Source organism: Mytilus californianus, unplaced genomic scaffold (assembly GCF_021869535.1).
Source record: "Mytilus californianus isolate M0D057914Y unplaced genomic scaffold, xbMytCali1.0.p SCAF_3, whole genome shotgun sequence".
In the NCBI taxonomy this organism is placed as follows: Eukaryota; Metazoa; Mollusca; class Bivalvia; order Mytilida; family Mytilidae; genus Mytilus; species Mytilus californianus.
The window spans coordinates 69,444,717-69,516,805 of record NW_026262679.1 but is presented as its reverse complement, the minus strand read 5'-3'; the positions used below and the strand labels follow the sequence as shown (position 1 = coordinate 69,516,805).

At 32.2% G+C, this 72,089-nt stretch overlaps 1 protein-coding gene across 1 annotated transcript; it reads right to left on the bottom strand.

Annotated features, from left to right (window-relative positions):
• Positions 1-29,173: 29,173 nt before the first annotated feature.
• Positions 29,174-41,719, bottom strand: LOC127733575 (homeobox protein slou-like). The gene is made up of 2 exons (XM_052242913.1): positions 41,284-41,719; positions 29,174-29,839 (listed from the first exon to the last, which is right to left on the bottom strand). Exons 1-2 carry the CDS (start codon positions 41,633-41,635, stop codon positions 29,256-29,258), a joined length of 936 nt encoding a protein of 311 aa, XP_052098873.1. The 5' UTR covers positions 41,636-41,719; the 3' UTR covers positions 29,174-29,255.
• Between the last annotated feature and the right edge of the window lie 30,370 nt (positions 41,720-72,089).

Genomic DNA, 72,089 nt, shown 5'->3' with positions numbered 1-72,089 from the left:
TCGCTTCACTATATGTGTTTTTGTTCGTACTGAAGCATAATTTCATTGGCAGAAAATGTTCTTCTTAATTACGTTTATAATTCTCAACTCATTACATAATGTAATTGAATAGCTGTTTTTTCGTTCATTGCAATAGAAAAATAACCCTAAAACAATAAAACATGTTTATTCTTTAATGTCTGAACTTGCTATATTTCTTTCTATGTTTTGACTTCTCCAAGTGTTTCCTTAATCCTGTACATTAATCTTTATTACTGTTGAAGCGTTACAAGTCGTCAAGTAACTAATGACCATTGCCAAATGTAATGTTAAAGATTATTGTAACTTCTGATATTGTTGCGATAACAACCAGTATGACAGTCTTTGTAGGAAGTGATCATCACTAACTTATGTAATTAGTTAATAATTACTGTTTGTATGCAAGTTGAAAGAACAGATTCATGATTTTAATGAGCTTGCTTTGTAAAGTATCGTCAGAAAAGTTCACAGAAAATGACTGTCCGGCAGAATTGAATATTGTTTACACATTACAAGTCATGTTTATGAAGCTCCAAGGCCAAACATCAAATCATTCAATAGTACAGAAGCTGAGTTATATTCAACGACAGACTTTTTCATTGTAAGAGTTATCGCCCCAAACACTTTTTCTTGTGAGTGTATCTCCTCCGTAACCAAAAAAGATAACAACAAAATTCTTTTTCATATTTGTTTGTTACATCCTAAGGAATTTTTGGCTATTTTGGATCGAAGCGATCCGGTGAAATTTTATAGGAGTTATCTACCTTTATCAAATAAATTTGTCGTAAAGTTTTTGTAACTCATAAAACGTAAGCCATATAAACCTAGAGTCTTTTTATTTGAGGTCCTTGGGTCCTAACTTGGAAAATGAGGCCAAGGTCATATTCTCAATTTTGACGTTTGCTTGTTTTTGCATTTTCTCTGACACTTTTTAATATATATATATGAAAAAACTAATGCAAAATGTTTGCTTCATAGTGATGATGATATGATATATTTGTTCTGAAACAATCCAATGGCATCTTATAGGAGTTATTGCCCCTGAAATGTTTTATTTTAAGGTAAATTGATTATTACTTCAGATTGGTACATGATAAAGCAATAAGGTCTTTTACAAAATGTTGGGTAACATATGAGCTAGAAAAATGTCAACCGGAAGTGACCAGGAGTGAACCGGAAGTAGTCATTTTTGCACTTATTTCATGGAAAAGTACCTAGAATCCATATATTTTTTTAACTAGGAATACAAAAACCTATCATTTGAGACCGGAAGTGACATTCTATAACAGGAAGTAGCCAATGTTCTCCCTTTTCACAGGCAAAAGTATATATTAACCATATGTTTTTGGAATCAGTGTAAATACAGCTATCTAATGAGACCGGACGTGACATTTTCTAAACTGGAAGTTGGCAATTATCTCCATTATTTCAATCAAAAGTATATAGAAACTATATAGTTTTTGAATCAGTATAAAGAAACCTATGATCAGACGCCAAATGTAACTGAGTAAACCGGAAGTAGCTTCTTATCAATTATTTAGAAAATTGATGTGGAAAGACCTTCAATTGTTCTCTGAACAACTGGTTTTTGATTATTATTTTTTTTTTCTCCTTCCGCCAAACCCTTTTCTTGCGGTATAAAGTTGTTTCGCAAGATGTCGCTTAGATATTTTGAATATTATATCGAACAGTTGTTGCGCTTTTTAAACTTATCTCGTTAAGGCAAAGACTTTTTTATTGTAAGAGTTATCTCCCCAATCACTGTTTTTCTTGTGAGTGTATTTCCTCCGTAACCAAAAAAGATAACGACAAAATTTTTTTTCATATTTGTTCGTTACATCCTCTGAAAGTTTTGGCTGATTTGGATCGAAGCGATCCGGTGAAATTTTATAAGAGTTATCTACCTTTATCAAATAAATTTGTCGTTATGTATTTGTAATTCATAAACCGTAGGACGTATAAACCTATTGTCTTTTTATTTGAGGTCCTTGGGGTCTAACTTAGAAAATGAGGTCAAAGTCCAAGGTCAAGGTCATGTTCTGAATTTTGTCTTTTGCTTGTTTCTGCATTTTCTCTGATATTTTAAACGTTATATATAAAAGAACTAGTGCAAAATGTTTCTTTTATTGTGATGAAGATATGATACATTTTGTCTGAAACAATCCAGTGACATCTTATAGGAGTTATTGCCCCTGAAATGTTTTTTTCTAAGGTAAATTGATTATTACTTCAGATTGGTACATGATAAAGCAATAAGGTTTTTTAGAAAATGTTTAGTGACATGTGACCTTGAAAAATATAAACCGGAAGTGACTTTGAGTGAACCGGAAGTAGTCATGTTTGCACTTATTGATGGAAAAATACCTAGAAACTATATTTTTTTTCAAATGGGCATACATAAACCTATCATTTGAGACCGGAAGTGACATTTTATCTCCCTTATTACAGGCATTAGTATATACAAACTATATATTTTTGGTATCAGTGTGAATAAAGCTATCATATGAGACCGGAAGAGACATTATCTAAACCGGAAGTAGCAAACTATCTTCCTTTTTGCAGGCAAAAGTATATATAAACCATATATTTTTGGAATCAGTATAAATAAAGCTATCATGTGAGATTTGAAGTGACATTTCTAATCCGGAAGTTGGCACTTATCTCCCTCATTTCAGGCAAACGTATATAGAACCATATATTCATTGAATCAGTATGAATAAACCTATGATTGGACGCCAATAGTAACTTTGAGTAAACAAGAAGTATCTTCTTATAAATTATTTAGAAAATTGATATGGAAAGACCTTCAATTGTTCTTTGAACAATTGATTTTTAATTATAACTTAAATTGGTAATTACATAAAATAAAATTTTAAAGTTCATTTATACAATATGCATAATACAAATCATGTGGCCTTTCACATTGTTTATATAATTTTGTTTGTGTTCATTTAATGATTTCTTCTCACAATTTTGATGTTTATATTCACCAAACCATTAATATGATGAAAACTAGGATAATAAAAATTAGGAAATTTATAGTTTCAATTTCTGTACAAAAACGTTTTTGTTGGCAAGAAATATCTGTATGCTGGTATGGATTTTTAAGTCCATTGTGTTGTATGTCTATGGTGTATGTTAACAAAGTTTTTTGTTGTTGGATCCCACTTTAACCATGTATATCTGTTAATGTTATTCACCCAATTTTGTCAATATAACGGAACTTTAAACAACTGCATAGTGGGAGGGTTTAATCCACCATTGTCTTCGGAAAATGCCTGTACCAAGTCAGTTGTCTTCTATTCTTTTCGTTGCTAGATATAGCCGAGCGTTTGATTTTATCAGTTTTTATGAACTTCCTCCTTTTAGAATTTACCTTGGAGTTCTGTATTTTTGCTAATACCTTTTTCCTGAATTTCTCTTACACTTGTAACTTGATAATGTTTTAACAGGATTGGGATCTTTCTTGTATGTTTACTATATTTGCACCATATTTTGGACCGACTAAGGACCTTAATGTCAATACTCTTGTGTTTAGTCTCATGGGCGTGGAGTTCCAGTGTGTGTCAGTGGGAGAGGTGGTAAAATGTTAAAAAGTGATATTAATGAATACTAAATTTAAGACTTTGTGTGTGCTTCATTCTCTATTAAAAACCTAAAATAAGTCTTAAAATGGTTTACCGCGGTAAAGTCTGATTTCACTCAACAATCTTCCTATCGTTTGACGGCAATTCTTCATAATTGTATTCGCCTCAATACATCTGCATCTGTTAAACTAAATAACTTAAAAAATAAACTTAAATAAATTTTGAGAAAATGAAATATATCAAAATCCGATTTTAAAATCAACACTTAAATGAAAATCGTTGCATTGTCAATTATTTACATTTAATCACTAGAAAATTGGTTTATTTTCATTCGAAATCGAGTAAATACCAGTATTATTGTTTCCTTACAGATTCTTTTATATATTTGTTTAATTTAATAGTGTAAATAGATTTTAAAAACATTAAATTCTAAATAACTGAAAACATCCTAAAGGTTGTATCAAATATACTCTACCCTTTCATTAATTTTCGATTAAAATATTTCACATTAACGTGTAAGATCAACAAAAATAATAAACTTGTTACTAGATTTAAATAATTTTTCTTCATTATTAAACAATCTAGTTACCAATGTTTTGTTGGACATTAATCTGTAATCATTTCAGTTTATCTAAAAAGTTAAACGATTAGGCGAATAAAAAACATTTGTATTAAACCAGACTTGATTTTTCACCTTCTATGATTAGTCAGTATAAACATTGTTAAATGTCGATGAGTAAAATAAATAAGTAGACATTTTCAAAAATATCAATGCGATTAACTGAATTATAGAAAAATAACACACAAGGTAATCTCCCCTTAGGTTACAGTGATGCTATTTAAACAGAATTAGGAATAACCAGTTAAACAGAAATTTTAAATACTTCTTAAAACATAAAATAATAGTACGAAATGATGCTTTTTAATGCGATAAAATTGAGCTTAAAATCTCAAATGTTAACACCAGAATAATATATATTTGTATCATCGTTTTATATGCCACAATTACATAGTTACCAAATAGTCAACTCTTTAATGTGACAAAAGAGTATTGACAACTCAAAAATAACTTGAAATATAGTTGTATAGAAGATGATTTAGTCCTCGAGAGATACATTTTGTAAAGGAATGTCGTAGAGAAATAGTGACAGTTTAATAATTTCTAATGACTATATCTGGTATAACTTTTTTTGTATTCTGTTCAAAAGTTGCCAAAAAGTTCTGAATTTAACTCGAATTCATAAATAACAGTATGAAAATCACGTTCTTGTTACAAACGCCAGATTGATAAATGTCATTTTGTCGTCTCCGAACCCTTATATTAAATTTATTATTTTTCTATGGCAGTCCGTATATCGACAATCATTTGAAACAATTTGCTGTTATAAATGGATTAATTGAAGAATGAATTGCTTCTGAAGGCGGTAATAGCAAACAATCTAATAATGTTAGCACTAAATTAAATGTTTTATTCTTTGTTGAGAGGCCCATTAGAGTCGTGCTGGCTATTTTCCTCTATAGCTGCTGAAACCAACCAATAATACCGTAAACTGCTATTTAATTTGTAGACAATCACCTACGGCTGAAGAAATCCCGGACATGACGGCAAATCTTTACCGATGACAGTGATTTCCATTTTAATTAAATTCTGATCACTTTAAATCGTTCTTATTGAATTACGCTCGTTTTAATCCCCCTCAATAAGGAAAATATTTTACTAAAGGAAATTAGATGATCATCATTAGTGGTTGAGACTATCGGCTTTTCAAAGAAAAGATAAATGATACAATGGAAAGAGATTTACGACTTAACTGCTGGTAAATTATATAGAAGAGTCAACACCGAATGCAATCATGAAGTGATTCCGGTAAAAACAACTGGTGTTAATGCATATCGGAAAATAATTATAACCCAATAACCAGTTAATCCTTAATATTATCTAGTATTAAATGTAAAATAAGTCATCATTGTTGTTTATTTGTCAAGCTGGTGTTTACACACAATAATGTGAGGGACATAAGCATGAAACAATTTACAAAAAAGTAGTCAGAGTTTGATTGTACCTTATATCCTGTGTTATATATCCGTACAATTGATCACACCTTATGCCCATTTTCATACGATGTTTTCATCTAAGATGTCAATGCTTACATACTCTAAAATGGAAATAACATGATGCAACTATAAGTTCTTGCATCTCTCGCTTATAAGATAGTGAATTTTGTGAAAATACTGCCTTTGACTGCTATTTACATCTATTTCGTTAGTTGTTTTGCTATAGTTTTTTTTTCATACCCTGTTCACACAACACAACACAAATCCGATTTGACAACAGTACCGTTTTGCAAATGTGTATTTGTGAAGCAGGAGTCAAACCACTTGAGGTAGGTAATTTGGCATCCGATTTCAACTTACATCGGATTTGTATAAAAATACGGAGATGTGGTGAGTCTAGAATAATATATATATAAACGCATATTGGTTTAGACGAGTACTATTTTTTTTTGCGCCAGAAAATCGCGTACATACATGAATATTCATTTCACTCGCATGCAGAATTTGCAAAATGATTCGGGTAGACTTTGTAAGATGTCACACCACCAAATCAGGCCCGGTCAAAAAGAACATACTGGAAAGTAGTATATAATATTAATGATAATTGCCTCATGCACATTTAGTCACCATTTTTCTTATCATTTGTGTAAGCGCTTTTCGAACAAAAGTTGTTTCTAATAGAGGTTTTACTACTGTGATTATGAAAAACGAAATTTCGTGTATTAAAATAAACGAATTAACTCAGGGTAAATATTTATTATGTAACAGGAACAAAATCAACCGAAAAACTCGGAAAAATCGAATTTGCCATAATTTTTTGCATTTTCTTAAAGTAATTAAAACATGTTTTCCAATCTATTAAACGTACTAAAAAATGTCAAAAATCTGCATTACAAGGGTGTTAACCGTATTAAAAAACAAAGTGCATCAACTGGAAAGTCTTTGTTGTAGACTTTGATATAAGGTTTTTATTTTGATATGAAAGAATGAATGGTTTATCTCAGATTTTATTTAAAAGCCTATGATAATGCTTTTAATTCCGAAGCGTGTAAATCAGTCTTTTAGAAACTAGAATGTGTTATCATTCTACACGATTTGCATAATAATGTCGAAAGTTCGTGTAAATACATCGAAATTTAGGAGCTGGTACTGGTTGTTGCATATTAGTGGTTAACTAATCTGAAAATAAATAATACAAATTATTATATTATTTATTTGGCTAAAGGCTACTGTATACTTTGACTACAATGACTCGAATTACTTTAAACCGCATAAATTCACTCGTTCATACCCGGACCAATACAACCTTTATTTACATTATTTGTCACTGTCATGTTTATTGTACACTTGGATTACACAATGTCATATTTATTATACATTATGTGCTTTATCCTATAAAATATTTGATTTGATTTGAAAAATACCCACCGACCGTGCAAGACCCTCGTGCACGGTCGTTAAAAAAAACCCTCGTCGATAAATAACCAAACACGTGTTAACTATAAACAAACAACATTCTACATGTTCATACTTATGTACAACTTTGATAAGTTCTGTCATAAATAATTAACTGATGTTAGTTAATTTATTCTTTATAATTTTATTTTGCAACACTTCACTATATAGCACAAAATTATCTAGCTTGGTACACTTATTTAATCATTTTGATGCTGTGTTCTTTACAATTTTAGTTGATAACGCTTTACGTACCACAAATATAGCTTGTTTGGTATTGTTTGATTTAAGAATTGGATGCTCCTTTTTATAATTTTATTGGGGTGTAAAAGCGTTGACCGCAGCACATTTTGTATGAAGCGCTTCATTTAAAAAATGTGTGCACGATCAACGCTTTTACAACTCTATATAATTATAAAAAGATGCATTCGATTCTTATAATTACATTTTTATACTACAACCAGGAAATTATAAGAGTTATACCAAGCTTTTCGTTTGATTTTCTTTGCATTCTTTTAACATTGTCACTGATAATTCGTGCAGTCATAGCTGTTGTATTTTATATATACGGAAATATAATATGATATTGGAGTTCCTCACGATTGTTGTCACCCAATCAAATTTACGGATTCTAATGAAACATACATGTAATCAGAGACATATACACTGTATTATGTCTCTGGAGAAAATGACAACAGACGCACATCTCATTTTTCTTGATAGATCGGACACAATAATCTAAATTATTCAACTTCGAAAAAATAATAAAAAAGTATTTGTTTCGAATGGAGTTAATTAAGATATAAACTTCGAGATAGAAAATTCCCAAAAACTTTTTAACAAAAAGGTTATTTTTACAAATCCAAAAAACGTTATTTCATTGCAATTTAAAACAAATCTGGTGTTGCGACGTAAGAACAACTTTGAAACAATTCTCACATACGGATATAAATATGGGTGGTAAGGTGTGTAGTTTCCGTTACAATTTCAGGCTTTTTCAAACTCTTACCGGAAATGTAGATTATTGATTTCAGCCCTCCAACCAGCAAATGTCGTTCGGAGTAATACACAATTTCCTGAATGCCCAAAAAGTACAAAAAAGCTACGAGTGATTCCCGCAACTTTCGGCGATTCCATTGCTATAACCATAGATGTATAAACCCATAAATCTATGCTATAACAAATTTCTCCGTTTATCCATTCAGTGCCGTGCAAACGGGACAAATTTCCGAACTCCGCAATGTAAAAGAGAAAACAGTTTTGACGAGGAAGCAATTCTGACATTTTGAAACCCAGGATTTGGCCTCCAGCTTTAACAGTTTAAAGTGATTAATCTAGTTGCCGTATTTATCGTTGAGACATACTGAGTTGATAAAATATTGAAATATTCATATATTGAGTATTCATTATATAGTTATATTCATTCTTGTCGTGGTTATAAGGTTCTTTGGGAGCTTTATGATTTCTATTTCATGAATTAAGCTTTAAGTAATATAAACTTAATAATTTGGCTTGATTGTGCATCACCTATCAAGGATGAATGAGTGTCTTGTTATTTTTTCTAAAGGGCAATCAAGAGATATTTGGATTGATATATAAAACTACACAAGATAGTGTTGCTCTACATGAAGCGTTACCAAATAACATTGTAACGAAAAGATTAAGTAACCATAGTCGAATAGCTGTGTTTGCAGAGAGTTTGCCTAACTGCCCAGTTGTCACTAAAAAGGTAACTTTTGACCATGTAAACTTGGTCCAAGTAATCTGCTGTCACTGTCAAAGTTTTTCATCAAAAACTTGGTCAAAGTAAAAAAAAAAGCACTGGGATTATATAATTCCCGTCAAGATATATCCAAATTTTAAGAAAAATAGGATGAGATTCTATTCCGTCAAAGTTTTTGTTCACTATAAAAAAATCCATCAAAAACTTTGACCAAGAAAACTTGTACAAGAAAACATCGACACCAGTCACCGTTGCAAAGGCTTTATCAAACCCCTAATCTGTATGACGTCACGTCACACGAAAAAACATCTACTTGAAATATATAATAAATTGTATATGATATGGACTTTTCAATATCACACACCGTATCAACCCTCAACCAATATAACCCCTCTAGCAGAGCTCTTGGTATTATATTGGTGTCTCGGGTTGATGCTGATGTGATATTGAAAAAGCCATATAATATTCTCTATTTATCATATACTTAGAGTAAATAACTTATAATTTTTACAGTATGATAATAGCATTAAATTTACGTGAATACCATATTTTCCGAAATGGTGCTTAGCGGCTGATATGTATTAAAATTAGTTACATAGTGTGCTAGTGACATAATACGGTATATATGGGGTCAGTAATTTCCATATGGGGTGAGAGCCCCCATATATACCGTATTACGTCACTAGCACACTATGTAATGAATTTATCTTACCGACTATCTTAACGTGTGAAATTTAGACTAGTGACCTATCAAAATGAGCAAGTCTTCAATACCGTTAGCATTAAGAAACTACTTCCATTGATCCTACAAAAACAGATGCCAACAATAACAACTTGTTAGGTTTAAATGTGTTTTATGAATTTATTTCAATCTTCATCATCAATTTCTTCGTCTGTTCAAACCTTTAAGATTTTTTCTCAGTACCGTTTTGTTTTTATAAAGGGACGTAACACCACTACTAACCGTGTATGAAATAAGCCCCGCCTCCCTACTAACCTAATATGGAATATACACGGTCTCCACGCGGACGCTTTTAACCAATCATATTCCTAGAAATGTATAGGAGGTAAGATAAAGATTATTACATGGCATTTTTTATATCAGACCCTTTATCGGCCCTAGGTCGTGATATCAGCCCAAGAGCCTAAGGCTCGAGGGCTGATATCATGAACGAGGGCCGATAAAGGGTCTGATATGAAAAATTACATATAATGATCTTTTTATCATATACTTCAGCAGAAGAAATACAGACGAAAACTATTAAAATTGTGTCTTTCTTTGAACTTTTAGATAATAATTTACAGACAACCAAATACAAATTTCCTAACTTTAATTGTTTTAATTGATATTAAAAGCCTTTTATTTATCTTGTCACAACTATCATGTTCTTAGTTTGAAAAAAGTATTGTCCCCTTCCCTGTGATGGTTGCCCCCGAAAACATGTGCATAGTTTTTCCTTTAAATTGTCATGGACAATTTCTGGCATCTCATTTATGTCTTTCAAAACATGTTTAATCTTAATTCATTTTTGCTCCTCAACCATTTTGTGAAAAGTCTTAAATCATTTGCGGTTTTCCGCGCTGTGTTGTCGTTTTCAAACAAATTTCCGTAAATGCACGAAGTTGCATGTGATAAACGTCACGGACATTAACGGAAAGGCATGTGATAACATCCCGGAAGCAGTCAATAAAGGTTCGTTTATCAGCCCGCCGAGGAAATTCTTAGGAATCTGGTCAATAAACATAGTAATCTTTTCATAGCCTTTTAATATTTTTAAATGTTATTGAACTGTAAAATTTAAGTAATATTTTATACAAGTATATGATAAGAAAAATTTATCAACTGCTTCCGGCAATTATCGCATGCCTTTCCGTAACGTTATCGCATGGCATTCCGGCGTTACTCGGCAAATTCCGGAAAATACACCTCAATGGTACGTTTTCAGTGAAAAACGTAACAAAGTAGTGTACAAAACAAATATTGGGAAACAGGAAAATATATTATGTAAAATACAAAACAAATGATGCAATAAATATATTTTTCAAAGTTTTCAGCATAATTCAGCAAGTTACTTTACAAATGTTGAATTTTCCAAACAGTTTTCATTATGTTTTGTTGAATTTTTTATCGTCAGTATAAAAATATATTATACTATTGTTTTTCTCCTCTGTTGAGGCATATGATAGAAAGATTTCATATCGGATGTATTACATTTGGCGGCCGTCCTCCGTAAACTTTTCACTTTTTGAACTTCTACTTGGGAACCACTTAAAAGGATCAATATACTAAACTGTTATTTTTCTCCATTGTTGAGGCATATGATAAAAAGATCATAACATGTCATTTTTCATATCAGATATATTATCAGCCCTCGGTCAATATCAGCCCTCGGGCCTTCTAGAGATATGTTTTATTCTTAATAATATAATTTATTAACTTTATAAGATATCTTTAAACTAAATTAGATGTCTTTTATACGAAATTAGATATCTTATTATCTTTGTAATTTATCTTATGAGGTATACACGATATCTTATATGATTGATTTATCAGATATCTCAATTAGTTTATAAGACATCTTATTAGGTTTATGAGATATCTTATTAACTTCTCATAATGTGAAATCTCATCCGAGTAAAAAGAACACTTTTGAAAAAACATAACCAATTTGAATTGTTACATATATGGTTGGTATAAATTGAATTGTTTTGGTTTCTGCATGTGTGCTTATCGGTGAAAGTCTAGTTGACGTTTAACACATATCCAACACGTCGATCTGTAGACATCTAACATTGTTATTTTGTTGTTGTTAGACTGTATTTATAGTGAATAGCGATAAACATGACTAAAAGTTCGTAGAACATGAAAATGAAAAGACAACAATCAAAAATTTCATGTAGATCTAATGTTAAGAACCAGTTAGCTGACACAATTAGGATTAACTTAACGTATTCTTTTTTTTTCAAATGGTGGTCCTACTTTGAGGTCATCGGAAGTGTTTGGTTCACCTTGCAGTATACTTGCCACTGGATACATTCAATTTTCTATTCAATTTATGATCACATTGAATAATCTGTCTGAAACTGTTTTAAAAAATATTGACACTGACGAAGACTATTTGTTATGCCGAAATATTTGTCAACTCGGTTTCATAACATCATCATCGTTTATAACCATCGTATATTAGTACCGTTGTGCAAATCTTTAGACTTTTATAATAAATATATATACCAGTTGTCACTGGTTCAGACGTACTTATAATATAATTATTTCTGTGACTGCATCCTACGTTAATTTGTAAGATCCTCTACGATAGATAATTCAGCTGATCTGTAATATTCCATCTTCATGCCTTATATATCATGTACTGTATTACGACGCTAGATAAAAACTGACGAGGAAAGGTAACACCCGGCCACCGAAAGCTTGATTTTTGTCGAGCCTAGGTGGTCGAGTGGTCTAGCGCATCGGGCATAGTGCAAGGCGATTTGGTGCCACGATATCTCAGTAGCATGAGTTCGAATCCCGGCCAGGGAAGAACAAAAAATTTGCTTCCGCAAATTTACAGATCTAACATTGTTGGGCTGTTATTTAGACGAATTATGTATACAGAATGTGTTTTCAGCCTTGTATCCCCATCACTGGTAATCCGATGGATAAAATCTGTCGTAGAGTTGTCACTGGTTCAGACGAACTTATATGCGTTTTGTTAAAATATACTTTTTCACTTTTTTGGTCTTTTGGAAAATGTTGTTTGTGCTGTGTTTAGACCCCTCTAACAAGAAATTTGTTTTGCATGCACACGTGTAAAAATTGCGGTTTTTATCCAACGCAATCATAGGTTTGAACGTTGTTTTTCAATTTAGACTTGTTTATATATATATTCCCGTTAATTCATCTTAACAACAGCCCAACAATGTTAGATCTGTAAGTTGCGGATGCAAATTTTTTGTTCTTCCCTGTCCGGGATTCGAACTCATGCTACTGAGATATCGTAGCACCAAATCGTCTTGCACTATGCCCGACGCGCTAGACCACTCGACCACCTAGGCTCTATAATAATAAAGCTTTCGGTGGCCGGGTGTTACCTTTCCACGTCAGTTTTTATCTAGCGTCGTAACACAGTACATGATATATAAGGCATGAAGATGGAATTGTTACGGATCAGCTGAATTAACTATTGTAAAGGATCCTACAAATTAATGTAAGATGCATATACATACATATATATATATATATATATATACAAGTCTAAATTGAAAACAACGTTCAAACCTATGATTGCGTTGGATAAAAACCGCAATTTTTATACGTGTACATGCAAAACAAATTTCTTGGTAGAGGGGTCTAAATACAGCACAAACAACATTTTCCAAAAGACCAAAAAAGTGAAAAAGTATATTTTAACAAAACGCATTTGACTAACAGGTCGAACAACTGATGTTCTTAAACCCTGCTGACTGCCATTGGCGATTGCCAAATAAACGTATCACAAGATGTAACAAAACAGATCTTAACAATTATTAATTTAATACCAAACAGAAAACAAAATAAACTTGCGGAAAAGATGGTATACCGCAAATATGAGGTGCAAAAATGTGTACACCATATCCGGATTTCGACAATTAATGTCTCTTCAGTGATGTTAGGAATCGAAACGGTATTTGGAAGGCCATTATAATTTACCTCAATTTAGGATAGACTCTTGAATTTTGAAGAGAATATATATATATATATATATAAGCAGACATATTTGCAGATTTAACATTGTTGTGCTGATATTAAGAGTAATTATGAATATAACATGTGTTTTCAGCCGTGTATCACCATCACTGGTGATCCAATGGATGGATCTATCGTAGAGTTGACTAATAATTATTTCTGTGACTGCATCTTAAGACCCTTTACGATAGATTATTTAGCTAATCTGCAATCAGTTCCATCTTCATGCCTTAATATATCATGTACTGTGTTACAACTCTAGATTCTACTGACGAGGAAAGGTAACACTAGGCCACCGAAAGCTGGATTTTAATTCAGTCTAGGTGGCCGAGTGGTCTAGGGCGCTGGACACAGTGCAGGCGGTGTTGTCTCGATATCTCAATAGCATCCCGGCGAGGGAAGAACAATAATTTGCTTTCGCAAATTTGCAGATATAACATTGTTGTGCTGAAATTTAGAGTAATTATGAATATAATATGTGTTTTCAGCCGTGTATCACCTTCACTTGTGATCCAATAAATGGATCTATCGTAGAGTTGTCACTTGTTTAGACGTACTTATATATATATATACCAAACTAAACATGTCATTTACTTAAGGGTGTTGTGAATTATACATATATTTACAGTTAATGAGTCTACTTTCCACACATATATTAGAACTATGTGAATGTAAGTTAGGTACAGCAGCAATGGATCAAATGTAAAGGTAAGTGAATTAATTTATTCTTGTCTTTTACTGTACCACTGGCACACCTTAAGATAGAAGTGTTAGAAGTAACTTGAAGGGCCTTGGGGATGAGGTGTAAGGGCAAGGACGTCGGCAATAGAACACCGAGTTAAAGTTCAAGGTCACACGAATGTCATTATGATAAACAATCATGGTTATGCCTCTTTAACAAATATCATAAGTTTTTATCAAAAGTAAAATAATAATCTGCAACAGACATGTAACTATATTGTGGCCAAACGTTTTAACTGCATATATCGTTGAGAATTTATGATATTACACAATTAATAATCTAATGCAACATGTTACACTACATAATTTAATGTTTTATTTAGAAAGTGTGACATTTAGACTCGACATAAAACTTAAAAATCAAATATTTATCATTTTAATTACTTCAATAGTATACCTAGGACACGGTCAATTAATGAAACACACATGAGATTTGTTATACAAGTTTAATGCACCTTTTAATTTCAATACAAGATTGCTGTATAGTGTGATATTACTAACAGACGTGTTTTCTAATTAGTCTTACAGTGAGCAGCATTGAAGGTGCTTTTCATTTGCTCGATGTCGTCTCTCATAAACTTTGAATTAACTATTTGTGCGTGAACCCCTCGCCTATATGTTATTTATGTCTTTGATACGATCCCTTTAGGGTTAGGCTACCACGTGACATTGTACGTTTCAACAATCAAAGTTTATTTGTAGATCGGAAAGTAAAAAAGTAAAGACTGAATCGCAGTAAAAAAAATATCACAACCTATTTGCCTTTTGACAAAACATGTGCGTTTTGATAAGAATGTTTATTAGATATCAAGTATAATGATAAAACACGCAATTATATTTGTTTTGAGACGGTCACTGTATGCGTGGTGTGTTTAGTAATTTATACAACGTGCTATTGTGCAATGAGACAATAAACCTGGGAATAGTAAACTGTCAATATATTATGATTAAACTGATTATTTATGAACGTTTACCAAGTGATATTTTGTATTTCCATCATAGTCTGAGCGAATGTTCCCATGCACGTAATAAATTTAAATGTTCTTGTTCATAACCAAGAAGAAAATTAACAAAACGATAATTCTGTTAAAATATTTATCTCAGGTCGGAAACACAGTGATCGGAAAACAGAAAGATAATTTAACAAAACGATATTTCTGTAAAAATATCCAATTTCAATAATAGATACTAACAGACCAAGGGAATATTCATTCAATTTATTAAGTTTAAACTTATTTATCATTAATTGAATATAATTAAATAATTGTTATATTATGTCCAACAGGTTTTAACAGTGAATACATTTATGAAAATTATAAACAACATATATGAGCACCAATTATCAAGGATGCACGTACATAATTTAGTTTCTGAATAGTTGCATGGTTACAAATCACAAGGATTTCAAATCCTTTCATCTCACAAAAAACGTATATTTTACTACGGTTATTATTTATACTGTTTTAGTATGATTTTATAAGTCTCTGCTTATATTTTGCAAAGCAATATATTCATAAAATGGAAAGTTAGACTTGAAGAAAAGATTGATTCGATAAAAAAAATCAGTAAATACCTGACGTTTGTGTTTATTGATAGTTTATTTTGAATTTTCGTAAAGAATTTATTACCAGGAATGTACGTTAATGATATTTCATTTTTTTTTCTTTTGTTTTTAATAGTGTTACCTTATAGCATTTAAGTTTTTGTAATATGGTGCAATTTAGAAAATTGTATGCATTGTGTTTACCAGCTAACGTACACACGTCTTAGTTCATTACATTATAGTATACCCTGTTCACAATACACAACAAAATCGGATTTAAAATCCGATTTGATTTGAAAACAGGTTTTGCAGGCACACAAAGTCCGGATAAAAAGGCAATCGGGTGTCTAACCATTTGAGGTAGGTAGTTTGACATCCGAATTCAACGAACATTAGATTTCGGTCTAGACATATATAATAAATATACGTGATAACGCAAATGCATATTCTCATTCAGAATATCAGTGTGTTTGCTTTCCATTTACTATATCTTGCGTATGAAAATCACGTGCATGTATAAATATTAATTTCACTCGCGGAATGTGAGTTTTCGCATTTATTATATATATATATATGTGACTTTACAGCAATAGGTTAAGGACTATGTATATTAAACATAGAAAATTATGTAGACCCCCATGCACGTAATAAATTAAATAGTCAAGCCTTAAAAGGTAAATTCAAATGCCAGTATCTATATACACTTTTCTATTTACAACTAAAATCAAGCAATGCTTTTAATTGACACACAATTTCATATTTTCAATAAAAGTGTTTTACATCATGTACTTATTCTATTGACAGTCAATTACTTCAAATCAAAAGCAAAATAATTTAGCGATTTTTTTGTGACTAGTCAGCGGTCTCGGGTTCACGTGTTGCTTTCTTTTTATTTTAAAGAAAGGACACTTGTTTTGTCATCTTAAGTTATTCTTTGTTATGTTGTACCTTATATGTTCGCATTCGTTGAAGACTCAAACGAACATACAGTATAATTAAGTAAAACCGAAATCATGTTGTCCTGGAGTGTTTCATAAAGAAAACAAACACTTCTTTATAGGATCAGCTAGCCAAGAGGGCAGCAAATTTTATTTTAATGAAGTTACTAAAAACTATGCCAATATTTTGCACATACGTCGCTGCAATTCTACAGTCAATCACATTCTACAAAGATAAAAAATACATATTAGCTTATAGTCTAATATTCTGCAACAAAGTTTACATCCATTTCAAGTTGGTTTGTAGGGTGGAACTTCTTAATGACCTTTGCTGCACGACTGCAGAGCTTTGAATAACCAAATATAAGTAAAAGCATTTAACAAGAAAACATTCTATTATTATTGATATACGATCAAAAGTCATCCATTCGACAATCAAATATACTAAGTATCGTATATCTGTTGTATTGTCCTTACTTCATCGGACAATCAAAACACCGTAACATACGACCCATATGTATTATTACAAGTAGTACAAAAACAAGTGTTCGGCTACCTTTAATAAACTTATTTAGTTTAAAATATGATCAAGAGGCATATTGTGGCCATTTGAATTATATGTCGAAGCAGGAGATACAGCATACATGATATCTCTCTTCTGTCCTGCGCATGCTAAGGTCCATTTTTTATGCTCTCAAATATCTAATATTGTTGGCTTTCAAAACTTTTGGTATCGTGCTTGCACAACTAAATGCTAACAAATAATATACAAGTCTAAATATGAATAACTGGTTTCATTCTTTAATGTACCTGGGACTCGTATCTATTTACGTTTTAATGCATACACACGACTTACATGCCTTTAGTCCGATCAAAGGTCTAAATCATTATATGTTTTATTTAATATTTGTGCAAAGATACTAAAGACTGAGCAACATGAACCCCACCAAAAATCAAGGGAATCTCATGTGCTTCGTAAGGATTAACAGACTTAATTGTTCCTTTATTCCTATAAATAAGACTTTATACTGGACGTTTGGACGCCATCACAAGTTGGTTGACTGTTTTGGAATATCTGTTTCACAGACTGGGCGACGACGGATGTGTTCCAATTGTCGTACCCATAATCCCGTTTTAGTTTTCTATGTTGTATTTTGCATACTGTTGTTTGCCTTTTTGTTTGTTTGTTTGTATGGCGTTGTCAGTTTGTCATCAACCTACAAGTTTGAATATTACTTCGATATCATCCGCTTTTCTTTTAAAAGTGTTGGTTACAGAAAATTTTGATTTGTAATTTAATAGTGTTAGTTACAGTACATTTCTATTCGTATACTGTTAGTGTTAGTTACAGAACAATTCTATTCGTATGTTAATAGTGTTGGTTGCAGTACATTTCGTTTCGTATGCTTAAAGTGCGTGTCCCCCCTCTCTATCCGTGCAAAACCAAAACTTTTAAATTTGTTTTCATTATCGAAAGATCTGGGCATACATGTAGTTAAAATCGTACTCGATAATGATGAATGAGGGGGAGCTGTTTCACTGAATTTACTGAAGATGGATGAATCCAAACGGATTTGGGTCGAAAAGTAATATTCTATTGCATAGAGCTCAAACTCGGTATACTCTTTTAGAGTTTGGTTAATAACGTCTTTAATGTTTGTCTTGAGTATAATACATGGATTATTTGCCACAAGGCGCTATTGAAAAGTCAGCTGACCAATCCTTCAATGTACGTTTGATTAAAACATTAACAATTTTCCATATGTTTACCTCAACATAGTAACTGTTTACAACAGCAGTATTAAAACAATCGTCGAAATTTTAATGTTATGCGCATATGGACATTTCTGGGAATTATTGCTAAATTCCTTAAGCAAAATTCCATAAGGTTTCGACAACGTTCGGGATTTCATCCCGTGACTGAGTTAAACAAATTCAGGAGAAATAGTCATGCACCATTAGATAATAAATCTCCCCGCCTAGTCCAATGGGGTATCGGTCGGCACCAGCTTGTTTTCGCTTATAAGCTTAAAAACCGTTCAAACATTACTTTTCAAATTTCAATATTGGACAAAATGGATTACTGATGTCAAATTTGATTTTGAAGATTTATCCGAGTTTGTTAGCCTCTTGGTTTTAAAAGAATTTATAAAAGGTGTAATTATGATGAGTAATCATTGGTTATTTTCGTAAATTTTAAAAGATTAAAGATAATAGATATAAGAAGATGTGGTATGAGTGTCAATGAGACAACTCTCCATCCAAGTCAAAATTTATAAAAGTAAACCATTATAGGTCAAAGTACGGTCTTCAACACGGAGCTATGCATATTTTCAAACTTGATATGTATGTAATTTATGATTAAAATTAATTAATCTTTAAATGTATATTTTTTTTTGCTGCTGACCGTTGTTCAGAATTATGATAGATTTGATAGAATTTGTGCATGTGGCATATTTCTTAATCTTTTTCCATTGTAAGCACTTTTGAGGGAACTATTAACTTCCAATACTGTAACTTCCGAAAAGTGGAAGTTATTGTACGATATGAGATCACTGAGTGCAACTAGTACGACTTGTTCCCCCGCCCTTTTAAACATCTTAACGATTTATAGCACAAAATATTTTAATATGCAACCATAGAAAACCATGACACACTTATCAATAGAAGGTGTTCTAAAATGCACAATAAGACTCTTGTGGGCAGTAATATTTTATACATTTATCCCAACATCCTCTATCTAATGGGTTTAACAGAAATTGTAATTCTTTTTCATCATTTACTAAAATAACCACACCATCAGTATATAGTAAAATGCTAGCTATTCATCATTCATATCAACAACGTACTCATTTGATTTCAAGAACGCAACTGTGTTATTTACACATAAGTTAAAAAGCATAGGTGACAATGAACATCATTGCTTAAGACCACATCTTACATAAATTCATTTTGATAGATAACTATTTGATCTTACAAAAAAAAAACGTTTGTGATAAATAGACAAAATAACAGTACAAAAATGTTCTATAACACCAAGCCCGTTTAAAGCTTTGACCACAGTATATTTATAGATATTCATCATAAACCTTCTTAAGATAGATGAAGGCACAGACTGTAGAATAAGAAAGATTTTTTTTCTATTTGTGAGTGAAGATGATTGATCTATTCTTCTTCGATTTGGCGGAAACCATTCTGCGTCTGCTAATAGATCATTGTCATATATGTCTATTGCGTTATCCTTTCGTTTACGATATTATAATAAAGCTTATATGAAACACAGGAAAATGCATTACACGTATATGACAGGAGATCAAGCGGATCTGTCGTGTTTGCTTTGGTTTCGGATTGATAATGATTTTGTTCCATAGATCTGGAGTTATTAGAAACTTAAAGCAAAAATCAAATAAAGGGTATACTAACAAAGTTGATCTATTATGCAAAACTTCGACTGGTCAACTGGTCAATAGTAAAAATAAGCAGATATGCCCTTCTTTCCTTTTCCAATGACATCAATCGTTTCAGCAAACGAAATATATTCTGTTAATTGCAAAAATACTATAATCTTTTACGTATGAATATGATCATGTATTTAAGAAACATAGGTTTATTGACGAGACAACTTTATTAACAATGACACATTTAAAGATTTTAACAAGGACTACTGTTGTGATGTTGGTTGCAGTAATAGACGATCTGATATGCCTCCTCACTATGTACCTTTAATTTTCTTGAAGAATTGATACGCTGAGGTCGTTCACTTAGCAGGAAGAATAAATTAGATAAATAAGCGGCTATTAGCCGGGTCATACATTAAGAGGTCAATTAACACTTGCCCATGTGGAATAAAAGTTTTACCTTGTACGTAACAATTTCACCAGGTGACAATTGATAAAAGCATACCCTTTTCTATACATACAGTTGCTGAAAAGGGGGCGACGATTTGATATTCTGGCGGAAGCTAGATGGATTTTTCTGATTGAATATTTATCTTCATCTGTTGCTACCTGGGAATTAAGGTATACCGTCAATATTTAATGTCCCAGTTGCTACGCATGCCTTTTTGTTTTTGCTGCGCGAATTTTTTAACTTTTGTATACAATTATTTCCTGCATTTTGTGTTGCAGATTATTCTTTTTCATCCTGTCTTGGGCAAAATCATTTTAATCATTTATTTGCAGCTCTTACTGAATAAGGATATTCATTTTTCAAAATCAACCCCCTTTTTCCTTTTTCTGCCCCCGAAAATCAAATGGTGATCCCCTAATACAGATGTTAGAAATGTTCACCCTATTTCTGTATAAGATACATGTACCTAATTAACACTGAGGTGTTACGGTTAACGCAACTGAATGGAGTTTGATCATTTAGGAGGGGGTCATTCAGCAATTTGATCTTATCTTATGGTAAAGCAGGATAAATACAGGATATCCAATTACTTTTAAGGATATCTTGTAAATTCATACATTAATAAAGATAAGTAAATAAATAATTTTCACAATAACAAGGATTTTACTAGTTAGACGTCCTTCAAAACAAATCCTTGACAATACCACGAATACTGTCCCTTTTTAAATAATGCGGTTTTTTTTAAATTAATTTGAAATGTTATTATATATATACTTTTTTTTAAATTAAAAATTTTGGGCACAAATTGTGCTAAGATATGCTTTATATAGATTTGCAAAAGTTGAAAATATGTAGAAAAATTACACGGGCCGTTTGCACTGAACCACTGTTTAGACAAAGTCGATCATGAACATAGCCTAGAAATTAAAATGGAATTGAATGCATTGTTTAAAATCTGATGTTTGAAAACTGAAGGTAAACCTGTATTTCTGAAAAGTATTTTAAAACTGCCTCACATCTCTCTTCATTGTCATGGCCGTTTGAATTGTTATGTGTCGGGACCTTTTATAGCTTACTATTAGGTATGAATTTTGCTCATTGTTGAGGGCCGTATGGTGACCTATGGTTGCTTTCATCTATGTCATTTGGTGAATAGTTGTCTCGTTTGCAATCATACCACATCTTATTTTAAATTCATGTTATTCTAATTTTGTTCTCAATAACATTTTGAATATTCGTATTCTTTATAACTTGTCATAGTATTTTTTTTTTCAATATATAAAATAAAAGATTATTTAAAACTTAGAATTAAATAATCTGGGACCAATATATAAATTTATTTGTCCAAATCATAATACAGTTACATTTGTAAATATACAATTGTTTAATGTCAGCATAGATATAATATCTATCATAATGATGTAAGTGACAACTTCTCAGCTATGTTCGCCGTGACAAAAATACTGTGTGCTGGTATCATCTGTTTACCTGCCTCAAGAACACACCAAGAGAGAGTGACATATTATCATTGCGCTGCAAAATATTAGGGTCAATCGGATAGCCCCTATCACGTATGATATCGTTAATTGTCGCGGGATTTAAACTAAAACGCGCTTATGCTTTCGAGATCAGGGTTGATAAGTCGCTTATGTGAAACCGGTGTATTGGCACAATTATGAACAATAATATTATGAAGTGTCCAGTGAAGAACTAAACTGAAGAATAGTGTGTTTTCTGAAACGATAAAAAAGGCTAGATAGAAGGAATTCTGTCTTACCATATAAATTATCACGAAAACGCTTTATTAAATGCAAAATCAAAAGTTTGGGGATTATAAGAATTAAGGTAAGGGTTTTTTAATTTGTTGATTTTCGGATCCGCCGACCCAATGTTTCCGATTTTCAGAAGGAAAAAAAAAAGAATTGAAATTTCATACTTTTTTCTCCGCCGTGTCCACTAAATTCATTATCCTTGAAATATTATACATAAAAATATCTGCAAGGTAGCATTTACCTCAAATTATGTGCTTTTTTGTAACATATTATATAACACCTTGTCTGTTGTGCTAAATTAAAATCTCAAGATAATCCGTCGCGTTTGTGCTCTTAAAATTTTTTTCAAATAGACAATCGAACAGATCTGACAATGTTGTTCACGAAAATAATTTTACGGTCCGAAACCTATGTTAAGGTTGTATGGGTGTCTTCCGCCATCTTTGATTGTAGAATAGCAGAACACAATTGGTATAGATTTTTAATTCAATAAGTAAATTTCGATGTAGGAGTGCAATTTGAAAAACATTAAAATTTGTGATTTTAAGTTATGATTAATCATAGTTTTACAAAAGAAGAATATTTTTGCTTCATTTTGATTTTTTATAACTAAATATAACTTTTCGTATTAAGGGGAGGTAACTCAGAAATAGTACAATTTATAAAGGGATTTATAGGATTTTTTTCCATTGAATGTTATAACAGAAAAAACGTAAAAGTAAAAACGTAAAAGTGACTCCATTTTTTCTTTTAATATTCTGAAAGCATCTTATAAGAGCTATCTTGTCATATCTTATTTCAAAATTCTATCATTTAGTTTTCTTTATATTCACATATATGATGCTTTTTCTCTGTACAATACAAAATGCGTCATTTATTCACCATCTATAGGTAGAAAACAAACTGGCCCCGTGTTCTATCAATTTTATTATATTTTTGAACATTTCACAATATATGCTACATTTTGAGGTATGAACAAATTTATATCATTTTGTTATACTCCCATACAAAAGGTCATACTTCTGGAAGATTTCATTTTTGCTTCTCATCAGTCAGTTTCATACAATATTCACGCCATCTTGAAATTATTACTAACAGATATCGGTTCTCATTGGTTGCCTGTTGATGAGGGAAAGATTCTATTGGTTAGAATGAGATATAGAATCGGGAACATGTCCCGGACAGGAGAAGATATTAAATACGGGCAAAGTTACAGTATGGGTATTCAAGATCCGATTTGATACCCGATCAATGAATAATTTTGTCTATAATGGTTTACCTTGCTATATTATATTGAGTCAACTCGTGTTGGTAAATTAGAAGAGGGACAAAGATAAACAAGTTGCTGAGTTCTCATCTGACTATACATGTGTATATGATTATACACCAACACTTGAAATATATATTACTGCCAGAGATCTTCAAGAAAATTGTCAGAATACGTGTATTCCATGTTATAGAACAAAATGATATATAAATAAAATGCTCCGCAGGGCGCAGCTTGATACGACCGCAGAGGTCGAACCCTGAACAGTTGGGGCAAGTATGGACACAACATTCAAGCTTGATACAGCTCTGAATTTGGATTGTGATTAAATATTTGACACAGCATAGGTTTCTGACACAGAATGAATGTGGTCTAAGAACCTAAAATTTTTAAATTGGACATTCACCTATTATGGCCCAATATCCAATATCTAAATACATGGTTAGATTCAGCATATCAAAGAACCCCAAGAATTCAATTTTTGATGAATTCAAACAAAGTTTAATTTTGGACCCTTTTGACCTCAATGTGGACAAAGTTGATAACGGGGCCCAAAAATCAAAAATCTAAATACATGGTTAGATTCAGCATATCAAAGAACCCCATATAATCAATTTTTGTTGAAATCAAACAAAGTTTAATTTTGGACCCCGATTTGGACCAACTTGAAAACTGGGCCCATAATCAAAAATCTAAATACATGTTTAGATTCAGCATATCAAAGAACCCTAAGAATTCAATTTTTGTTAAAATCAAACTAAGTTTAATTTTGGACCCTTTGGACCTTAATGTAGACCAATTTGAAAACGAAACAAAAAATTAAGAATCTAAATACACGGTTAGATTCGGCATATCAAAGAACCCCAATAATTCAATTTTTGATGAAATCAAACAAAGTTTAATTTTGGACCCTTTGGACCTCAATGTGGACCAATTTAAAAACGGGGCCCAAAATCCAAAAACTGAATACACGGTTAGATTCAGCATATTAAAGAACCCCAAGAATTCAAGAATAAAACCCCATTGAAATTGGTCAAGAAATAAGCAATTTATAACAAGTATCTTCTTTTGCACAATACTGTGAAATTGAATATTTCTTGTTATTGCGCAATACTGTTCAATTGACAAATTCTTGCTATTGCGCAATATTGTGCTATTGGATATTTCTTGCTATTGTGCAATACTGTGCAATTGAAGATTTCTTGCTATTGCGCAATACTGTGCAATTGAAGATTTCTTGCTATTGTGCAATACTGTGCAATTGAAAATTTCTTGCTATTGCACAATACTAATTATATAATAATTTACACATCCTGTTTGGTGTGTATCTCCTACCATATCATTATTATTTGCTTTTAAATATAAATCAGAAATAACCAACTTAAAATAGAAAATTTTAAAAGAAAAAAAAAAGGAAAAAAAGGAAAAAAAAAGATCCCCCCCCCCGCAAATTTTTTGAACCCTCTTATGATTAATCACCCCCAAACTCAATCCCAGCCTTCCCTTTGTGGTATGGTACCTTGCAGTACAATTTCAGAGAGATCCATACACTTGAACACAAGTTATTGTCTGGAAACTAGAAAAATGTGTTTTTTTGCCCCAAATTCCTAAACGTTTAGGGCAATTACCCCCAAACTCAAACCCAGCTTTCCCTTTGAGATATGGAACCTTGTAGTACAATTTCAGAAAGATCCATACACTTACACACAAGTTATTGTCCTGAAACTAGAAAAATGCTTGTTTTTTGCCCCTTTTTGGCCCCTTATTCCTAAAATTTTGAGGCAATTACCCCATCATCAATCCCAGCCTTCCCTTTGTGGTATGGTACCTTGCAGTACAATTTCAGAGAGATCCATACACTTGAACACAAGTTATTGTCTGGAAACTAGAAAAATGCATATTTTTTGCCCCTTTTTGGCCCCCAATTCCTAAATTTTTCGGGCAATTACCCCCAAACTCAATTCCAGCTTTCCCTTTGTGATATGGAACCTTGTAGTACAATTTCAGAAATATCCAAAAACTTACACACAAGTTATTGTCATGAAACTAGAAAAATGCTTGTTTTTTGCCCCTTTTTTGGCCCCTAATTCCTAAAATTTTGAGGCAATTACCCCCAAAATCAATTCCAGCCTTCCCTTTGTGATATGGAACCTTGTGGTACAATGTCAGAGAGATCCATACACTTACACACAAGTTATTGTCTGGAAGTTACAAAATTTGTTGGCCCCTTTTTAGCCCCTAATTCCTTAACTGTTGGTACCATAACCCCCAAAATCAATCCCAACCTTCCTTTTGTGGTATTGAACCTTATGGTAAAATTTCATAGAGATCCATTCACTTAAACTAAAGTTATAGTGCGAAAACTAATGTGTCTTCGGACGACGACGACGACGACGACGTCATACCAATATACGACCGCAAAATTTTTGCGGTCGTATAAAAACCAGCAACGTCAAGACCATATAATGTCATCGAATTGTGCATTAGAATTATTGTGAGAAGATCTGAAATATGTTTGCATGTGTACGAAAACATGCATGAGGATATCCATATGCAAATAGACATTGCGTTTAAAATCCCATAACTTTATGGATCGAAAAACTATAAATTTTTTAAATCCAAGGCGAATCCAAATTCGCCAATACCAACAACAGTGTTAAGTTTGTAGTTAATCAAAACATTCTAGTTATAGAGTATGCCATGTAGAATATTGCCATAAGTCTCATAACTGCATGTGGAATGACACATCATACATTTTCAAAATCAAACAGTATCTCTGGAATGACGACACAAACGAATATTCAAATCAAAAGGAAGTTTTCGTCTATCAATCTAAATGTTCCGTTTTAGTTTCGTAGGAATTGGTAAAAGTAAATTTAAGTTTTTGTAGGAAGTACTCATGGACAAATTACAGTATACCACACAATACACCCATCTACATGTAAGACGGGCTTATAGGACCACTCCTATGAGTATATGCACAAAGGGGATAAATAACACCTTTCTCGTACTTAAACAACCACAAAAATCACATCTTACTTAAAATTATGATACAGCGAAGCAATCCAAAGCTTTTTATAAAGCTAATACTTGTAAACTTTTTGGATATAACGAACTCGTCCAAACGGGAGAAACGTTAAGTAAAAAAGTAATTATTAGTCTTTCCATTTTATAAATAAAAAAAAAAACTGTAACGTAGAAAAGTCTACGACCGGAAATAAAGATTATATTAAGTTATTGGCTTTGCAAAAAAATATTTTTAGACTGCAGTATATGCCGGTCAATTAAAGTCTGACACGTACTTGTCAAGAACCGATCGTCGCGATAGCAGATAAATATGTGTGTGTGTGTTTTATTGAGTGAATTATCATCCATTCTGCACATTAGGTCGATCGGTTAGGTTTTTGGGAACCGTTTTTGAATACTGCTTCCAAGGCGAACGTGAATACAAAATTATGCGGATGATCAGAACTAAAATTTCGTTCATTTTACTATAATCAAGTATTAGTTTTATTCAGTCTTGTCTGAAATTGACAGCTATAATTGCAAAAAAAATCTGCATAATAATTTCTGTTTATCGTGACTGTCATATTGAACTGCATTATAAATGTCTAAAATTTTAAACTTTAAGCGGCTTAAGTGTCTCGTAATTCAAATATTTTGAAATAACGTAAAGACTTTTATTTTGGGTCAGGACGCGAGGGGTTTAATGTAAACAATACAAAAATATACACAATTCAAACATTATAAAATATTAAAACATCATATGTTACGGTATTGGTTTTTCTCATTGTTGAAGGCCGTACGGTTGCCTATAATTGCTTACATCCACTTCATTTTCACTTTGGTGGATAGTTGTCTCATTGGCAATCATACCACATCTCCTTATTTTTATATATACCAACAGTGAAATAAACTAGTAATGATTATGCAGATGTGGTGTCCACTCTCCTCAATACAAAACACTTTTTTAATGAACGGAACAGTAAGCTGCATAATATTAAATGATGATAGAAGTAATTGCAATCTATTATTTTTGTATGATTCCATAAATCCTGGATAAATATTATTTGTCTTTTTCAAGCTGCATTTTTCGTAATGATTTATTAATTTCACATGTTAAGAAAAAATAGGTTTCATCTTCAACCTCATTTATATTACAAATTCTATTTTTTTATTTGAATTCTTTTATATCTACCCCCTCTCTATTTCCAAGAAATGGTCACTTACTCGCATTTTATATAATATTTTCCGATTTTCAAAATTATTTTCAAAAATATATTTGTATAATTCATATCTTGTCTTAATTTTACTGTACAAGAACACTTTTTTTTCATGAGTTGATTTTAATTCTTCAAAGAATATATGTTCAAAGCTTTCTTTTAGTTCTTTTTATGCCCCACCTACGATAGAGGCATTATGTTTTTCGGTCTGTGCGTCCGTTCGTTCGTTCGTCCGTCCGTTCGTCCGTCCGTCTGTCCCGCTTCAGGTTAAAGTTTTTGGGTTAAACTTTTTAGTCAAGGTAGTTTTTGATGAAGTTGGAGTCCAATCAACTTGAAACTTAGTACACATGTTTTCTATGATATGAGCTTTCTTATTTTAATGCCAAATTAGAGTTTTGACCCCAATTTCACGGTCCACTGAACATAGAAAATGATAGTGCGAGTGGGACATCCGTTTCTTGTTTAATATATTTTGAAAATGAGTTCTTCTCTGAGTTTATTTCCTGTATTTTATTTATGTCTATATTATTTGTGTTAAATATATTTTCAACGAAAATGTACCGTTTGTGCTGAGCCATTTAGATAAACAGAAAGCATGGGATACGGGGCTAGTTCTGCTCTAGCAACTATATTGACAGATTGTTTACTAAGCCCCAGTATATATTTATTGCGTTGATCTTGTAATTGTTTTTGCCCGAATTGAAAACAAACAAACAAACAAACAAACACATACATACATACTTAGATAAAGGAAGATGTGGTATGAGTGCCAATGAGACAACTCTCCATCCAAGTTACAATTTATAAAAGTAAACCATTATAGGTCAAGGTACGGCCTTCAACACAGAGCATTGGCTCACACCGAACAGCAAGCTATAAAGGGCCCCAAAAAATTACTAGTGTAAAACCATTCAAACGGAAAAACCAACGGTCTAATCTATATAAAAACGAGAAACGAGAAACACGTATGAACTACATAAACAGACGACAACTACTGTAATCAGATTCCTGACTTAGGACAGGTGCAAACATTTGCAGCGGGATTAAACGTTTTAATGGTACCAAACCTTCTCCCTTTTCTGAAACAATAGTATAAAATCACAACATAGAAAAACACACTATAAAATATCAATTGGAAGGCTTAACTCAATCAAAAAACGTAAATTAACACATACATACATACATACATACATACATACATACATACATACATACAGACATATAGACACACACACAGACAGACAGACATATACATACAGACATACATCAACATAAAATATTTGAAGTAAATAAAAGATTTTATTCCAGTAACATATGTTTGATAAAAATAAATAACATTACACAAAGTTTAACATCAAATGTCATGTACTTTGACTGAAATATGGATAATATATAGGGTGATTCTGTCCGGAATATGCCGAATGGCGTAGAAGTCCGAGAGCACTAACAATATTGGGATTAGGGAGATATGGGTGTAAGCCCTGTCCGTAAAGCATATTTGAAGCATATGGTGAGGAAAAGCCTGACAAACTTCCAGCTGAAGGTGGGACTGTAGGACTGTTCACGTCCATTCCTGGATTTTGTTTCTTCCATTTTGTTCGTCTATTTTGAAACCAAATTTTTACTTGTGTTTCTGTCAGATTTAGCGACAATGCTAAATTAAGTCTTTCACAAACGGACAAGTATCTCGTAGTTTTAAATTTATTTTCTAGTGCAACAAGCTGTTCGTATGTAAATGCAGTTCTTGCTCGCCTTGGTTTACCAGATTTAAATGAATCCACTGATTGACACCTCTTTTCGTCCCCAGTTTCATCCATTTCAATTTCGTTAAAATCATGAATATGGTCCGTTTCTTCCGTCGATGAATTATTATTATCAAGCTCATCATCCTCGCATCTATCCCCCTTCTTGCTCAGGTCTGTGGCACATTCGTCTTCTCGTGAACCTGTAAAAAAGATAAAATTGCATAAGTTTGTTTCGATTATTTTCCATTTATTTCATTTTCAGTATAACATATTTATGGGTCATTAGCTACGATATATAATACAAATTGAAATGTTTTTTTTGTTCAATCATTAATGAATGTGATATAGTGAAATAATAATTCGCTTCTAGCAGCCTATTTGGTTCAAATTTGTCAAAATAAGCTAAGAAACATCGCTGATGAATTATTCACAAAAGTTAAGCAACACAACATCTGACTGAAAATAAAGTAAGACGAAATCTAAATGTATCTTTCAAGTATGTATTTTCTAAATCTTCTATATTTGTGTATTACTATAGTAATGTGGGTCCAATTTCAGACAGCTACACTGTGCGCAAAATTTGAGGGAAGGGGTCAAAATTGAAAGTCACAATTTTATCAATTTTTTAGTCTTCTTCTTTAATCAACTCAACATCCTTTGAAACAGGGATGCTGTTAATTTCAGATGAGTCATCTTCTACAACAATATACGAGCCCTCAAAGTATGACCTTGTTAATATCCGCAATGGAAGTGTTGCAAAACTTTCTTTGAGTAGTATATATGAAGATATTTTGTAATCAAACTGTACAGAAAAATTAATGCATGTATACGAAGCGTTTTGATACGTGTTGACAGTTATTAAATTGTTTATATTTTCTATTTAACTATTGTTGAGTTGGTTGATAAATAAATGAAAGTACCCACCATTTATCTTTTGGGGGGAGCTTAGGTTTTTTTTTTTAATAAATTGTTTGATTTTAAATTTCTTGAATGAAAAAAAACGAAAGTCACTGAAGGATTTTTGTCAGTGAAAACATCTTCCTTAAAGTTTTTTTATTTATTTATTCGTACAATATACGGTTTTAATCAAGATTTGTTAATAACTCTAGAGCTTGTTCGCAATTTTAGGATTTTTCCAAGGAATTGTCAAAAGTGAAAGACATCTATTTATGTGTCTTAAGACAATCCTATAATTTATGTTATATTTTATGATACTAATTTATATCTCAAACCCTCTTATTGCATTTGAAATTTTACTGAACAGTAAAGATTTATGCTTTCAGGAGAGCCTTATGTTTGCATCTGTAAAGTTAGGATTCCTCAATTTGTTAATATTCACTCGTATATATATTTTGGCAATACTGAAATACAGCTAAATCACTCTGTATTTATATATATATGAAAAGATGCATGAGATGTGCCTTCGACCTCTGTTATGTATGAAACTGTGAGCTCATTCAATAATAGTTCTTTGTTTTACCCGTGTAATTGATTGATTGACTGATTGTGTTTTACGCCACTTTAAGCACTTTTGTGCTATTTCATGGCACCATCGGAGAGAACCACCGACCTTCGGTAGGAAAACTGACAATCCTAGTCAAGTATTGAGATTGGAGTCGAGCGCACCTGCTACGTGCGGGATTCGAACTCACAACATCAGTGTTGACAGGCTAGTGATACAGTAGTTTGACTACTTAGACCACTCGGCCACCGAGGCCCTTTTGTAAATTTTTACACTCAAATTGGTCATTTTTTATATAAAAAAAACCGTAGTTATATGTTTTTGTTTTGTGTTGTACGATTATTACATATGTTTTTTTATATACGTGTATAATCATTATATTAATACTGATTTTTTTTTTTATTTTTACCATTTTTTAAGACTAAGAATGTCCTGAAACTCTCATAAGTCATGTCCTAGTCACAAGACAGCTTCGTTGAGATGGGCCCTGGGGATTAGGTTTAGAATGAATTTAAAGACTTTTGTAGGACATCGAAGCTCTCTAAGGATTTTATTACCAAGGATGTCCTAACCGATATCCTAAGTGTTGGTGTAAAGGAAAATGGAGAAATAAAAACAAATAAAGAATATATATTAAGATAAAATGCATTCCAAATAACCAATGAATATAATACTAATAGTTATATACATATATTATATTTATATATAATATAATTTAAGAAAAATAATAAAAGATAATAACGGTTTCAATTCATCACATTTACTAGCGCGCTTTCACTGCTTTCACAGATCTTCAGGTAATGTGAGTTTTATAAATCAGGCCAGGGGCCTGGTTTTCGAAAGTATCTTATGACTAAGACATGTCTTACGATGGTTTTAGGACATGTCATAGTCATAAAAGATGTTTTCGAAAGTGTCCTTGGTTACTAGAGCTTAGTTACGATATATCATAACTTTTATCGTAAACTTAAGACACCAAGCGACATGACTTATGATTATCATAAAAGTTACGACATCATCCGGTAAAAAGAATATGACTGTTGTTGACGACGAGCTGAAAACGTACATTTTAGAACTAAATCTATGCAAAGAAGTAGTTTTTATTTTAGATGTGGTGAATTATATCTTGATTTTGCATCTTATTATAAACAGCTTGGTATACTTTTGAATGGATTTTCGGATTATTCAATAACTGCCAAAGAATTGTATAAATCAGCTAATACAGCCCTTGGTGTTATTAAAGCAAAATTTTGTAAAACCGGTGGTATGAATTTTGATGTATTGATTTTTCTATAAGATTCTTTTGTAAGACCAATTGCTTTCATTTTAGCAGTGTTTAGAACTGTTAATTGTTGTGTTGCTCCGTCTGCTCAATAGTAAAAATATAGTCTTATCCACTTCGCCAATTAAAATTTGAATATCCTACGACGTAAAATTTTGACTTACTCATGATTATGTACAATAAATACATTTATTATTTCTTTCCTTATATAGTAGTTTACAAACGTATTTGCACGGGTAATTCGTTAAGCGGGTACTCAATTTACCAAATCTTAAAAGTATTCACAATAATATAACACTTCATGTATATTAGACGTGTTAGAAAAGTCGACACTACTGCTGGCGCTCGTGTTGGATGGAAGATGAATACAATATGATGTGGGGACCATCTCAAAAAGTAAATACTCCATCATTTTTGTTACCTGTATGTGCGTGTTTGAAACCGCTGACATTAATCTTAAACAATTATATAATCTTGTGAATAATTTATCTTGTTTTAATGTTTTGTAAACAAATGGTAAAAAGATGTAATAGTATAACTACGGAAGCCATAAAGGGACACATAAAAAAATAATTAATCCGTGATCTCGGATTAACAGCCCGTGATCTCAGATTGTTAATATGTGTTCTCGGATTGCTAATCCGTGATCACAGGTTGCTAATCTGTGATCTCGGATTGATAATCCTTTATCGCGGATTGCTAATCATGAACTGAATAACTATGACAGTTGAATCATACTTTTTTATTAGATAATAAAACTCGCATTTACTCGCAGCTAGCTCAAAGTCATTCACAACTAATAAATCATTCAAGGTCCATTTATACATACGTAAGCCGTTGTTATTGACTTTGAGCTAGGTTTCAGTAACTGCAAGTACTCTAATATTGGTTCTTTGTGTCTTTTGTCTTTATGTTAGTTGGTTTTTCTGCTTCCTGCCAATATGATGAGTCAAGCCATTGCCAACTGATGTTTTACAGTCTCTACTTATGTTGTGCTGTTACAACTTACACCACTGTCAAAGGTTAAGAGGGGGGTTGTGCGCTCACAAAAATGTTTAACCCTGCAATATTCTGTATGAACCTGTCACACTCCAAGAGCCATTATTCAGTGATTGTCGTAAGTTTTAAAAGCGCACACTGGTTGTAAAAACAGCAAATAAAAAATTAAAATAAGTAAACAGAAGTTAGTAAACAGAAGATGTCAGAAAACAAATAGAAACACAAAATATAGCCACCCCCCAAAACAAAAAAATCTACCTGTTATAGGACTAGAAAAGGGGTCCACGATTTTTTTTCTATATAACATCAAGTGTCTTTGATAAGCTGGTAACTGTTTACTTTTTAATGATTCTTATTTTAGAAATAAAAAAATTTGCAAGACATTGAAAGAAAAGATAAAAACAAAATGAGCTTCAGCTGACATTGTTTCCCGAAGTTACAATCTCATACCATATAACAGGCTTTCATTAAGGGAATGCATTCGAACCTACGTGCCGCAATTGCCATCGTGCAACATAACATTTGTCTGCATTTCCGATTCAAATTGTTTATCCTCTCGCCAACGATGTTGGAGGGGATTTTGTAACGATACCGTCTGTCCGTCTTTCCGTCCGTCATTCCATCCGTAACACCCTTGTCAACACTCTTTACTCGACATCGTTCCAGGATTTTGACCAAGCTTGGTACATACTTAGTCTTCTTAGTTTACTTTTTGACGTTTCATCTCATACTAAATGTACTCACATTAAAAGCCCTGAAACCAATTTTATGGGAAACATATTCACCAAATATAGTCTGGCCTAGTCGTCAATAATGGCTTCAGTAACATAGGAACTGGTCGCAAATTCCAACTGCTTTGGCAGCCATTGATGGTTCATCCAATGTCATATAAAGGCCTCAAGTTGAACCACAGGAGGAATATTACTCTGGACATCGTAATGAACATTGTATACACACACAAATTGTAGTTGACTATGAAAATCATATACGCCTTTTTAAAATTGGTTTTCTTGGACATCAAAACGATGCTCAACAATTTAATTTTTTGTCTAGTATTGGGACTAATTTGGAGTTAAATTTCCCTTCAAATTATGTAATCTTATAGCTGATAAAATTTATGAAAACCGTGCACCAATTGTTGCACCATACAAGAGACATCAAATAAGACGGAAAACGCCGAGGAAAAAGGGAAATTGTAGAAAATTAAATAAAAGAATGTCTGAGTGTCGTGCGTATGTGCTGGACAAGTCGAGAGACAAACTGAGTTATTTTCTTATAAACAAATGCTACCCAATCATACAATGCTAATGTTATGAGCCAAGTGACCACAAAATCACGGGGGGTCTCAACATGGGATTTTGGGTACAGTTGTGCAGCTGGGATTTAAAAAACACCCCCCATTCATATATTGAATAATTGTGAAATCCCTACCTATACATATATTTCACAGCGAAATCATAACCCATTCATATATTTATCAGCTCAAATAGTACCTATCTGTGTCAATAAGTTTTAGCAGATGTTGAAATTTTAATGACAAAGAGTTTAGGAAATTCAGTGAAGATCGTTGCACAACAAACTGAAAAATTATGACACATTGATATATCACAATTGGTCAATTACTATCTATTGATATATTTCCTCGGTAAAATTGCACCCCATTGATATATTTAACGTATCAAAAAAGGGACCCATTCCAGCGGCACATATGTATATACCTTCATATAGGAAGAGACCCCCCCGTGCACAAAATCCCATATTTCCTTTACAAAAAAAAAAGCATCGAGCATTCATATTGTGTAATAGGAGGACTTGTGTTTTCCAAAATAAATTGTTTTATTCTGTTTTTTTTTTTTAAATCGTTCCGGAATGAAAGTAAAACAATAGTTTGGTTCCACTGGGCGTTAAGGTGGGTAAAAAATCTTGTTCCTTTAGCTTTTTGCAAGAATGTGTTGATTCTTAAAATAAAATAAAAACGTCTCCCCTTTTTCCACAAAAGATAAATTTTCGCCTTATTGTTTTATTGTTTTTTGTATTCTTTAATCGAATTATTACAATTACATTTATGGTTATTTATAGAATAACTAATTGAAGAATTCAAATAGAGAAAAATATTCAACGAGTGACCGAACAACACATTAATTCACGAATGCGCGTAGCGCAAGAGTTAATTATCAGTGTTGTTCGGTCACGAGCAAAAAACTAATGTAATAACTTTATCTTAAATATGCCACGTAATTGATTTTAAAATTCATATTTAATGATTAAATTTTGGGTCTTTAAAAATGCTCGATTGATTATGTCTTGTATATTATAAATAATTTCAGCGGTATCATACACGCCCATACAGGTAATAACAAACGATAGGGTACTTATAGTTTTGGAGATGACCCCATATCATATTGTATTCATCTTCCATCCAACACTAGCGCCAACAGTAGTATCGACTTTTCTAACACGTCTATTAATACATGAACGCAAAGTTATAGAATTTATTATATGTGTTCAAACTAAATTTAAACAAATTATCAACTAAGATTTAAAATTCTTTTCATATATAATTTTTTGCTCATTTTAATGAAACAAAATTTATATTCGTAAATTATAAGAATGGTAATAATTTTTATTTTCATACTTATTATTTTTATAGTTATTTTTATAATTTTTTAATCATTATTTGAAATAAAAGAAACTATGTTCGCTTATCATCATAGCTATGACTATCTTAGGACAGCTTCGATTTACATTCCTTAACATATCATATGATAGTCATAAGATGGTCATAAAATTTGTCCTCAGATATATCTTATGAGCATAGATTACCTAAGCCGTATTTGGCACAACTTTTTGGAATTTTGGGTCCTCAATGCTCTTCAACTTTGTACTTGTTTTGGCTTTCTAACTATTTTGATCTGAGCGTCACTGATGAGTCTTATGTAGACGAAACGCGCGTCTAGCGTATCAAATTATAATCCTGGTACCTTTGATAACTATTATGACACACCTTAGGAGACTTTCGAAAACCAGGCTCCAGTGTTATAAAACAATTGATTGACGTTTAGGTGTAATACCACCAAAATATAGTACGTCAAATCCGGTTGTCACATCCGATTGCATATTTTTTTTCGACCCTTTTTCGTATACTAGTACGAAAAAGGGTCGAAAAAAAAATATTCCCTTGTATTTGACAGTTGTAGGAAATTAATTCTACATTTCATTGCAGTAAAAAAAAATTCTGAGTCATTAACATATATCTTGGGTGTTTCAAAGCACAATTCTTTTTTTATTTGGTGTTTCCATAAAATATTTTGGAAACTTGAGGTTACATGGTTACCAAAGCTTGTAAACAGGAAAAAAGGGGTGAAAATTTGATTGGTTTACTTCCAGTGATGGTTATTATCTTATATGCAATGAAATGTAATGTGAAATTTTGTCTGTAGTACTGGACAGGATAAAACTTTACTCATGCCAAGTGTTTCTTTATTTGAAACAAAGATAAATTCTGCATATTTTATTGAAAAGTGCAAATTTAACAAAGACTAATAGGGGAAAAACAATGGTGGTATTACACCTTAACTTACAAATACAAGGGAGACTACTAATGTCATTTTGAAATTTGAGTATACATTTAACCCGGGTTGAGAATGTTTATGAATAATTAATGAAAATAAAAAGATATAAATAATTATAGAAGTATACTCTTGTAATGATAATAAATAGTTATCATATCATGATTGCACATTTCAGTAAAAAAAAAGTTTTATGAAACAATTAACCCAAAACAAAATATAAAAATTCAACTTTTTACAACTGAATATATTATCGGCAGAAATAAATGAAACATGTTTTGGGTGAGTTGAATTCAAAGAGTCACAGTTTCATACATTACAGAGTTCGTAGGAGAATCTCGTGCATCTTTCATACTAATACAAAGTGAACTAGTTTAGTGCTACCATAGAAAAATACGTGTGAATAAGAAACAACAACTTTACAGGTTCGAAACAATTAACAGATTCCAATGAATGAAGTGAACATTCCAATGTTGCAACCACTAGTGCTGAAAACAGGCTTTGAGATCCAAATTAAGCATCATAAAACTTATCTTAAAGTAAGGACCATCTTAAGACCATCTTATAAGACACCTAAATTGGTCTAGTTAAGATTAGGACAATTCCTATGATATATCAAAAGGTGCGACATGTTTGATAAACTAAAACAGCTTTGATAGGACAACGATCTTAACAACTTTACAGCTTTACGGCCCTCAACAGTGAGCAAAACTCATACCATGTAGTATTAAGCTTTAAAAGAGAGGCGAAAGATACCAAAGGGGTATTCAAATTTATCAGTCGAAAAAAAACTGACAATACCATGGCAAAAAACGAAGAACGACCTAAAGATAAACAACAGTATACACAAAACGAATCTTATTCGTTTTGTTTAGACATGCAGATAATTTATCCTTTTATATTTCATATGTCTAAATATGAAAAGTCGATATATATCACATTGAATACCACGATATTTTTAAGCGACAGTCACACAAATATACAATAACAATAGATTTTATTGTGTACTTCCATTCTAACTATGACTGTAAATATATATGTTACCTGCATGATAATCCATCCTTAACATAATAAACATAAAAAGACAAAATAAAAAATCATATAAAAGAAATGACCTAAAAAAGGTTTATAAATGCAAAGAATATTTCTATTTCATATATACAGATTGTAACGAATTCCATAGCTAATTTATAGAGCGCTGGGGTTTGTTAATCGCAACAGTCGTAGGATAAGGACATGTTCTCAGTCCATTTTAGGAAATATCTTTGTCCTAAATGGGTTTATCAAACGTGTCGCAAAATACGATTTTTCTTAGAAATTGTCCTAGGTTTAGGATACCAATTTAAGTGTCGTAAGATGTTCATAACTTAAGGATATATTTTATCATACTTAATTTGTATCTCAAATCCCTTTTAAGCACTATTGGTTGCAACATTGGAAATTTTCTGAACAGTAAAATTTATGCTTCAGCGTGCCTCTTGTTCGGCATCTTTAAAGTTAGCCTTTTGTTCATATTTACTCGTATATTTTTTGGCAGTACTGAAACAGATTAACTGCTTTGTATTAAAACAGACTAGGACGGACACCTTCGATACGGCGCCTTACGTTTGCGCGACAAAACGAGCCCCTTGCTAACTTATACGTTACTACTATATTTCTGTTTCTGTTTCTTTTATTTCATTCATAAAATTACATACCACGGTAAAAGGGTAACTATTTGTACATGCATTTATATAAATCTAAAACAACAAAAAAAAGTATAAAGCTACTAGCTGTTGCCGCTATTAATAATCATGTCAACGTTTCACTCAATTTTGAATTTCCAGTTTATATACTACTTATTGTTGGAACAGAAATGTTATTGAAATTCATTCATTATTTACATTTTATATTTAATTACTTGCAAAACTATAAGGTCAAATCCATGCCTCATTAACATTAATTTTTTACATAGTTTCCGTATAAAAAGATTTGTTATCACACGTTAGTCTGTAATTTTCAATTTTCTTTGAATAAGATCTATATTTTCTCAATTTATCTAAAATAAGGGGATAATTCTGATCAGGTACAATTATCTTCAAGATAACTTTTGTAACAGTTATTTTCAAATTAGTTAAAAAGGCTTTATAAAATATTTACGTTAAATGTGTAATTTGTATACATTACATGTTTTATGTCTTTAGCAATATCACAAAATAATTTACTCCCGATGATTTATATAATTTATTAATCAATATTTGACAGATATTCTTTAGTTAATTAGTTTTTAAATCGATAAACAAATTACAATTTAAAATGATATATATATTTATTTTTTTTATTTTTTATACATTATCATTTAATTATATTTTGTGATTGCGGAAGATCTCATTTATACATTTGTAATGTGTGAAATAGTAGTACATAGAATTTCGGGAAATACTAAGGAACAATTCACTTTTTTTTTAATTGTATGCTGCACAATAAGAAACAAAATGGAGAATAGAGAATAATGCATTTAAATATAACTTTAAAACAGCTGGTATTTCCATTTTAATTTTGTTTGTTAATGGTTCATTGCATGTAGCATGCAAGGTGACAAGTGTCATGGACACTTGTTTACATCAGTCAAGCTTGCATCAACCTAAACACTCCATTAAGTACGATTTAGTAAATATTTGAGAATAAAATTTAGTTTAACATTTTCAGTTATAAATTGGTCGTGAAATGTATGTGTACATTTCTCGAAATACATTAAGTCGAAAATTTAAGTATCTTCCATGAAAAAATTATTTTTCGATGACAAAAATAAAATATAGTATAACTAAAACCATTTTATTCAAACTATTCTAGCGAAACAAAAATACCGGTTTACTTTTGAATATTGTTATTGCTATATTGCTATATGTGATTTATTTTGTTCTTTTCTTAATACATGTACAAAAGAAATTTTGAACATATAAAAACGAACGATTCATAGAAAACCTGAATTTGTTTTCAAGACTGCACTTGGACTGAGTAAGTAAAAAGTCAAATCAAGCTATCATTATTTTATCAATATTAATCTGTTTTTATTTGTGGTCATCATTACTTCAAATTTTTCTAACCGTCGTAGACTGATAAAGGTTTCGGCATTTTACACATAGTTGGTAATCTTATTATCCAATTTCGATAACTGAATTATCTCTTTGTTGTTTATTTAGGTAATTAATGAAATCACTGATCTAATTGCAAACATAATAAATCCTGGCGGGGAGGTGTCAAGTACCGAATCGACCTACTACTGTTCAGGGTTAGAATTATTTTATTTGGCCGTCTATTTTTGTGTCAGCTTCATCACATGGTCCTTTATTAAATATTATCATCTTATGTAATTGTATTATAAACATTGAATTATCTTCTCTTAGTGGTAATTAGTGTTGGTTAATACATTGAAGTATTATATTGTCAATATAATACATCCATGGTAATATAAACTGATATAACACCGTGACCGTTAGAGTGCAAATACGTAAATTTCATTCTGACATTTAAAAGAAATAGTTAATTGTTGCAAATACGCATAACAAAGTGTATACTTTCTAGGAGTTAACTTTCTTTTAAGAAAATAATCTTATCCGAAACTTCTTAATTTAATGTCCTATCAATCAAAGAATCATTAACTTTTTTATCATTTCATTTACATAAAAAAATGTAAATGAAATATTATTATAAATATTTTTATAAAAGTATTTTTATGAAACGAAATGTTTCACCACTGGCTACAGATGAAAACAATTAAATAATATAATTTTCACATCGTACCGAAAAGCATCTCGCCCAACAAAATTTCTCAGGCCCCTTTGAAAAGAAAATTGTGGGTGCCTTTTTTTAAATTTTCTGATTTCATGCTAAAAATCATTTTGCACAATATAGTTAAAGATGTTTTGGAACATATGCCTGGTCAAAAGAATTTGCTGCATACTTTATACTTGGGTGTTTCTTAACATTATCGAAAACAAATACCAAACTAACAAGATTAAAATTATCAATTTATTATTAAATGTTAATTATTTTTTCATTATTATTTTCATGTTAACATATATATGAATATAAGCAGCTATTGGGTAAAAGACAACGAGGAAGCAACCAAACGACACAAAAAATTAAAAGAAAACTATCTTGAAGTCATCATAAGATTTCCAACAATACAATAAAATGTATAGGCAAAAACTGATTCGAATTCATTACTTTCCAAATTTCTCATGCTAGATGTATTATTTCTATACTAATGCTGTTGTAGTTGTCAACAATGACAGAATATGAATTACACTAAATTGACATATTGATAATGATATAATTTCTTTGTAATACCTGAAATATGATCTTCATCTGAATCAGTTTTTTGTCTTTGCCACTGATTGTCATTCCACCTTTTCCATAGAACCTTATTTGAATGGTTTGTTCCAGTAAACTTTCCAGGATCTAGAATGTCCATAACAGAAAATGATGTAGTATTTACACGGTTTTGCTCATCCTGTTCGATCTCAAGATCATTCCTGTCTGGCTGTCTCTGGTGTTTATTTTGAACTGTTTGTTTTTCTATTAATTTTCTTTTTTCTTGTCCAGAATTAGATTTTTGACTGTCATTTTCAGTATTTGTCTCGGCATTGAGAGCAGAAATCACCACACTTCCCGAGAATAAAGGTCTCTCATTTTTTTCCATATTTCTTAACTCATGAAAGTGATGTTATTGTAGTGAAAACTCAACTTAAAGTGCGAAATGATAATAAGATCTCATAACATGGTCTGTTGGATATTACTGATGAAAATCTCCTTTAACACGTCCCCTGATTGGCTCGTAATCGAATTTTTATTTAGGAAAACGCCGTAGTCAATTCCTAAGAAATGACATGCGCAGTTCATCATTTTTATGACGCGTGTTCGCAAAGAAAGTCTGGTATTATTAAGAAGATTTGATGACGGGATCAATTTCACAATTACACGGGATTCTTTTAATTAAATGCTGGGCTAATTGTTCATATTGAGTGTGAAATTAGAGCCTCATCATCATGTTCACTAACCGAAGAAATTGAAATGTTTGGGCATTATTAAATGTCTACATTTTTATTTGATACACAATGCGATGTCAATTGAACTACATAAATTTAAAAGGTTTGTTATTTTAATATAAAATCCACATTTACTCCCAGAAATACAAAATTGCAAATTCTGTTTTTTTTTTGTTTTTTTTTTTATAAGATAAGTCTAATGGTGTAAGTACTGGTACATTTTTAACTGTCGTGCATTTCAATAGGGAATTTAGATATAATTTAAATTATTCATTTACTTAAGATATAAACTTATAAATGCATAAGGTTTTTTGGGGAAATAAAATTTAAATAATCTTTTATCGAGAATTAAAATGATCAGGGAACAAGTCCTCAATACATTTCCAATTCAATTCAGAAAGGAAACAATTGATTTAAACTCCCAACTTGTGGTATATATTATTTAGTATTGTATAAAAAATCATTTTGCGTCATTTCATAAATCAAATTGCTAATTAGGAGATAAAATATTCTTTATTATAATACAGTTATGAGTTACATGATTCAAAGCAAAAGGGAAAATAACCCACGTTATGAAAACACAGTCTTTCAATATATATATATATAAGTAAGTATATATACACGAAATTTCCCCTTAATTGATTTCAAACGAGGGCAAAACAGAGACAAATTTTGATTTTTTATAATTCTTTTCTATAAATCATTATATAACGGTTTTATATTTGTTCTTTTTGTTCGTTTATAACAACACAATTGTGTATTTCTGAACATTTATTCAAAAAATTTGACAAATACAAGCCTAAATATGGTTCATCATTTCAATTTAGATTCATTTTGAATATTCTTCACCAAACTCTTTCAAATTAATTAATTTTGTTAAACGATTTCCTTCGATCCAAAATATTATAAAATCATTTATAATTTGCAATATTGCTACAAAATTGCTTTACTAGCAATATGGGTGCATTGCATTTGCACTTATTTAAGAAAAAAAATGCTGGGTCACAAGGTTACATTTTGCGCAAAAAATAGAAACTTTAGGTAACATAGAAATGACGTTTAAAATTTAAATGTAAGTTTTATCCCAAATATGCGACTCGTAATAGAAATTTTGACTAACCTCTGAGTATGTAAGTTTTGTTGATATAGTCGAACGTTTGTTTTTGTCAGGTTTTATGAACTTACACATTTTTTAACCTTGTAGCCGATATTTTTGTTGATGCATTTGTTCATAAATTACTTAAAGTCATTCGGTGTTAAATTGTGCAATGTCAATAATTTCGAGGTGACAATAATGACACAATTCTGTTTTTTTATGACAACACAAAGATTATTTAGTGTATTGAAGAATAAAGACAACTCTTAGAGATGCATAGAAGAACCACGATTACAACATATATCCTATGTCCACTTTTCCTTGGTGACGAGGGGTAACATGCAATGCTGGCGAATGGAAGAGATTAGAGTAAATTATATAAATTGAATAGTAAGAATATAATTATTTTTACACCATGATTTACCTGTATTATTGGCACAAATGAAATATGGTTTGTAGCGCAAATAAAAATAATCGTTTTTGCGCAAATGAAATAACAATTTGCTTGCAAAGCGTCATGCAATCAATGATAACTTTCGATTTTATGTTACATGTATATACAAAATGGTTCAAAATCTTTAATGTTTATCAATTTCGACCTTCATTTTTCAAATTCGGGTATATGTTTCAGCAACTTACTTATTTGACAAAGTGAGAAAAACAAAATATAGAGGGAAGCGGCCACAAATTGGCAAATCTATCATAGTCAGGCTTAATTTCAGATGAGTACAACACATTTGTTTTTATCAATAACTAAAATATTACTCTGATACATCAATACAAACTGTTTATGGTACATGTCAGTGAGATACAAACATACTCCTGAAATCTACATTATCTTCAATTAAAACATTTCTAATTGCTCAAATAACCATTGGAAATTTGTCAATATTGACATACGTTTTGTGATGTATTAAATATCAGAGCAGACTCTTTGAGAGAGTAATTAAGCAGACATCGAGAATGTATCAGAAGCTGATTATAAATACAGAATATGCCGTGATTCTTTGAAAATTAGCGCTTGAGACTTAATGATTATTAAGATTGCACATGTGTAAACGTTGGTGAATATGATATGGTTGTAGATAATGTTATTTTAACAGAATTGCGAGAAGAAAATTTAACCTGTTAACCGCTATAGAAAACACCGTGTTTATTCCATCAAGCAAATGGGCATTTATGAAAATAAAAGTATTAATAAGTAATTAACCAGGCAAATAGAATCGGATTTGATATTAAATAGACCATTTAATATGAAATCGTTATTTCATTTAAGTATGGACGAAACACATGACCGTGCACCCTTATGATAACAATTATACATTATTAAGACATCAACGTTCACAATTTCAATACTATGCACACTATGTATATATATGGTTAAATACCATTGAAGAAAAACACGGATTTGACATATTTTCATATTTTTCTACATTAAAGAACAACAGATTTGCCTATGTTTCAAAACAGTTAATTAAACTTTTCTAAATTTAATAAGTCTGATTCAGCGCTAATTTTCAAAGAATCACGGCATATTCTGTATTTATAATCAGCTTCTGATACATTCTCGATGTCTGCTTAATTACTCTCTCAAAGAGTCTGCTCTGATATTTAATACATCACAAAACCAAGCGTTCGATATCAGTCCAATCAGGAATTAATCAGCAACGTAAGGTACGTATAGATATCCGGTCATTCCAACATCGTGTATCAGCAAGAAGAACAAAATCCAAAGCTGCTTCGTTTTGTTTTTGGATAGCCGATATCGACACAAAAACGCACAGAAGCTTACGAGGTAAACGTACATTATTACATTAATTCAAAATGACAATTACTTTAAGAACACATATATATATATATATAAAATCAACTTAATAATGTTAGACTAGATGTGACTCTTTACTTTCTCCCCGACCATATGTTAGGTTGATTTTCTATGATAAATTTTCTAACGCCTGGTATTTCATAATCACAAGAAATCCGACGGACTAGGTATAGTTTGCAGTTGTCACTACACATAGACAGCATATCTATAAATATATATATATATAATATATACACGTCTAAACATGTGACAACTTTATGACAGACATTCTCCATCGGATAACACGTGGTTATACAGGGCTAACACCAATATATATATATAATTCGTCTCAAATTTAGCCCAAAAATATATACTGTGCATGGGTATTGCTGTGTGGTTGTTTTTTCCGCTTGGCTAGAGGTATAGGGGGAGGGTTGAGATCTCAAAACATGTTTAAAACCGCCGCATTTTTGCGCCTGTCCCAAGTCAGGAACCTCTGGCCTTTGTTAGTCTTGTATGTTTTTTTTAAATTTTGGTTCATTTATATGTTTCGGAGTTTAGTGTGACGTCCATTTTCGCTTAACTAGTATACATTATTGTTTAGGGGCCAGATGAAGCCCGTCTCCGGATGCGGGATTTTTTCGCTGTATTGAAGACCCATTGGTGGCCTTGGGCTGTTCTGTGCTATTTGGTCGGGCTGTTGTCTCTTTGACACCTTCCCCGTTTCCATTCTCAATTTCATGATATAAATATAACAGTCTCATTGAAAGATTTGCGCAACGGTACATATAGAAGTCTATAAAAAGACCAATCAGCAAATTTAATATGTACCGGATCGTCTAGAATAGACGATACTGCGCAGATAAGGAAAACATTATAAAAGGCTCAAGATTTGCGCAACATTACTAATATAAGATTGTAATATACGAAGATGATGTTATAAAATCGTGTTGACAAATATTTTGGCTGAACAAATAGATTTCGTCAGTGTCAATAATTTTAACAATACTATATTTTATAACATCATCTTCGTATATTATCATCTGATAGTTGTAACGTTGCGAAAATCTTTAGACTTCATGCTAGGCGGTGTTTTCGTATAGAAGTGAGAAGTGAAAAGTACAGGTTCCAGCCCCATTCGTGGAGGAAGTAAAGCATCTGATCTACTCAAACACTGTTAGGTTGATTTTCTAGGCACTCTATATATATATTATATACATGAAGATTTATGTAAGAGTCATAAAACACACATGTATATTGCATTGTTTTATATGAAAACAGAAAAAATCTTCCCCTCTCCGCTGTAAACATTACGATACGCAAAATAAAATTTATTAAAACGTTACCATGTTTGTCAAATTATTCCCTGTTAACAAAAAAACCAACAAAAACAAAATAATATGTGAATTGTAACTGTGAACAAGGAAGTTGTATGAGATTTATACAACTTCTTTGCTGTGAACTAGTAATATATTAATGACTTTTTAAGTATTGCAAAAACTCTTAAACTAGTGATTTTATATATATCATTATGATTTTGAAATTGCACACATATGAAAATTCGCTGTAAAATATATGAAACCGCAACCCACAACAATGACAGTTTTAATAAAAACAAATATCAATAGAAAGTAATTTCGGATACCAAATATTTTCATCAGTATGAACTGGCCGATGTAAAATGGCGACTTCACTTCTGAAATCCTGCATTAGATAATACAAGGCGAACATTGTATGATGTTTTCACCTAATAATAAAAATAATAATCAATACCTTTATTTAGATAGAGTAACTCATTTGGATTAAACCAATTGCCAATAAGGCTCACTACATGAATAAATAAAATTGAGAATGGAAATGGGGAATATGTCAAAGAGACAACAACCCGACCAAAGAGCAGACAACAGCCGACGGCCATCAATGGGTCTTCAACGCAGCGAGAAAATCCCGCACCCGGAGGTGGTCCTCAGCTGGCCCCTAAATAAAATTGTGTACTAGTTCAGTGAAAATGGACGTCACACTAAACTCCAAAACATATAAATGAACTAAAATTAAAAAACATACAAGACTAACAAAGGCCAGAGGCTCCTGACTTGGGACAGGCGCAAAAATGCGGCGGGGTTAAACATGTTTTGTGAGATCTCAACCCTCCCCCTATACCTAAAGCCAATGTAGAATAAAGAAACACCTAGAAATATGCACAGTAAAACTCAGTTTAAAAGAAGTCCGAGTCCGATGTCAGAATAGGTAACAAAAGAAACAAAGTAAAATGACAATATAATACATAAATGAACAAAGGACTACTAGCAGTTACTGACATGCCAGCTCCAGACCTCAATTAAACTGATTGAAAGATTATGTCTGCATCATATGAAAATCAAGTACAATCCCTCCCGTTAGGGGTTTAGTATCATACCATCATTAAATATATGAGAAGAACATAACCCGTATCATGCCAACAACTGGTTTTAGAATAAATGTGTTTATTTCCGATGCAAAGACCCTATGAGTGAATCAATATTAATACCAAAATATGCAATCCTTAATGACTTGACAACAGTATCGTAACTATATCCTTTCCGAATAAGTCTGTTTGATTAGCTTTTGAGGTGAATGCCGACATTTTTGTGCTTTCTAAAGAATATTACCATGAAATATTGGATGTGAAATACCTGAAAAAAACATGATCTGTTAACCAATACACAATGATAAACAATATATCATTATATGTATATGCATTTTGTGTACTGTTGTTTGTCATTTGGTCTTTTTCTTTTTTCTGAGTGTCTATTGTTCCGGCTAGCCTAAAGAATAGTAAAACATCTCTATTTTCCCGGCCAATCGTTTGCACATGCGCAAATTTTTGAGAATTGGATATCGGAATTATATTTAAAGATGTCCTAAAGAAAATTAGAGAGAATGGGATTGCTTATAAAACAAATTTCTTTGGGACAGACTCCAGAACAATAGTGTGTGCACGTAAACTGAGAGGAATAAAGCGTGAAATCAAACTGAAATTGCTGATTTACCCCATTACGTTTCACGTGACCTGTATCAATGGAGGCAAAACGAATAAAAACAATTCACAGGACAAGTTTGAGCTTTCTAAAAAGCTGTGGACTGCTTAGCTCTATCCTAATTTAAGGTAAAATTTGTGCATATGGTTGTTGAATTAGTATTCTGGAGGTGTGCCTCTCTAGAGGTGTGCCTACATTGGCAGAAGTTATAAAATACAGATAATGCATTTTTGTAAACATTGTATAGGAACATTTTTTAGCAAAACAAATCGTGCATATTGCAGATTAACAAAGCAAATAAACACGTATCAATAATTGATATTTCAATATTGAATTTCAGTGTGCAATATATGCATAATAAAACGAACATGAATTAATGACAGTTGATCGGAACTGAAATACACATAGTTCATTTTCCGGAATTTGATATCTTATCCTGAGACGAGAAAAGTCTGTAATTCTTTATCTCATTTAAGCCAATAGCTGTTGCTGTATCTCAGCCGCTTCATAAAGCAACCAATCAGAATCTTTATGTGATTAGAAATTATTTCAAGATGGCGTGTATATCGACTGAAGGCTTCAGACCACAATTAATTCCCTTTGTTCGTGGTCTAGGAATATAGTTCCCAATTATTATATGGGGTATTTCTTCTAAGTATTTTCTCAATAAAAAAAATGTTATATGTTTACTATCATAAACACAGTCTTACACTGGGAACAATTTACATGTGCCTACCCATTTCTCTTATTTCTTTGTGTTAAAAATCACCGAACATTTTAGTAAAAAAAATCGTGCAAAATCATTTGACGACGTTATTGGAAGCAAACTTCAAGGAAATGATAAATTCAGGATCTTCTTTAGGAAGTATAGATGTCCATTGAGGCCATAAATATGTGGCCCGACTCCTAACCTTGCAGGAAATTCATAGGTAGAACGTTTTTGCCCACCCCTTTTCCCTTAGAATAAAAAAATCTAAATATGCTGTATACTATGAAGTAAATTTATTTGCATTTTGATTTATTTTAGTGAATGGAAACTTTTTTGTACAATTTTTAGCCAAGTGACTTTAATTCAGAAGTGTATAATATTTGCTGCTTATCAATCGATGTTGGTTTCATTTGACAAGCTGTTTATATTTACGGGGAATCGGCGTGTTCCATAGAACAGCCAGTATAGAAAAATCAATCAAAGTTGGTACATGAGGAGTTTATTCCCATGATAATTCTGTTTTTGTTTTATTTTTTTTCATTATTACTATTTTCCAGAACGTTTTATCTTGCCGGAAGAATAGCCACCGCCTTTTTTTCGCCATGGCGTTGTCAAAAAAAGAGAAACAGCTAGAGGTCAGACTACCTTAAGTAATGATGACCATGCTTGAAAGTCACATGTCAAGCTCTTACTGACGTGTCCTGAATTAAGATATTCGCGAGTGAAATTAATATTTATGCATGCACGTGTTTTTTTTTCTCGCAAGAAATAGTAAATAGAAAGCATACGCACTGATAATCTGGATAAGAATACGCATTTGCGTCATCACATATATTAACCTAGGCTCAAATCTAATGTTTAATAGTTGAAGTCGGATGTCAAACTATACCTACCTCAAGTGTTTTGACTCCGGATTCATTGCCATTTAATCCGGAATTTGTGTGAACGCAAACCGATTGTATGTCGTGTGAAAAGGGTGATATACAAGTATAACTTTTCCAAAAAGCTTGCCGGTTTTTAGCTTATTATTGATTGATTGATTGGTATTTAACGCTACTTTCAACACTATTGTGCTATTTCGTGGCGGTCAGTTTTTATTGGTGGAGGAAGCCGGAGTGCCCGGAGAGAACCACCGAACTTCGGTAGGAAAACTGATAATCCTAGTCAATTAAGATTGGAGTCGAGTGCACCTGCCCCGTGCGGGATTCGAACTCACAACCTCAGAGTTGACAGGCTAGTGATACAGTAGTTCGACTACTAATACCACTCGGCGACCGAGGCCCGCTTTAGCTTATTATGTTGAAAATTGTTTTGTTTTTTTTGCATTGTATTTTCATCCATTCAGAATATTGCTTTGCATATAAATTATAATGGGGTGAAAAAAAAGTTGAATAGAGGAAAGGCCAATATAGTATTGTAAGGGTTACAATTTTAATGTTGTGCTTTGTCATCTTTAACTCCTGGAAAGGGCTTAATTTCTAAATCACTTGCGTTTTTGCCTGTACTTATTTCAATAAACTTTTTTTATAAATCAATTTTTCAGCAGACATGTCATTATTTACTCTCTGTTTGAAAAAAGTGTGATCAAGATCTTTCATTAATTGTCCCGATAAAACAACTCACAAACGTTATAGATCCCAATGAATCTTTACTACCGGAAATTGTGCCTATATCCTTCTTAAGCAGGTTCCAGGAGCATATAAGGGTACACATGTACAAAGTTACTTCAGGAAAATGTTTAAGGAGTAAATCGGTTTAAAGTCTGTTCTAAAAACAAATTAACAATTTGGCATGTTATGAAGCAAAGTAAATACATGTGTGACTCTTTGATCGTTACCTTCTCTCTTTCTTCTTCTTCCCGGTCACGAGTCGGACTCTACAAATGAGTGTAATTGACTCGAGTGCATCTCAAACAGACAGGAGGCCACTCATTTGGCAAAAAGTAAAAGTCCAGAAAAACTGGATGGTATTTACATTGAAAGCATTAGGTGCATATTTACAAATATGTATACTGGGTATCCTGTTGTCTAGTTGAGATGTGGCTGGGTCCAGGAGATGTTGTTCACTCTGGCCCTGAAGTCCCCCAATGATCTGGACTCCATTACAGATTCTAGTAATTTAATTTTTCCATTCTCTTGTTGTTCCCAGGAAGAAGGAATGATAATATACGTTTCTCTTTACGTTAGCTTGTTTGAGTTTGTGGTGGTCTCTGCTCATACTGTAACCTGATGTGTTGTACTTGGATGTATCAAGGACAATCAACTGTTTTGGGTCCTATAACACAGCACAATACTTTGTTTCCATCGGCTATACTGGAGTGATTTCCACGGAAGTTGGTCCAGTAATTTAGTTACACATCCTGGAGAGTTGTCCTGATAGCAGCTATAGACAAACATGGTTATCCCCGCCAAGTTCGCTGTGTGCCTGCAGAGGGGAATTTAGGGGGGCAGTGCCCGGTCCCCCTGTTTGTGGGAAAAAATTGGTTGATTATTTAGGGAATCACTGAAGCATGACTAAGCGGGGCCCCTCTTATGGCAGTCAGTGGGCCCCCTTATAAAAATGTTTGGATCCGCCACTGGCCTGTACCAAAATCATGAGCCTGAATTTTATTGATTGTCGTTTGTTGCTGTGAATTACACCTGCTTTTCGTTTATGATTGTTTCGTACAAAAATAATGACCTGCCGTTGGTTATGTCGTTTGAACTGTTTTACATTTGTCATGTCGGATCCCTTTATAGCTTACAATGCAGTATGAGTATTTCTCATTGTTAAATGCTGTAGGGTAACGTATATGGGCTAACATCTATGTCATTTTGTCTCTGGTGGATTGTTACCTAATTGGTGCTAGTAATCGTACCATATCTTCTTATTTTATGTTATAAATATCTGACTGGCTAATTTTCTGGACCGTTGCTTAAAATATACTAAAACTATGGTTTGGAACATTTGCCAGCACTATTCACATGCATTGATCAAAGTTCGACTATATACCATTTGTTGTCAAAACATTATAATACAAACATGTACATGAAGCTGTAATTATTGTTTTCTCCGATGTTAGCAAACGGAAGTCGTTCCTGTTCATTGCCTTAAGGTCCCCTAAATTTGTGTACTTAATTTTGCGATTTAAGGGATTTTGTGTTGAGTGCATATTTTTGAAAGTCTTTGTAAAATTATCCACAATTATTAACCAACTTACTATAATATATACAAAATATAAGAAGAGACTTTTAAATCCATAATAAAACAATATAAAATAATTAACGTAGTAATTAATTTTTTGTATGATTATTGTAAAATATTAATTACATTTTTATGAGATGCAAGGATTTAAAATCCTTGTGAATTGAAACCATGCAAGTATTTTTTCATTCACTACCGTTTAAAATTTAGATACTAACTTATGTGTATGGGTTTAGATAGAATCTGTCTCTTTTTTTAACTTGACAGAAAAAATCTCCGATTTCCTGTGTGCGACCCAACTGCATATTATGACAAGTTCCACTCTCTACAACTAGAGAGGAATGCTGCCAACCAATCTGAAGACATTCAGTTTCAGTAAATAGTCTCTTTACAGTGCTCCATGAAAGATACGGACTAAGATATTAAACCAAGTGAGGGCAGGTCCCTCCAAATGAAGATAAAACACAGCAACTTTCTTTTCATTTGAAATATCATCTAATTCATAAAGTTTACAGAATGATTCGAATTCTCTAAGAAATTTTGTCCATTTTCCATTGGATAACCAGCAAACTTACGACATGTTCCCAATTTTTCCATAGCTGCAAGTTTTTGTATTTTTAAACTGATTGGAATTGAGGGGGTAGTTGTGCAAATGTTTAAAATGTACAAAATGATTGAGCAAAATGTTATCAAGGAAAGTTTGAAATTAGTACTTCTTTCTTCAAACTTTCTGAATTGGATTTCATATTTTGTCTAGCAGAAGCTAGTAAATTCATCAATATCAGCATGTGTTACAGTTTTCGTGAAATATTGCTGAATGGGTTCTACTTCAGGTGTTTCCGGCGTTTTTGCTACTAAATATTTTTCGGCAAAGCTTGAATCAGAATCGGACCTTATAATTGGTGATTTATCCTGAGAATATGATTCGCGCAAACATTGTTTTGCTTATGAAAGTTTCACTAAAACCTTTTTTTCTGAATTTTGTTAAATGAAAGGAATGTTGTGTTGAGATAAATAAAAAAAGTCATCGTCACTTTCACTTTGATCAGATCCTAAATTTCTGAGATTTCAAGGGAGAGGGAAAATCCCTATCGTGACATGTTGACGTAGTCTGAATTCACACAGGGTGGTGTAAACAGAGCATGCAGCAGATGCTTACTTGGCGAAACATTCGGACTTCATGGAATTCTCTTATTTTTTTCTTGATATAATATTGTATAGGCTTATTGTATGCAATTTTGGCAAGTGGTCCAAGCATGCATAAGGTTTTAAAACATTTTCGTATAAAATATTAGGGTTTATTCATAATATAAAAAAAACAGAGTTGGTGAAGAAGTACAGTGTTATTTTTGTATTTGATATATTAAGAATAAGTAAGTTAATAAGATTATATTGAATGATCAAAGGATTGAAAAATTTAGAAGAGATACACTTGGTTTAAGAGGAGACCATTCTGTAAACTTCCTGTTTTTTTTGCCGAAGGGAAATTGAAAACTATAGATTGCAGGCAAATGTACCATGGAGTGAAACTTTTCCAAAAGACAAAGTTAAAATCTTTGAAATACATATAGTTTAGATTATCTGAAATGTGCCTGAATCGTACCCATGTAATAATGACAGAGAGCAAAATCTTTATCATTTTTCTATGGGCAGAATTTTTTTTTATGTTAGAATTATACTTCATTTTATTACATTATAAACTTCAGAAACTTATTCATGACTAAGCTTTCCAAATTGTGATTTTTAAATAAGAAAGCAAAATTATTAAATTCTCACCACTTAAAATAATTATAAAAGACGACGCATTTCGCATAAAGGGTGTTCAGAGCAACAACAATCTCGGAGCCACTGAAAATGGTCGAAAGTAGTAGAATGTCGTTGTATTTTGATTCATATGCATGGCTGAACAGTCTTGATCTATTTTACATGTCTGGTTCCACTTATTCGAGTTTTTTCTAATGTAGTCTGAACGGAGTCCATCAATGGAATATAGGTGAGTCTCTAAAAATTGGTTAAAAATTAGTCTTAGTAAAAACTGATTCTTTTGCTACAATATAAAACAAATGAGGAATTCTGGTGTGATTGCCAATGAGACAGATATACAACACTTATATTTACGGCTAAAATAAAAACAAAGTGAACAAAGATTTAATTTTGATTCTTTCGAAATGACGAAGACCATGTATGAAATATTGTGATTGAATTATAATGAAGAGATTCTAAAACCTTTAGGTACGCAAGGTTTTGGTGTTTATTTTTAGATAGAAAGAAATGTATTTGCATACCTTTTGTTCTATGAAAGCAACCTGATAGATCATGTTGCAAAATAATCGTAATCACATTAATAATTGATTGATAAACAGTTGTGCATTTGATAAAGGTTTTCTAAAAGATTACTTTTTCAGGAGACTTTTCAAACTTTACAACATGAAAAGTCAAATTCTATTACCCCCACGTCGAAATGTTTAAAAATTACACAGAAACTAGTTCTTTATAGAAGGAGCGGTAGATGGGGTTTACGTTGATGTCATCAATTTAATAACAGGGGATGTATTGCTGTAAAAACCCAATGTCATTTAGACCAAAATCTGAAATAGAAGTGCACAATTGGCATTAAATGAAATAAGTCTTCTTTTTTTTTAAATAAAGAGATGTGATACGAATGCCAAGGTTCATCAGGAGTTGTACTTTGTGATGGCTACCAATACACACAGAAATTAAAAAATCTGTGTATTGTGAAACTTTTTTTAAAGCTGTTCTGATTGAACAATTGAATTTCAGGCAATCGCATATATGTATATAATTCTAAATCAAGTCTTACAGAATTGAGCAGAAAAATAAAGGATCAAATCCTCTAGGTTTTTGGAACGAATAGAGGTTCGGTTTGTTTGAAATCTTGACCCGTATATTACTCGCTATACGATACATATGTTCTTTTCAAATTTTCTATTACTTTGCTTTGTTGAACACTCGTTCGGTGTTTTTGTAAAAGAGACAAACGTCAACACATGCAAATTCCCGACAATGGTCCTTGTTTATATATCTTTATCGAGGTGTTGCCACAATGCAGGGGTTCGAATCCCACTGATGGAAGAACAAAAATTTGCAGATCTAACAGTGTTGGGCTAAATTTGAGACTAAGTAATATAATTATAAATCATCCGAAGGAGAACGTCTGTCGAAAATTTGTCACATATATTTTTACGTATATAATAAAATCAAAATTTGATTTGACGGCATGGCAAGTAACATCCTTTACGACAGACAAAAACCAGCTGATCTGCAAGGTTTACCACATCATGTACTGTGTTAAAAGATAGATAAAGCCGACGAGGAAAACCATTACTAGACTAACGAAAGCTATCTTTTTATATAGCCTAGTTGGTCGAGTGGTCTAGGGCGCTTTTGCCACGATCTCTCAGATGCAGTGGTTCGAATCGGCCGCTGAGGGAAGAATAAAAATTTGCTCACTCCAATTTGCAGATCCAACATTGTTGGGCTAAATTTGAGACGACGTATATATAAAAATCATGTTGTTATCCCTGTATAACCACAGGTTCTCCGATGGAGAACATCTGTAGAAGTATTTAGACGTTTAGTAGATATATCTATATATATAGATATATAAACAAGTCTAAATTGAAAACAACGTTCAAATCTATGATTGTGTTGGATAAAAACCGCAATTTTTATACGTGTGCATACAAAACAAATTTCTTGGTAATGGGGTCTAAATACAACACAAACAAGTTTCCAAAAGACCAAAAAGTGAAAAAGTATATTTAAACAAAACACATTTGACTAACAGGTCGAACAACGGATGTTCTTAAACCCTGCTGACTGCCACTAGCTATTGCCAAATAAACGGATCACAAGATGTAACAAAATAGATCTTTATTATTAATTTAATACCAAAAAGAAAACAATAAACTTGCGGAAAAGATGGTATACCGCAAACCATGAGGTGCAAAAATTTGTACACCATATCCGGATTTCGACAATTAATGTCTCTTCAGTGATGTTAGGAATCGAAACGGTATTTGGAAGGCCATATAATTTACCTCAATTTATGATAGACTCTTGAATTTTGAAGAGTCGAAATAGGACGAACGGATCATATAAACCCGAAGGCAAATATATTTACAAGCCCAAACGATAAAATATAAATAAGTCTAAATTGAAAACAACGTTCAAACCTATGATTGCGTTAGATAAAAACCGCAATTTTTATACGTGTGCATGCAAAACAAATTTCTTGGTAGAGGGGTCTAAATACAGCACAAACAACATTTTCCAAAAGGCCAAAAGAGTGTAAAGTTCATTTAAACAAAACGCATTTGACTAACAGGTCGAACAATAAATATATATATATATATATATATATATATATATATATATACAAGTCTAAATTGAAAACAACGTTCAAACCTATGATTGCGTTGGATAAAAACCGCAATTTTTATACGTGTGCATGCAAAACAAATTTCTTGGTAGAGGGGTCTAAATACAGCACAAACAACATTTTCCAAAAGACCAAAAAGTGAAAAAGTATATATATATATATACAGCACAAACAACATTTTCCAAAAGACCAAATGAGTGAAAAGGTATATTTTAACAAAACGCATTTGACTTGCAGGTCGAACAACTGATGTTCTTAAAACCTGCTGACTGCCATTGACGTTAGCCAAATAAACGGATCACAAGATGTAACAAAACAGATCTTATTATTAAATTATTACCAAACAGAAAACAATAAACTTGCGGAAAAGATGGTATACCGTAAACATGAGGTGCAAATATTTGTACACCATATCCGGATTTCGACAATTAATGTCTCTTCAGTGATGTTAGGAATCGAAACGGTATTTGGAAGGCCATATAATTTACCTCAATTTAGGATAGACTCTCTAACATCACTGAAGAGACATTAATTGTCGAAATCCGTTTATTGTTTATTGTTTTCTGTTTGGTAATAATTTAATAATAAGATCTGTTTTGTTACATCTTGTGATCCGTTTATTTGGCTAACGTCAATGGCAGTCAGCAGGTTTTAAGAACATCAGTTGTTCGACCTGCAAGTCAAATGCGTTTTGTTAAAATATACCTTTTCACTCATTTGGTCTTTTGGAAAATGTTGTTTGTGCTGTATTTAGACCCCTCTTCCAAGAAATTTGTTTTGCATGCACACGAATAAAAATTGCGGTTTTTATCCAATGCAATTATAGGTTTGAACGTTGTTTTCAATTTAGACTTGTATATATATATATATATATATATATATATATCGACAGACGGTAAGTTAAATTATCACCCTTTACGACAGACAAAACAGCTGATCTGCAAGATATATACCATCTACTTACCATTATACACCATGTACTGTGTTACAACCGTAGATAAAGCCGACGAGGAAAGGCATTACTCGACTCGGGAAAGCTATATTTTTTATATTTGGTCGAGTGGTCTAGGGCGCTGGACACAGTGCAGGCGGTGTCGCCACGATGTCTTAGATGCAGGAGTTGGAATCCCTCTGATAGAAGAACAAAAATTTGCGTGATTGCAAATCTACCATTTTGGGCTAAATTTGAGACGAAGTAATATGTTTACCTTAATAATTCAGTCGTTATATTCCGCTGCTCAACGGTGGTTACATTAACAGGAATAGACTGAATTATTCGGGTTAATAATATGTCTGATATAAATTAGAGTTTCACTCTGCTGTGGAAAAACCACATGAAATATGATCAAATGATATTTTTTTTGTATTGAAAACCCATATCAACAGTCTTTCTCTTCCTAATATTTCAACCAGATTTAGACCTTACTGTTTGGAGTGACAATTCTTCTGTGTAAAGAATAATGATGACCTAAAACGCATTTAAAACAAAAGAGCAACCTATTTAGTCCGTTATTGGCCTTACATATTTTCCATAATGTAGGCATGTAAATACACAAAAATTGCGCTCTTTATCGAGCTTTTTTTCCGTCGCAAAGATATATACATTTCGGTAAGCTGAAGTGCAATAATGTTATATTCATAACGGAAATGATAGTTTGAACTATTTACTTAGTTAGAAGTGAAAGTTAATTGCATTATAAATACATTTAACACAAAGCGATTTTTAGTTAAAAATTCAGAGAGTACAATTTTGATAAGTAGACATACAGAGACACTTAACCGTTTCGTGTTAAAAATCCGTGTAAATTAGTCTATAAAATTACACTATGCGTTAAATTACACATTTTCTGATAAATCAGTAAAACTTGTGTTATGGTATTATTTGTCATCTCAGGTTCCTCTCAGACTGGAAGTCAACACCCACGATGATATAAAACTAACATAAATTTTCACTCCCGCGTGTGCTGTTTCTGTTCGGTGTTGAATATTGCAACAATATGCATTCCACATCGATGTAGTCATTTTAACGAAACCATGATGACCACGACTGAATCACTCAATATAATAACAATAGTTCTATACTTAGTCTAAGTATATAAATTTCTTTATACGAGCTTAAGCCAAAGGAAGATGAGGAGATTTGCCAGCAATATTCTATTGCTTGGCAGGGAGTTGCATTAATTATAAATATATGAGAAAAGCATTTTCCGAATTTTTTATGTGTAAACCGGTCCGCTAGTAAATTTCAAATTCTCAACTTCGTTTCTTATTTTTCGGGGAAGGGTGACTGATATATAGGACAGACTGTGACCTATGTCCATAAAAACTTATGAACGGGGCTCGTTTTGATGCACGTAAGCTGTTGAAAATGTTCAGTCCATAAAAACCTATGAAAGGAGTTTGATATTTGATGTACGTAAGCTGTTAAGAACTTTCATCCCGTAAATACATATTTTGCATTTCCCTTTTACCATAAATGTGTGATTCCCTTACGAAGTCACAATTATTGTCAGATTATACATAAATACACCCTTCTTATGCCACTTGATTTGTATTCCCGGGTAAAAAAGGAACGTCTGTTCTTAAGGATTTTCGCTACGCTGTTTCAAAATAACAAGCTTTTTACAAGACTGTTATAAATTGATAGTATATAAATGAAGGAACTAAAAAAGCAGAAAAAAATGAAGGGTCCGTGTGCTTGTTTTCGGGATATAAGCCATTGAAAATTTGGCGGGAAATGATTCTCTCTAGATTTTTCATACATTTAACATTGGCACCTTTTTTCTTTCAAAAACAATGAAAAATTAACAAGGATTCCATAAGATTTTCAAATATGGCTTTTCAAACTATATGTAATAAAATTATGAAAAGAAAAGTATGGGTTAGTGGGCAAAATTTTTAATGGCACTACATTGATAAAACCAGAGGATTCCGAATATCTGGCAAAAATCTAAAACAAAAGGAGCGAACATCCTTAAATTGGGAACAATGGTCTAACGTTATAGGACAGTATGTTGGTCTTTTATTTGGGTGTCCCTAAGATATTTATGCCGATGGGTTGCTGTCTCATTGACGTTTACCCGACATTTCCTTTATATCACTTAACTTAACATCCTTTGTATGACGAACACGGTGAATTTAAGTTGATAATATTAGGAATTAAAATAGTCTGCTGAACACGGTATATTAAAAGATAACCTACCACAATAAGCACTATTGGAAGCACTTGTAACCAACCATAGTTAAAAATTTGTAATTAAACAAATCTTAACAACAGTCATCATGCATTATATATTCTATAATTGTTTGTTTACATATTATTAGATGTGAGCGTTAAATCTCAAAATTGGGAATAACATACCAGAGACATATAAATATTTCGGGTAATATCCATGTCTTTGAACATACTAACGGGATAAAAATCTCGTAGTTTTTTCTTTATGATATATCGTAATTTCCTGTCTCCACGAGGTTTGACGAGACTTGCGAGGATTTGGAAAGAAAGATGTCAACGGCTGTGTGTTACGGAATAAATCCAAACGATCGTCAAAAAAGTTTTATTGGTAAGTATCTCAAGAAGCTTAATATAATTTTTCATTTAAAATAATATATAAAAGCGAGATTTTCAGGTTAAGAAGTGATTTAATGTGTTATGTGAAAAGGTGACTGGTCAGTGATTTATAACCACAATAGTCGCAATTTTTTAATACTCCTTTAGTTTAATCGTATTTTATTGTACAAAACGACAAATGAATCAAACACAAGTTTAACAACTTAACAACGTTTTCTCCAAGTTATAACTCCTTTGAACATTGGCACAATTTTGTTACGAAAAACATGCTAATATGACAAATTTAAAATTGATTGTTTTTTTTTTCTGAAATTAGACATCAGTTAAATGGCATTCCATCCAATTAATAAGAAATTAAATTGCATCATTTTAGCTCATTTTAGGGGGGGGGGGGGGAGGTTAATGTACGAACTATGCTTCAACACTTGTACTTGTTAACCTCGGAAAAATCGAAGAATTTATATAACAAAAAGATTTGGTGTTCAACTGATCAAAGTTTTTTATTGTTTATTTTCACATAGTTCACCCTACGAACTTTAACATGATCAAACTCTATGCCTTAAAGTTAGCTTTTAAAAGCCCTTACATGACAAAGGGAAAAGAGAAAAGCAACATGTACAGCTTTCCTTAAAAAAAATATCAGGAGATGTATGTTTGACAATGAGACAACTACCCACCAAAGTTAAAATGAAGTGGATGTAAGCAATTATTGGCAACAGTACTACCTTCAACAATGGGAAAAAACCATAACGTATAGTCGGCCGTAAAAGGCCCCGACATGAAAAATATAAAACAATTCAATTGAGAAAACGACCTAATGTGTAACAAAACAATTTACGAAAAACAAATATGACAGACTTGAACCAACGACAATCCTGAACTACAGGCTCCTGGCTTTTCGGGACAAGCACATAAAGAATGTGGCGGGGTTTAACATGTTTGAAGGCGCAGACCCTCACCCTAACCTGGGACAGTGGTGAAACAGAACAACAGAAGAACAAACTATAAAAATCAGTTGAAAAAGGTTGAAATCATCAGATCGATACAAAGCAGAAAAACATCGAACAAAAAAACACAGACCGGGCGTAGTAGGGAATTATACATCCCTCACAACAAAAAAAGACACAAAGTACAGTTTTGGAGTACTCACAGTTACTGACAGCTAGTTCAAAGCCAATAACAACCAATAAAAAACATGCATATAAGACTGAAATATCAATCAGTACACATCTAACATCCAATGGATTTAGTGTAAAGACGTCATTTACAGTCAGAGAAAAACATGATCTTGTGCAATGCCAAATATAGGTATCGACAAATTGTAGAACCGTGAATGGTCGTATGTGTATAACAATAATATTTAGTATGGTTTCAATTTGCTGATAACAAAATCAATATTTATACCTTATTAAGCTTATTGGTGCTAAAACAATGACAGACAACAACCAACTAAAATCACTGAATCAAAGCTCCTGTCACCTGTTAAGGGAATCTTTTTTAATGTGAACATGCAGAAATGTAACCCATTAATGGAGATAAGTATAAATAAAAAGAAATAAAACTTCAACATAATGTTCAACGGCCTTTTTGTAAAAACTGTACTACAAAGACACACACACACACTATCTCTCTCTCTCTCTCTCTCTTCCTCCTCCTTCGTCTCTCTCAAACTGTACAACTTTTTGTCAATTTATTATCTCCAAGCTTAAAATTAAAGTAATATTAAAAGGTCATTTATGTTGAGTCTCTTTCATAGTATACATTACACGCAGATAGAGCAGCCACTACAATAATAAAAGCCTGAATTTTACTTCACGAATAGAGGGTCACTTCTACAGTCAATTGGCAATTTTCAGGATATGCACTATTGCAAGTCAACGCAGAATATAATAGGCATATCACACGAGACGAAAATCGTAGCCTAGAAGCTTTTCGATTTAAATTTCGATTACGCTCGCCAGGTATACAATCCATTTTTTTCGTCTTCCATAATTTACCAATAGCATAAAATAATGATACCCCAAGAAATCCTGTTCGCAAACTGAATTAGGCAAATTATGATCGCAAGCTACCCACTTTATATCTATCGAATTGGACAGGGTGAAAATCTATCTCCCTTTCTCTTTTCTATTTTTAAATGACATAGAACAGTTCTGTATTGATTTAGGTGGATGTCCCCTTGAGATAGTTAAAGAAAAATGTCAAAATGAGTTAAATTCAATTATGAAACTGTTTGCCATACTGTACGCTGATGATACCGTCATTTTGGCGGATTCAGCAGAAAGTATGCAAAATGCACCAAATATTTTTCAGAATTACTGTAAATTATGGAAACTGGAAGTAAATGTTACAAAAACAAAAAAGTATGTTATTTAGCAACGGCAAAGTGCGACGGAAATTGAATTTAAATTACAATGCAAACATTTAGAATTAGTCGATACCTACTCATATCTTGGGCTCATATTCAAATGTAATGGTACTTTAACAGAAGCGAAGAAAAAATTGGTTAACCAAGCACAAAAAGCATTATACAGCTTGTACAAAAGTATTAGAAATCAAGTCACCCCATTAAATTTACAGCTTGAACTTTTTGATGCCATGGTAGAGCCTATTCTTTTATATGGCCGTGAGATTTGGGGATACGAAAACTTGAAAATTTTAGAACAAATTCACTTAAATTTTTGTAAACGTATTTTAAGAATAAGATCTTCAACACTTAACTAAATGGTATATGGAGAATTAGGCAGATTTCCATTAGAAATAAAAGTTAAAATAAGAAAGACATCATTTTGGAGAAGTATAATGCATGTTGAAAAATTAAGTAGTAATATGTATAGATTATTATTAAGTTTACAGCAAAATCGCTGAATTTTATAGAATCAATATTTAATGAAAAATCAAGGTAGTACTGACAACAAACATCTGATTAAACAGGTTTTAGAAGACCAATATATACCAAAATGGCATCAAGATGTTCAATTATCTTCCCGAGGTGTATTTTACTCTAGTTATAAAAATTATTTTGGTTTTGAAAATTATTTAATAAAAATCCAGGAAATGCAAGAATCTGGATGACAAAATTAAGAACGTCTAATTTAAAAATTCCCATTGAAACTGGGCGTTGACATAATATTCCGGCGGAGGACCGAAAATGTCACATATGTAAAGAAAATGAAAGAGACGAATTTCACTATCTTTTTATATGTAAGTCTCCTCAACTGGTTATTTTTTAGAGAAAAACATACCCCTAGTTATTATACGAAGCATCCAAGCAAGCAGAAATTGTCTGTTATGTTATCTTACTGCAATGTTAATTTATATAGACAGGTGTCATCTTTTATTAGAAAGCTAAATAACTTATTGTGATATGTATATTGATTTGTATGAATTTTATTTGTTTTTGTTTTTAAATGTTAAAATTGTATTATAAATCATGTTTATTATTGTATATTTACCTCATGTTACACATATATGTGTCTGAGCGTTGCTGTACAATAAAATCTTGAAATCTTGATTATTTTTACAATACTTGTCCACAAAAGAAACGTAACAAGGCAATACGTTTTGCATTTTTTATGGAATGGAATGCATGGTACCAAGCTAAAAACTGTCTAATTAGTCTTTACAATTATTATGTGTTGTTTTCTTATCACAATCATTGATTAAGGCAAAACCGCGAATTGTTTCTCGCAATTTTATTGTTTTCCAAATTCATTTTATTCGTCAATTTTTTTTTTAGAAAAATCTGATATATTAAGAACCTGTAACTTTAAAAATAAACATGGTCTGGTTTTAAATTTTGAATACTAAGTTCTCATCCTCGAGACTGAATGCCGATTTTTATCAATATTTTGTATATATGTAAATGTTCGTTTCACCAGCAGCAAAGGTCAGGGAGTTTCATCGTTATTTGAGGCAATCGGTTTGTTGGCGATATGATTAAAATTTATACTGTTTATTTTAGCTTAACTTCCGAGTTTAGTATATATATAGGTTGTACATCATGGCACAGGCAACTGAACAACCTTAACAGTTGGTTTTGTTTCCAGATGGCTGATTGCCGGTGATGACCACATATCTGTACCCCAGTTAATCCATGGAGTTTAAGATCCTGGACTGTATAGGATGAATTTGTATAAAGACACAAAAACATAGAAGATAATAAAAGATTGTCCTGAACATGCATAAAATATTTGCCAATAGACGTCAAGCAAAAAACAATCAATAACAGATAAACATACAAATTGATTACTTCATAATGAAAAAAAAACCAAAAAACTTATCAATAAAGGTCTGCATCCAAAAAAATCTTGTTACAATTTACTGCTAAATCTGCCTTTAGTCAGTAAGTCATTATAGTTACTAACATGTGAAAGATCTTATTTTGTGTGTAAAAATGAAATTGAAGATGAAAAACATGTATTTACTTTATGTCCTTTATATGTAGACCTTCAAAATATATTGTATAGTGAAGCAATAAAACATAATGATCAATTCTATAACTTGTCTAATGACGAAAAGTTTGTATTTTAATTACAAAATGAAGAAATTTGTCAGGTAGTTGCTAAAACCTGCTTTAATATTTTATGTATAAGAACAAATTTCTTATTTATATATAGCTGATGATGTAATTTAAATCTTAAATATATATAGTTTTAAAGTTATGTAAAACATTGTATATAATTATGCATTTAATAGTCTCTCATAATTCTCAATAGAATGGCGATTGTATATGTTTTAGTATTTAAGCTAATGATATTTTACTGTTAGTTTAAATATACGCTATGTTTTATATATGTATTTGAATGTTTTATTTTATACGCTATGTTTTATATGTGTACTTGAATGTTTTATGTTATACAAGTGGTGAGACGTTAATAAAATATTGAATCTGAAAATCTGTGTTAGAACATACATTGTAATTCGTTGTAAAGGACTCATAGAATGTTTCTATTTGAATTTGTCAGATTAGGATGAAATGAGATCGGTTGAGATGAACTTTGCAAGTTTAAGTTTTCGGCCGTTGTGAAAATAAATGAAGGATTAACATTCAAACCGGCCGGCGTTTTACATAGCGCTAATCTTCACTTCATTTGCGCAAATTTTGCGCCGATATTTTTTTTCAATTGCGCAAATTTACAGGTACATGTAAATACAAGTCATGAGACATATAAGTTGTACGGAATTTATTGCTATGATAACAAAAATACCCATCCCGTCTGCCATTTACCCATCACGGGGAGGTGAAAGTGGGATTTCAAGCAGGACAAGTTAGAACTATTTTCATCACACGTAAAATATGACTTTCTAAATGAAATAGTAAGTTTGACATCAAATGCACATTCGCATATTTACAAATCTGTCCGAAGTGAGTATTTGTACCGCGACCTTGTGATATCTTCTCTACAATAAATCCGATACTGTTCACAAACCAAGTCCATCTTTTCCATTTTATGTTTTCTTACGGCTGCTGGCATGTCGACAAATGATACAGTATTCAACAGGCGCTGCTGCCCAAAAGTGAGGCAAATAAAGTGAAACAGGAGACAATAGTTATTTAGTACATTATATGCAAACTCAACACATTTTTCATCAGTTGGTGCCTCGGACATTATGTCTCCGCAAAGCAATCGCTTACTTCATCTGCGGGAAGGAGAAATCGAGATAACAATTTCCCAGTTTCACTTGATTCTCTCCTTATAATCTGTACTAAGTCCAATTGTTTGAACTATTCACCACCAGTTTTGTACGAGATGAAAACGACAACAGTCTAAAAAATATATATATATATATATATATATATATACAAGTCTAAATTGAAAACAACGTTCAAACCTATGACTGCGTTGGATAAAAACCGCAATTTTTATACGTGTGCGTGAAAAACAAATTTCTTGGTAGAGTGGTCTAAATACAGCACAAACAACATTTTCCAAAAGACCAAAAAAGTGAAAAAGTATATTTTAACAAAACGCATTTGACTAGCAGGTCGAACAACGGATGTTCTTAAACCCTGCTGACTGCCATGGCGATTGCCAAATAAACGGATCACCAGATGTAAAAATGGATCTTAATTTATTAATTAAATACCAAACAGAAAACAATAAACTTGCGGAAAAGATGGTATACCGCAAACATGAGGTGCAAAAATTTGTACACCATATCCGGATTTCGACAATTAATGTCTCTTCAGTGATGTTCGGAATCGAAACGGTATTTGGAAGGCCGTATAATTTACCTCAATTTGGGATTGACTCTTGAATTTTGAAGAGTCAAAATAGGATGAACGGATCATATAAACCCGAAGGCAAATATAATACAAGCCCAAACGAAAAAATATAAACAAGTCTAAATTGAAAACAACGTTCAAACCTATGATTGCGTTAGATAAAAACCGCAATTTTTTTACGTGTGCATGAAAAACAAATTTCTTGGTAGAGTGGTCTAAATACAGCACAAACAACATTTTCCAAAAGACCAAAAAAGTGAAAAAGTATATTTTAACAAAACGCATTTGACTAGCAGGTCGAACAACGGATGTTCTTAAACCCTGCTTACTGCCATGGCGATTGCCAAATAAACGGATCACCAGATGTAAAAATGGATCTTAATTTATTAATTAAATACCAAACAGAAAACAATAAACTTGCGGAAAAGAGGGTATACCGCAAACATGAGGTGCAAAAATTTGTACACCATATCAGTTCTTACCTGTTCAAATTAAATTGGCGCAAATGAAAAAAAAAATATATTTTCAAAATTGGCACAAATGTACTTTACAGAATTAATTATGAAGATGATACTGTCGATTAACGAAGTCTGTTTTGCCTGGCTCCATTTGACTGACAACTCGATGCTCTTGGAAATTCATGAAGAATAATGTTAGATTGTATGCCCCCGTTGCTAGTCTTATAGTATGCACTGTTTCTTCAGTTTGCTTTGGGCAAATGTAATGAAACTAATTCACAATGCTTATTACCACAAAACACAGACCAATTTCGAATTTGGATGGCGTCATTTTCCCCGATCTTTCCAGCTTCCCCCTCAGAATAATATAATACAAATCTTTCATTTTTAAGAAAAAAAACCAAAACTCCAAATACAGCTTCGTTGTAATTCATGGACCCCACTCTGTCTTTGATTGAAAAGAAAACAAGTAATAGCTTTTCAAAAAAGCTAGCCGTCTCATAGCCGATGAAAGTGGAAAATGTTTTCGCTTTGTAGTTTAATTCATTCAGAATAGCCTTGCATATAAATTGTAGTGGATTACAAAAATTATAAAAGGTTAATACATTTTTTTTTAGATCTAACAATTTCTTTTGGGGGGAATGTGTTAACACTGGAAAGGGAGGGGTAATGTCTTAATCGTCTGCGTTTGTACCTTTTTACTGATTTTATTTCAAACAGATATGTTTTTCGTTTACTTTATCTTTGGTTGTTTGTTTATTTCTTTGTGTTAGAAAAGTATGGCCGCTTCCACCTAATGTTTTTCAGTCATAATAGGCATCGAAAAGTGTAGAGAGTGAAACGTAGTGAAATTAAAACATATAAGAACACAAATAATATATTTCCAACGGTTTCTCACATATTTTCAAAATGATCCTTAAAATGTAAAGCTTAACATATGTATGGTTATTTTTTTGTTTTCGTTGAAGATCTTATATATTCATTGTAGTTGGATTGCAATGTGGGATGCCCCACACATCTTTTTCTATATTTGAATAATGAGCATCCTTACAATTAAATTTTTCTCTTTTGAGATTATTTGGTTTTATTGGACTTCTTGAATATACTTTTTTGAGAAGTAATACTCAAAAGGGTAATTTGTTATATAAGTAGATATAAGAAGATGTGGTATGAGTGCCAATGAGACAACTCTCCATCCAAGTCCCAATTTGTAAAAGTAAACCATTATAGGTCAAAGTACGGTCTTCTACACGGAGCCTTGTCTCACACCGAACAGCAAGACCTATTGTAAGCTCCTGAAATTCAAAACATACTAGTTTCGCCATTCTTATACAAATTATTATAATGTCATTGGTTATAAAAAAGGTGATAAGTTCTGCAATGCTATTTTAGATTTCACTATGAGGCCATCAACATAATAGAATCAACAAATTTTACCAAAAACGTTATTAGGCATACAATGTAATACTGTATCGTTTGTTATTGTTTTACTTGTACATGTCTTTATATTTATTTACTATACCATTTAATGTTGGGTGCAAATAAGACCCTTATGGAGCTACCATTTGATTTTTATGGGGCTAGGATGAAAAATTTTGTCCTGCTTTTTATTTAGTTGTAATCTCTGTCCTGCCTTTTTATTTAGTTGTAATCTCTGTCCTGCCTTTTTATTTTTCACTCTATTCGGTCCTGCCTTTTTTTATTAGTTTATCCTGACTTTTTTACATAAATTGTCATCCTGCCTTTTTTTTTGCCATGTTGCTCTTCCTGCCTTTTTTTTTTAACTCAAAACAACTCCTGTCCTGCCTTTTTCTTCAAATATCATCCTAGCCCCCACCCCCCCTAAAAATCAAATGGTAGCTCCCTTATCGTACGTACCATTTAAAACTTAACATATCGTGCTATTTTGTGGGAGGACGTTCGTATGTTGACACACAAATGTCTTTTTGTTTTATGATCATAGTATATGTATGTTTATACTTGTTTTACAATTCTTGTAGAAAAAATACAATGAAGAATAATCTGAAAATGCCAACATTTAGCTCTCTTTCTCTCATATAGCATCTATAGTATAAAATGTCAATAAACCTCAAAACAAATATTAGAAGTTTGTTGCTAAACCTGCTCATTGTTTTAAGTAATATCTGAATTCATTTTTTGCCATTAAAATCATTTTTTACATGTATTCACAACTATTCTATATATTATAGCTAGACGGGGGAATATTAAAAACTAAAAATATTGTAATGTCCATTGTAAAAGACCGTAGGTTGAACTTTAAAAGTAAATTGTTTTGTTTGTTGTTTAATTGGGTTGCTGTCTAAATTAATTATGTATTTTCATATCTCCGTTAATATCATTTATAGCAAAAGCATGTATAATTGCTTTTATCGTCTGAGAGTAGGTTTTTTAATTCTTCTTATATTCCCCCGCTGGATTTTTTTTTGTCTTCTGTTTTTCAACGTCTGCAATCTTGATAGGAAGAGCTAGGGAGAGCTAGACAACGTCCAACCCAGCCCAACCCCTCCCATTATGATCTTGGGGTGTGTGTGTGTGGTGGTGGTGTGTGTGTGTGTGGGGGGGGGGGGGGCACGTATTATAAAATGAGTGGAAGGGATAAATCCACTGGAATAGGTCACTTTATTAAGCTTCGTGATATTTAATGAGGTCGAGAAATGTAGGTGAAATATAAGACAAGGTTGATAATTGAATCTGAAACTCATCAGATTTCGATATTTTTTTACAGATGCAATTAAAATCACTGTCGTAAATGCTGTTAAAGGCTGAAGATATTTGTCAAAACTATTTATCTCCCCATGAAAGAGCGTAACAATGATAGCTATATGTAGGCATACTTATTGTAAAAAAATATATGACAGCTAGAGTATGTTCTTTTGATAAAAAGGTCGGAAGTGCCCCCTCCTGAGATAAAGATTCCCGTGTAAATGAATATTAATCGAAAATAAGTGATTTGGATATCTCCGTTTTTCAATTTTGTTGTTGCCTTTGGATTATCTTACTCAATATAAATATTAATAACCTAAGAAAAAATAATGCGCGGTGTTTTCCTATGTTTTCATGTATAACATTTACGTAACAGTGAGCGACTGGATATAATGTGAAATAAGCACGTGTGCGTTTACAAAATTTCAGGAGTTTCGGCTATTTATGGATAAGTGTTACCTGTTTACCGATATGCATGATTGGTAACCAGGCAAAAACTAATTACTAAAATAAAGAGTTCAAATCCGACACTCTACGAGATTAAACGACATTTACTAGGTTTCGAAGTCACGGCTGGTAATCTACACACGCAGAACAATTGGTTCTGCAATGAAAACCGTGAGAGGATTTTCCGGTTGTGCTTGAGTGGAGTAATTGTCATCGCTTCAAAAGGTATGTACATTTCTTAATTGCAATTTTCTAATTCAACTGATCAACATATTGAAAATCGGAGAATGCTATGCTGTGGTAAATACTTTAACGAAGAGATACATGTATCATTTACTGTTGTACATGGAGTTAAACTCCTACAAAATCAGTTGCCTCACGAGTAATTGCCTAAAAAAGTGACATTTAAATTTTGAAATGGTTCTATTAACAGACCTACAAGTTCAAATTTAGTTTTTTTTTCGGTTAATGGGTATTAATGTCGTTTTAGGCGGCGTGTACGCTGTCAGGTGTTGATAGACGTCTTAATAAATCTAAAAACTACAAATTTTCATTATTTCATGCGTGAGGGGATCGATTCTGATTGAGGACATCGTGAATGCGTGAGTGGACGTGAAATCATATCTTAATATCCAAGCTATGAGTCGTTGAACGTTGCCTAAATTTGGTTAGATTGTTCATGAAAAAACACAAAATTTAAATGTCACTTTTTTAGGCAATTTCTCGTGGGGCAACTGATTTTGTAGGAGTTTAACTCCATGTACAACAGTAAATGATACATGTATCTCTTCGTTAGAGTATTTACCACAGCATAGCATTCTCCGATTTTCAATATGTTGATCAGTTGAATTAGAAAATTGCGATTTAGAAATGTACATACCTTTTGAAGCGGTGACAATTACTCCACTCAAGCACAACCGGAAAATCCTCTCACGGTTTTCATTGCAGAACCAATTGTTCTGCGTGTGTAGATTACCAGCCGTGGAAGTTTCCCAACCAATCAACCAGCTGAACTATTTTAGAGTCAATTATGTCTTCCAATCAGGTAGTAAGAAAACATTCAGCCCGCAGACTGTGCATCGTTCAACTCTCTCGGAGACGGTAATTATTTATTGACAGTCACGATAAATATGTCTGTCGATACGAATCCTGTCGTTACGCAGCTGCTTATTTACTTTCTTTTTTCATGTTCAATAAAGATGATAAGTTTGTTGGTATTGTAGCATTGTATACAATTACAATCCATTATGGCCTTAACTATAATACCTGCCTACAACATGAAGTACAAGGATCCCTAAAATCAGTCTTCCTGAATAAATGATGCTACTGTTAGTTTTATTTTCGACTTATGAGTTTGAATGTTCCTTTGGTATCTTTCGCCTCTCTTCTATAGTTCGTCTTTGGAGACGACCATTTGATATTCTGCTTGGGCTAGATTTTTTTCTCCAGATTTATTATTCATTTTCATCTGTTGCTACGCATTCTTATTTTTCCGCTCTAAAAATTGTTTTCACATTTGTACACATTTGTTTCCTGCATTTTGTGATGCAGAATATTTATTGACATCCCATCTTGTGGAAAAACTATTCATTTTCTGTTCTTACCAGAACATGTTATTAATTTTCATTAATGCTACTCTAGAATATTATTTCAAACAACATTCCATTCTTTCGGGGATATCTGTTTAATATATTAGGAATTTCCGGTTGTGTAGTGCTTCCAAAGCTCAATGTCAGTAGTTCTGATCTGCATATCACCAAGAAACAGTTCTTTGTCAGTAATTGTTTCAATGTAGTTGTCAACATATCTTTGTTCCGTCTGGAAACTTGTTATATACAGTGCCATAATACCTGTTATTAAAATATTCTGTACCCTCTATTCCGTAAGGACCAAATTCTGCAATACTTGTTCCATGCAGTGAAAAAACATATTACAGAACATTTCTTCCATTTGGAACTAATACTATGAAGGAACTTATATTTCATGACACAGTATCTATTCTTCCGGCCTGTAGGAAAATAGTTTAATCTTAAAGGTGTCAGACGCCAATTCAAAATCCCTATCTATTCAACCAAATTTTGCCATTTTCACAGCTTTCTTAAAAAATGACGTTAAGTTTAACTTCATAGAAACCAGGTATATCCTGAATGGTACATGTATCACCTTTCTACATGTCAATTTTCAGCCCATGTTTAAAGTCTTGTAAGAAAGAATTGCCTTTCGGAAGACAAGTACTACTAAAAATAACCGCTGGCTTTCTGGAAATCTTAAATTAGTATACTAGGGAGCGCATTAATCCTCAATTCTTAATGCAAACTCATAGACAAGTAGATTTGGATCAAAATGGTCTGAATGTATTTCTCTTTCACCAAAAGTTTCATTTCTGCAAATTTGTTGGTTAGTTTAAGTAAACGATGACATCAAAAGCAAAGCACTATTTTGTGTCAGAGAAGGGCTACTTTTACGTT

Bases quoted from the DNA above. Each gene is read 5' to 3' on its own strand.
- LOC127733575 (XM_052242913.1), bottom strand. From the start codon at position 41,635: ATGGAAAAAAATGAGAGACCTTTATTCTCGGGAAGTGTGGTGATTTCT. The intron at 29,840-41,283 runs GTATTACAAAGA...TCTTTTTTACAG, and splicing joins AGATGAAGATCATATTTCAG to GTTCACGAGAAGACGAATGT.